Source organism: Clytia hemisphaerica, unplaced genomic scaffold (assembly GCF_902728285.1).
Source record: "Clytia hemisphaerica strain Z4C2 unplaced genomic scaffold, Clytia hemisphaerica genome assembly, whole genome shotgun sequence".
Classification (NCBI taxonomy): Eukaryota; Metazoa; Cnidaria; class Hydrozoa; order Leptothecata; family Clytiidae; genus Clytia; species Clytia hemisphaerica.
In genome coordinates this window covers 1,117,338-1,189,426 of record NW_027103414.1, presented here as the reverse complement: position 1 = coordinate 1,189,426, position 72,089 = coordinate 1,117,338, and the positions used below count along the sequence as shown (strand labels likewise).

Genomic DNA, 72,089 nt, shown 5'->3' with positions numbered 1-72,089 from the left:
TTGCCAAACAAACCCCTAGACAAAAAAATGTATTTTGAGGTTGGGAATGGATCCAGCGAAGATGAAAAAATTTTGACTAGGCGTTTTTTTGGCAAAGCCAAAAACTCTAATTTTTTTCTTCCCTCAAGCTAAAAAGGTTACGGGTTTTGGGCAATCGAGGCAAAAAGCAGCAAAAAGCTGGTGTTTTCCGTAAATCTGAGAATCGCGATAACTTTCTCACTGACTGTATAGCACACAAATACCCCCTTTCTATGTTTAGTTTGTTCTACCTTGGATTATAACTGAAAATATCTTCAAAAAACCTTCGTCCGCTATCAACCTTCAATTCTTAGTCTTAGATAATGAATAAGAGAGGTGCGCTTAGCTAAGCAGTGCTCGCGGGCGATAAATTTATGTTTACTTATCTTGTATATTTTAGTGGTATTTATCCAATGAAAAGGATGTTGACAAAATATGCACGGCACTGACAAAATATGCACAGCATTGATTATGACATCATTAAATATGTCAATGTCGATTCAACGCCTGTTAAAGAAAATAATTCACGGGAAAAGTTCCAATTTTTAATTATCGGGAAATCAGGGAAACCGGTTCACCACGTGGATAAAAAACGTACGGAATGAAACCTGACAGAAGGTTTTCAACCAGATTTATTCAGATAAAGCTATAAGAGGATCATTACTTGTTGATTTTAAAACCTACATAAGCAAAAACGAAAGTTGTTGGGAAGGAAAGAGTAAACGCAAGACAGGAGGTTTGGTTGTGTTGATCAGGTATGTTTTTATTCTATCCGAACTACACGTTTTTTTTTTAATAAGGAACACGTGGGTAAAGGCCACATTTTTGGTACACCTGTCCCTTCCGTTACGCTTTTGACTTTTACTGCTCATATCTTGAAAACTAGCATTAAACTTGCAAAACTTCCAATTGATTATTGATCTGGGGTAGAAAGTGCCCTTACAATCAGAGTTTGGCCAGCAATAGGACAGTCTTTCCTCTTACAGACCCTGCAGAAGTCTAAATTTCACTTTTTTCTACGAAAAATGCAAAAAAAATAAGATGCAAAATTGTTTTTTCTTCAACTGGGATAAAATATTCACTTTCAATTTTTTTTCAGTCCACCTAATATTGATAGGAGCGAGTTTTCACAATATTTTGAGGAAATACTTTTTTCACTGTTGCTCAGGTTTTGCATTTTTCTAAAAAGCATGTTTTGCGACTCTGATCTTGTCCCTTCCGTTACGCAAATTCATTTTCAAGAAAATCTTTGTCAAATAGCTATAGTTTATGTTAAATTCTCACAAGTTACCATTGGGATTACTGCAAATTCAATTTGCAAACCATTATCCTCTATTTTTGACATGTTTTTTCATTGACAGTCCTTCCCATTGGAAATGTGCCTTGGTTTTGTCCCTTCCGTTACGCAAACATTAAATTGAACAGCATCTCAAGTCTTCGACTTAAAAACTTTTCCTTTTGGTTGACTACTACCCTCATTAGACTTCTTACTTTCAGGTACATTTAAACTTTATATTAACAATGTGGTGGGAATTATCTCCTTGGAAAATTTGATGTCCCTTCCGTTATGGATGTCCCTTCCGTTACGCCTTTTTTTAAAGGGAGTGTTTCAGGGACTTGGATGTTCATTATAGTGTTTCTTTCTTCAAAGCCAAGATATCTGAAGTTATTGCATTGTTGAAAGACCTATTGTAGACTGCTCTCACATTTGCTACACTACAATGACTTCTTTTTATCTCTTAACCCTTAGGCTCCATAGGACGCGTTTTCGCGTCCTGAAACAGCCAAAATACCAAGTCCTAAAGCTGGGGTCCCATCTCCCTAGGACTTTATTCAAAGGGAAAGAAACCAAATGTTTTTGAAAGAGTATAAAATTACCTTTCCAATGGTACCAAAACGAGTGTCTGAATCAAAAGCTACAAGCTTTTACGCCATTTTGAAATTTCAAATTTCATAAAAAATCATTGAAAAATTTTACGGCGCGCTCAAAGGGTTAACCAAAAAATTTTCGATTTTTTTTGAAGACTCCAAACTGCTCAAAATACCTGAAAATGACAATTAGGAGTTATTCGAAGTTGTTTTGACCATAAAAAATCTTCACCAGGGGTCTCATTAACCCTTAGACTCCATAGGACGTGTTTTCGCGTCCTGAAACAGCCAAAATACCAAGTCCCAAAGCTTGGGTCTCAGCTCCCTAGGACTTGATTTAAAGGGGAATAAACCCAATGCTTTTTGAAAGAGTATAGAATTACCTTTCCAATGGTTGGTACCAAAACGAGTGTCTGAATCAAAAGCTACAAGCTTTTATGCCATTTTCAAAAAAAAATCATTGAAATTTTTTAACATTTTCAAAACTAACTGCGCGCTCAAAGGGTTAACCAAAAATTTTTGATTTTTTTGAAGACTCCAAACAGCTCAAAATGCCTGAAAATGACAATTAGGAGTTATTCTAACAAGTTGTTTTGACCATAACAAATTTTACCAGGGGTCTCATTAACCCTTAGGCTCCATAGGACGCGTTTTCGCGTCTTCTTTTTTGAATGCTCAATATAAAATTAAAAAAACAAACTGAAATGCAAGTGATATTTCCGGTTTCAGGGGTCACCTACAGTGGGTCACCTAAATTTTAGGGATCATCTAAAACTTGGGATGAGGCTTGGATGGCCCAAAACAGAGCTATTTTCAAATTTTTCAGAAAATTTGTCCCTTCCGTTACGCTTATTCTATACCTAATATTTACAATTTTTAGGAGTATTTGTAAGTTTATATAGTTAGTTTTGGTTAGTTCTATCATTTTAGGTTAAAAGATCATATTTGACTATTAAAATTCAAACTATCTTTTGAAACAAGTTTTTTCCTAGTAAAGATGTTAATTAAAAATTTGAAAGTTGTCCCTTCCGTTACGCAAATTAGGCTACCCCTCCAACCCGAAAATGTAAATTCATGAAAAACGATTAGGAATTGGTTAAAACACTTTGTAGAAACATTTTAAGAGTAAGTTTAGTCTTATAAGTGTCTCTTTTTTGTAGAAATAACAAGTTTTTAGTTATTGGTTGAAAATGAGAAAAAAATCAACCACAACAACTTCTAGGGTCCTACAGTTCTGCAAAAAGGTAATATAGAGGAGCACATACTTGATTATCATCATAGAGGTATATACACATCCAAATAAATAGGTTTTAAGCAATTTTGAGGATGAAATTTTTTTAGCGTAACGGAAGGGACAGGTGTACCAAAAATGTGGCCTTTACCCACGTGTTTATAAGGAACTTGAGACTGAAAATGGTCCAAAAAATAAGGAATTGTTTAGGAACTGTTCAGGCTGAGCATAAGAAAACAAGTTTTAAGGTATCCAATTTTTGCGAATCCAAACTTAGCAGCTATGTAAATAAGGAACTCGATAAGGAACTTTGAGGCTGAAACTCTCTGCAAAAATAAGGAACTCCAGGCTCAGAGCAAAGTTAAGGTTCCTTATAAAAAAAAAACGTGTAATGTTAAAAAAGACCAAAGAGGTCCTGACTGCAACCACCCCACAACCACCAAGAAAAAGGAACAACCAGCCAAGAAAAAGGTATAACCACCCACGCCACAACCAGCCAGAAAAATGTACAGCCAGCCAGAAAAATGTACAGCCAGCCAGAAAAAGGTACAACCAGCCAGGGAAAAGGTACAATCACCCAGTCTTGAAATTATTGTGGCTTGTGCGCCGGAAAGCTCTGGCGTAGATTTGAAGTTTGAGATCTGCTGTCTTCAACTTTTCCCAGTTCAAGGTTGGCGCAGCTCCGGCGTAACATTTCCCTCCTTTCCAGACTGGACAATCACCCACAACCACCAAGAAAATAAAGGTACAACCACCACCTACAACCACCCAGAAAAATGTACAACCAGCCAAGAAAAAGGTATATACAACCACCCACCCAGAAAAAGGTACAACCAGCCAAGAAAAACGTACAACCAGCCAGGGAAAAGGTACAACCACCCAAACTGTAGGGTTGGATTTCAATGAAAACGGAGTCAAAGGGTTTATGGACATGGAACATACAGTCAGGCACATCCTGGCCTGGCAAATGAACGGGGCATTTTTCACTTGCGACCATTGGCAAATGAACGGGGTCGAAAACGAAAGTGACGTAATATTGAACCGGGTTGGAAATATTTTGCTTCATTTCAAAGAACTGCATAGCTAGATGAAATTTTTTTTCCATGGGTCAATTTTGTCTTCGAAGATTGAAGAAACTTTTAACGAAAAAATAAAGTTCCCAGTTTTCTTCCTTTTTTCCCTTTTTCAGTTTGAAGTTCATTTTTATTCATTTTCATGCTTTTAGCCTGAGATGTCCTGGTGACGAATACCCCATGCAAATGCTCACCTCGTTCATTTGCCGCCCAGGATGTGCCTGACTGACATACACAGACAAAAAGATGGCAAAATATTCTAACCTACTAACTGGTATTTCCTTTCTTACCTACTGAACAGGATCTTTGACTGTATTGTGTGTAGTGAAAGTAATGTTAAACAAAACGTGCTGTACTGGAGGAAACAAAAAGCACACCTCTTTTCTTTTCCAGTCGGTTCCAATCCTGGTTTAAGCGAGGAGGTGTGTAAAGCAATAGATTAGGTTAGGCACGACTGAACAGCATACGATTTCTCTTCGCTGAAAATGAAAGTACCAAAGTCTACAGAGAACCCGGCCCCGGCCCCGGCGCAAATTTTTTTTCCGTAAGCAAAAGCGGCCCAATAGTGAGAGTCACTACGTTCTGAAAGCATCCTTCGTGTGCACAGAGTTGTTAAAAGCAAAATAACTTTTTAAATGATCAATTAGGTCCATAAGATCACAAAAACGAGCGGTGAGAAATTTTTTTAACCATTTTGCTGGTCCCCGTGTGACGTCATCACTTTTGCTGGGGCTTGAAAATGAAAGTGAAAATTAGAAGCTCACATATAACTCAAATAAAAGACATTTATCCAAGGATTCCAAAAAATATCATAACATATACCTGAAAATCAATATTTGAGAAGCTATAAAGGAAAATAGCTTAAAAAATGACGTCATCGATGACGTCATCGGCAATAAAAAATCGTCAAAATCGAAAATTTTTTGTTTCGTTTGAAAGAGGACCATCTAGTGAACAAAACATATTACTACAAAAAAATTGAATTTCTCCTTATAAGCCCCTGTCAGCTAATTTGTAATTCATTAAATTTGCCTGCGAAAGAGGTTAGTTAGCTTCGGGCACGCCCGCCAGGAATCTTTAAAAAGCTTGAGAGTCAAGTCAAACTCATTTTACAGAATAATTTCAAGGTTTTCTGTAGTAATATTTTTTGTTCCCAAGCAGGTCCTCTTTCAAATGAAATGAAAATTTTTCGATTTCGACGATTTTTTAACTACCATTTTTTTGAGCTGTTTTCCTTTATAGCTTCTCAAATATTGATTTTCAGGTATATATGTGATATTTTTTGGAATCATTGGATAAATATCTTTCATTTGAGCCATATAGGAGCCTCTAATTTTCACTTTCATTTTCAAGCCCCAGCAAAAGTGATGACGTCACATGGGGACCAGCAAAATGGTCAAAATTTTTCTCACCACTCGTTTTTGTGATCTTATAGACCTAATTGATCATTTAAAAAAGTTAGTTTGCTTTTAACAAGTCTGTGCACACGAAGAACATTGTAGCTCTCACTACAAGCCCTGAATTAGCGGTCCAAGACCTGAATTACCGGCCCAAGGCCTGCGAAATTGCGATTTTTGAGACTTGCTATTTTTTTAAATAAGACGATAAATGATCCGTTATTCCTACTTTTATTTGATGATCTTACAATTAATGTATTCTACTAAGTTTTTTTTTAACTTTTCCGGACGATAATTCAGCTCTTGGGTGATATGAATTCTAAAATCAGGGCAAAAAAGCAAGTTCCAAAGTCACAAAGTTTCGCAGGTCTTGGGCCGGTAATTCAGGTCTTGGGTCGCTTACGGAAAAAAATTTGCGGCCCCGGCCACGCTGGCGTACGGGGTTTGCGATTTCCGAAATTCCGTAAAAAATACTTGCAATTCCGATACCAATTTTTTAGGATATTTTTCCTCGTATATAAAGACTAATTTTTCATCATATTTGATTTTCATTTATGAATTCCGAAAAAGGGGGATGAAGACTTTATTATATAATACCGAAATTCCGAAGCAGAAATTCATGGATTTTCGATACTGAAGTAGCTATCTCTATCCCAACACGCGATTTTTTTATCACAACGATGTCGAGGAAAAACTGTGGTCGTCTGCGGTACAGGCAAATACCGAAGGAGATTTTGCCCGATTTTCGATATTCCGAAAAAAAAGGGTTGATTTCCGCAATTCCGAAATACCGTACGCCCCCCCCCACTTTTACAAAAATTGCCAAGTTTAAATGGGTAATTAACATTTTTCTTTCGAATTTTTTTTAAATTGTCCGCAAAGAATTGAAAAATTTGAAATTTTTCAAAATGTTTTTTCTTTGACGAAAATAAGCTCTTCAAATTTGATATACTCTTCTTCGCAAGCAAAAGTTTTCATTTTCTTCTCATAAAATTTTTTCATTGCGATTTTTAAATTATCAGATTTAGGAATAGTTGGCCCAACAGAAAATGTATAACATGCTTTAGTTTTGTTTGCTACATCAGACAGAAATCTATATTTTGTACATGACAAATATGAAAAACTGACTATGGTCAGAGCCCTAAACGTTTCTTCAAAGGCCATAACTCGGGGGGGGGCTAGGTTTGCGAGGTGACTGGTACGCCCAAGCCAGAAAAGTTCGAAAATCGACTAGTCTGAATCGCAGACCTCTATAGATAAACCTTGAGGAGCAGAAGCCTAAAAATCGACCAGACTGAATTTCGAATTTTAATTTACGTTTTAGGAATTTATGACACTAAGTATGAGGGGGCCGATTTTTGTACCCTTTCAGAGACCAAAACAATCAACACTTACAGTGTATCCAGCTAAAAGAAGACCCTTGAAAGGCGCTCTATCAAAAGAACACCCTTAAAGTGCATTTCGAGGATCTCGAAAAACCTACCCTTAGGGGGGAGGGATGGGCCATGCCGTGGGTCGGGTCATACGTTTTTTTATAAGAACAAACTATATAAGAGCATAAGGCTTCGGTGGCCAAAATCTTAAGAGCAAGTTAAGAGCATTTTGAGGCTTTTTGTGGTCTATCTAAAACATCTGTTTTCTTAGAAAAATGGACAAAAATACTCAAAAAATGCTGAAACTAAGAAAATGTTAAGAACATTTTTAGCCTTGAAACCCGAAAAAGTTAAGAACATCTGAAGGCTTCAAAGATTTTGGATGTTCTTATAAAAGAACGTGTTTATATGGGTTTCTATTAGCAGGTGTAAAAGGAATAGATCGGTAGAAAAGTACAAATTCCGATTATTGTCATCAGAGGTATTATATAATCTTTCCATCATAAAAATGTTAAAAAAGTACACTTCCTACATGAAGAAATTCTGTCATATCAGCCTAAAAAAATTAAGAAGTTTACATAAAAACATAAAACATGTTAATTGTTAAAAATAAATCAATATCTGACGAGAGTCATAATAAAAAAGGCTGACATGTTGTAGTTATTTTCTATATTTCAGGTACACATTTTTTTATATAGGCAACCAGCTTTCTAAGGCTCGAGTCCTCAATATGGCTTATTTTTTCACTATCTGGTGAAGTAAAAAGTTTTTAGATGATCAAACAATGACAGACGATAGCCATTGACATAATATGTGAAAATGGCATGATATCAGGTATAGCCAAAGCAAATTTGTCAGAAAATGATCTAAGCAACCCAACTATTGACCCGAACATTGAAGTTGTTTATAAGAAAGTGCGTATTAGTTTAACATGGAGCAATCGCACGATTTGACACAAACATAGGAGGACAGAAAACATAAACTAGGACAAATATTAGTCAAAAAGTGCCATTAAGTTAGTTCAGATGGTCGATAACCATTCCATATGGCAACATAGACTTTTTCATTATACATGAGTTTAAATCTTAGACCCCATTTCATAATACAATTTATTTTATGCGCAAATAAGTAAAACCCGCAGAAAACTGACACAAAAAAGATTTTATGCTTCTACGTTCGACATCCAAACATAGACTTTTTTTCAATTTCATCGCAAAATAGAAGACAGCATATCGTCAGAAGCTATTGCAGTGTAAAGTTGACGTTAGCAAGTTCGTCTTCTCAAAAATCATTTCAAACTTGATACTGATGAGGAAGGTCTGTAAACGTTAAAATGATCCTGACAGAGAAACAAAAGGGCGTAATCGAAAATGACTTCATTGAGAAAGGTTGGAATGTTCATAAGATTTGGACTGAACATCCTTCATTTAAATGCTCACGGATAGCAATCCACAATACTGTATACTAAAGAAGATAAAGGAGACTGAATCTACCGACAAAATGTGCAATGGGCGTGGAATGCATTCGTTTCTATCAACGATTATCAGAGTTGTTGGCCGACAAGCGAGAGGTTCCTCAGTCAATCGTGACGAATAAATTGAGAACACTGATTTGCTTTTCACTTTTACGTTCTACTGTAAGGTGTTTACGTGGATCACGGGGGAAAATATTCACCCCAGAAAACATTTTATAGATTTTATTTTTTATTTATTTTTCAGAGTCTTTTCAGTTTCTTGTTTCTTTTTTTTGGTGTTAGCTCTTCAGTGCATCTTTTTGGGTTCCATTTTCATCTTTGATATAGTGCAATATATAACAAGTATAAATAGAAAAAAACAGTACGGGTAACGACCCAGGAAAGTTAGAAAAATAAATAAAAAAATCTACCAACAAAAAAAAGGGCAGTGGCATCACAGCCGCAAGTACAGAAAATGGTGACTTGGTCGAGGAACTGACTTGTTCACAAAAAGAAGAACCCGGTTCTCAGAGTTCCATCAGGCAGATTGCACCACAACTTTCTATCGGAAGGTCTTCAGTTCAACGTCTTGTGAAAAAAAGAAAACTCATTGTTACATTCGAAAACTAATGCCTTGTTCTTATCAAGTATTAGTAGTAGGGGGCCAACCCCGTTCAGGCTCTCAAGGAGTTTTTTTACTATTTTTTTTGAAGATGTTAAGAAATATTTTATTTGTTTTTGGAAAGGTGAGGGGTACACATTTCACCATAACATGGAAAGGCTAAAAAGGCACAAGCATATCATGTTAGGAAGGTTGTTTGGCCTTGCTATCACTTACAGCAGTTCAGGCTCCAGATATTTGATGCCTCAAGTTGTCTAAAAAATGTTCTTTAAATTAACGAGTTATAAGTTTTTCATCTATGATATCCCTGATTTGGATATCCAAACAAAATTGAAGGAAGTTACTATTGGAAAATCAGAAGAAGAATTTCCAGGAAGGTTCGATTGTGCCTCTCGACCAAAGTTAAAGTTTTATGAGAAGGACATGTTCATTAAAGACGTGGTGGAGGAGCATTATACAACATCAAGATGTTCTGAAAAAATCTTTGGGCTAAATTATAGAATACCCAATTATGAATCAAAACTATTATGAGGGTAATCTCTTTTACCTACGTTTAAAATTTAAAAATCATCAACTCATTACAGACACAAAGCCATAAATCCACAAAGCCATTTTGAAAATATAACCTGAGTTGAGTTGTCGTTTTTTTTATTGCACCTATTTTAACAACAATCAACTTTTTATTGTCAAGAGTAGGATCAAGAGTTACTATCCGTGATGGATTTGACATGAATCTAAATACTTATTGGATGTTAGTTGGGCAACCTACAACCGGTAATTTTCTTTTATTCTTGTTCTATTCGGATTTTACGATTCCATCTTATCTTGGAATTTTTTAAACTATTTTCTCTCGGTACATTTATTCCTGCGCATTCTTTTCAGATTGTGTAGCTTCACGTTACCTGCTTTGGAGCAATATAAACCCACAGCCCAGGATGTTATCAAAAGGTTTTCAAAGGTTGATTACAACCACCATCGACTGACCTTTATATATCCCTGGACCAAGCTACTCAATCCCGGCCAACCAAAATCTTTGATCGGAGTTTTTTTTGAAATTGGTACCCTAATAGTGGCACTACTCAATAGCGGTGTAAATACACCGGCTTTAATTTATCCTGAGAGACAACCTGGGAACGATATAAACAAATCAAAACATAAAAAATGTAAACAAAGCAAAACAAGAAAAATCACTTCAAGTTTTACCTGGTTGATTATGATGGGAAAAAAACAACAACAGTGTTTTGGGGCTGGCTGTCGAAAGCGAAAAAGTATTAGAGAAAATGATGTAAGGAGCAATAGTGATGTGATCCTGACAGTCAGACTGAATTAAAAAGGAAATTTCCAAGAACTTTCCAGGTATTGCATGTAAGATCAAATTATTTTTTTTTGTAAAGATTGGATTTGAACAGCAATCGCCGAATAATGGCAGTAGTTATTCCAGTCATGGAATTCCAGTCTTCTGCAGAAGCAGAGGGGTTTTAGATATTCTGTAATTAAGAAAATTATTTCATTATTATTTGAACTTTAATCTGTCAATCGTGTGGTGCGAAATCATATTTGATTAGCATCATTGTCCTGTCCTAAAAAATACATAATGACATCATCTCATGTTAACTTTATCAATTTAGACAAAACGTGAAAACTCTATTCAAAATTTTATTTCAAACGCTATACTCCAAATTTTTCCTTGGGGGGGGGGGTATGCAATAACGTCATCTCAAATTCAATGGATCATTTCGACAAAAATTTAGGCATACGTTAAATACTATTCTAAATTTAGACACTACGTTAAATTTACTTAAAATTGATCCAACACATTAATATTCCTAACTTTCCTTGGGAAACACGCCATTACAATCATCTCTAATCAGGGGGGGGGGTCGGGACTAAAATTTCAGACATCATGACTTTTAGTTACGTGGTGGTATTACAAAAAAAGCCTAAAAGCATTTTAGTACCATGTGTACTAAAATCCCAAATTAGGTGGGGTCTTCAAGAAATTTAAGAAAAATTTTAGTACATGAGTACTAAAAACCACCAAATTTTAGGAAATTTAACTATTGACTGAGCATTTTAGGCAAAATGAAAAAATAAAAACCCTTTATATAAGATTTAAATATGTCCCTGTGTCACGAATTAAGCAAAAATTTTGTCCCCGGTGGTAAAATACCCTTGAATTTCAGCCCCACTGGGAAATTGACTTTGATTTCATTCCCACTCAAAATTCCATGTGTAAAAATTGCACTCCAAAACCATATCCCCACTGGGTTTTTAACCTTGGAACAATAGAATTTCTATCCCCATTAGCATTGCAACAGGAAATTTTATCTCAACTGAGGAAAAAGGTTCCTCTGGCTGCCTCTGGGGCTGTGAAACATCCATGTTTCAATTTAATTGTTCTGCTTTTATATACTATGGAATAAAAAATGTTTTCGAAGTTGAATGCTTTGTTTTTTTCAAAGAACCGTGGATAACTGGATAGAAAAGAAATAGCAAGCTGTAAATTAGAGGTGAAAAATAACCAATCAATCTTTGCAATAACTAAAGTAGAGCAGAGCAAAAGTGTCTTGACTGTTTCTGAGTCTTTATCTAGAATAGATAGAGATAGATCAGGTTCATTGACAGCTTAAATAACCAGAGTTGGCATTTTGTTGAAAGTCCAAAGTCCGCATTCTTCGAACCGAATTCCAAAATAAGCCTTATTTAGGTGGTCACTATGCTAAAATGTCAAAATAAATTTTAGTACATGTGTACTAAAATTCCTTTTTCAAAAATTAGGTGGGGGTATGTCAAAAATTGTCAAAAAACCTTGTAGTACTCATATATGTCTTGGATTTTAGTACCGACCCCCCCCCTGCTCTAATTAAGTTGATTTATTTCTGATAAAAATTTAGGCAAAACGTTAAATTTTATTCCAAAATTCAGACAAAATGTGAAAATTGCATTTCAAATTCATTCTAAACCCAATACTCTAAATTTTCCTTGTGAAACACACAAAGACATCATCTCAAATTAACTTGATCGATTTTTGACAAAAATTTAGGCAAAACGTTAAATTTTATTCTAAATCCTGACAAAACGTTAAAATTTACTTAAAATTTCATTTAAAACGCATACTGCATATTTTCCTTCGAAAATACGCAATGACATCATCTCATATTAACTCGATTTATTTCTGACAAAATTTAGCCTACACATTAAATTCAGGCAAAACGTGAAAATTTCATTTCAAATTAAACACACGCAATATATAATACGCAATGACATTATTTCAAATTAACAAATTAATTTTTGACAAAAATTGAAGCATAACGTCAACTTTTATTCTAAACCCAGACCAAACGAAGAAATTTTATGGAAAATTTTATTTGCAATTCATTTAATACGCAATATTCCAAATCTTTCTCGGAAAAAACGAAAACACGCGATCAAATATATCATTTTGACATACCTGAAACTACTGATTAAAAACCAAAACGTACAATTTAATAGATAACAAATATATCAAAAAGTACACTCATATCAAAACGAAAGATCATACTAAATCCAGCCATTCTCCAACTAAAACAAATTTCCTTGGGGAACATGGCTCACAAAAATCCATCCATTTTCCTCTCAAAATACACAGTAATCAAATCCTTATTGCCAAGTATAAGAAATATCACGCAGATACCAAAATCCAGTGATACGTGACTAATATGAATCAACTTATTATTTTCCTAATAAAATTTATACTTTTCATCCAACATATATATAATCTGATACAGATACGACTAATGTTCCTAAGAAGACATCACATTCAATTTATACTTTTTACAGCCAACTTTCCTCGCAACAAAATCCTAAACCATCTTATATTTTTGATGAAAACAAACAAACAGACATTCTGTTAACCAATAGTTTCCCAAAAATTTATACTCAACGTTCATTAGCCATATTCAAAAAACAACAGATGCACCAAGGGTTGTCTCATGTACCTCTTTGTCTCTATTTTGACACTCTTCAACTCTACCATAATCCAAGATGCCAAATAAAAGACGTAATTATAATACACTCAAAAGTTTAAGATTATTTAAAAACACTAATATAACAGTCAAGTAATCAAAGCACGCGTAACTTCGGAACTCTGCACACAAGGACACTACATTTTATATATAACCTTGCAACCTATCTTTCTCCCTTCAGATGTCTCTCAACCAACAAAGCAACAAAGAGAACACCAACTTAACTACCGGATACCACCCACTTACCCACAAACCCAAACGACGACGCCAGATGAAATTTGTCACTCCTTATAAAACCACAACATCCAGCCAACCCTCCCAAGACCATCTGAACGACTCCATTGGAAACTTGACCAACCAACAACAATGATGCTTTCCCCACAACCTCCCAGACCCAAACATCAAGTCACCTTCCAAATCACCTGACTTGCACATATTGCAGCCCGAACCACCTAAAAAATTCATTGATCCCCGGCGGACAACTCACTCCACTATTTCCAATCCCAAATACAGCATCTCCAAAATCCAACCTACCCACATAGATCAACCAACTTCACACTACAAATACATACCATCAGCATTCAATTTTCTATCACCAACACCTCCACAAAATATTCAACGCGTCACAACTTATATCCAACATAAAATCAACCTTGAGGCTGTGGAAATGCTACGAAGGATGCGCCCCTAGTCACAACACTTTCTGCTATAAAATTAATTAAAAATATCTATAATTATTATTAACATTTGTCATGATAATATTTAATTCACAATAAAATGGTTTCACAAAATAAACAGCTCCTAATCCTTTGCTCTCATCCCTCATTTTCCGGATTCTCATTACAGTACACTAGATTTCCATTTGGTTCCTTAATTTCTCACTCTCCATACCCATGAACCACAATAACCACACCTTCCTTGCCATAATTTCTACTCAACTTGCCAGAATTGAAAACTGATTTCAACAAATATCTCTCTTTCTTACTTTTGCGTCATTAAGACACTCATACTCACACACCCATGCTCTACAATCCAGATACACATCTACCAATCTTCTCTGCCTCTGACAGCTTGGATGTAGTATAACAACTCATCTTTTTATACTTACTTACTATCCTATTTCAGAATGGACTACCCCACATAAGCAAATTCCTTTCGACATCGTGCCACTAAGAACCACTTTCATGCAGTAGTGGACGAGAAAGAACGACTCTCAATAACGGATGATATTGATGGTCAAGCCTTCTTTCCAATCAACACATGGCCCACAAACATTGTCAGATGCTTTCAAGAAACACCCACATCTGACACCTCGACATTCAAACTGATGACTTTCTTTTATGGCAATGGCGGATCACCTGAACTCCTGTTTTCATACATCTACAGTACTCATTTCCGTCGACATGACAAAATTAACAAACGCTTTGACCAAATTAGATGGATCAGCAACAACCTTGATAAAAAGGGTCATCACTGGTACTATTATGACATTTACTTTCAACGATACATGAAAATCAATGGAACACCCCACAATCCAGAACAATGAACCTGTATACAAATCATTCTTATCTGAACATAAATTTGTCTTAAATCCATTCTGTTGTAATAATATATAATAACATTATATAAATATAAAGGAAAAAATCTATTTTGTTTTCAAATCATCATATATACCATTGCCTTCATTACACAATAACTCTCCATCATCTCAACCATTGGATTTATTTTTCACTTTCCGCAACCACACTTCAAACCTGATATCTTGACCTTTAATTCCCTAGACTTAGATTTCTACATGAACATCAACTACTCAAGCTCATCCTACCTAATCAGGGATTGGGAGCACAAGGACAACCAGTATTGAATATATCTCATTCTAAACACATTACTACCTGCCTCTCCACCAAGTCTTCTGATCTTTCTACTCTCATTCAGCTAATTTCCAAGATTGTAAACACAGGAACACTCACCCCCTTACCACAACATTATCTTATCTTCTCTCTCTTTTGTCCACAGCCAACATGCAGAGAATCAAAAAAACCAAATCCGTGGATACAAAACCCCTACCCTCCACGACCTGTTTCCAACATCGAAACATTGGAAATTGAAGAAAAGTCATACACGAATTCACGCAGGATTACAACAATCAACTCGTCCACAATTTATCAAACTATACCAACTGTCCCCACAAGAAACCAGTTTCCTATCAAAAGGCCTCAATTACCCAACATGCCATCGTTTAAACGCCAATCCAACCCCAATGAAGTCATCCAATCCCTCAAGAAAAGAATCAACACTACTCTCCATTTTAACCCACCTAACCACAACAACATCAATCCTGCCCAACGACAAAATCAAGAACAACCACAAAATCAAGATCAAGAAAATAATCAAACACGCACCAAACAACTACCCTCAAAAGGCCCCAGCAACTGGATACCCCCACCATCTGATTACCCTATCATCAACCAATTCTTCGACGAACTTCAAAACATACAATTTCTTCCTTTCGGTGATGGCCAAACGCAAAACGACAACCTCCACTTTTTAATTCCTTTTCGTCGACTAAAGAACAACCATGCATGACATCATTATAAAGAAAGCTGATAAAGGAGGGGGCATCGTAATTCTTAACAGACAAGATTACATTAACAAGATCCTAAACGAACACCTCGACGACGATAACACCTACAGCATAATTCACTTTAACCCTACCAATCACATCACACGCGATGCCAAGTTTACGATATCTTACCTCCACACAAAACACTACATTGACAACTTTACAGCTAAATACCTCTCAGCTCACAACCTCATCGAATGGTGGCTTGAGAAAAGAGACCAAACGATTTTACACTCGCCTAATATAAGTGAACTGTTGTATGAAAAAAAAAATGCGCATTTTCAGATACTTATTTTTATGTAAAGAGAAAAATTTCATTTAAGCTTGATTCGGCCAGCTGTGGTGTGTGTTGAGAGGTTCCAAGTCCTGGATGCATTTTCAATAACACGACAGCTAATGAAATCATAAATTTGATTTCTAACATTTAATTTAATTATATTGTTGTTGGACGCAGAGACACCCCTGTCTCAGTGCCCCGGTAGAACTTTTTTTCTCAGTGGGGATGAAAATTTCTATCAAAATGCCAATGGGGATAGAAAATCTATTGTTTCCAGCTCGAAAATTCCAGTGGGGATGGTTTTGGAGTGCAATTTTTTACATTCAGTTTTCAATGGGGATAAAATCATAGAGCAATTTCGCAGTGGGTTGAAATTGTAGGATATTTTTTTCACCGGGACGATATTTTGGCCTATTTTTCCACCGGGGTGGGGGGTCTACCGGGTCTGTGACAAAGGGGTGTGCAGAGCATCTGTGTTTTTTTGAGTATCTTTTTGGTTTGTCCTTTTGGCGTTTTCAAGGTTTTTTATTTCTTTTCTTTCACAGGTTTGGTCTTGCAGTATTATACAATTGTATATTTATAGATGGTTTCTAAGAGTTACTAAAAAAAAGAAAATTAGTTACTGCAGCAATTGCATTGTTATTGAAGTTATTATATTATTTATTGAAGTTATGATATTGTTAAAGTTATAGAATTCGCGTCTTTGATCAAAAACGCAACAATGAGCAAGCACTCAAGAGTTAGAATGTTTGTAAAAGGTTTCTCTTTTGGACTCAGCTTAGACGAGGGTGCTAACGATGAAGTTAGACTTGTGACGTATGCCAAGTTAAACGTTGCGGGCGACGCCCTCGCAGCAAACTTGCGTACCACAAAGTAAGTTTAAATCTTTTACGCACTTTTTCTGATAAATTAACCGTCCCGGCGTCGTCCGAGACGATTCATTACCATAATAGTAGTAATTAATCAATTGTCTTTTATGTATTTTATACTTTTATGAGGAATATAAAAACGATTACTTGTATTTCCCAAGGAAAATTAGATAAAACACATTTTTTGTATTCTGTGGGAACAACCTAAAGCAAAGTAATTTCGACGAATATGATTTCTTGTAATTTCCAAGGAAAATGACAAACTCGTCTTTCGAGACATTAACGATACTGGCGAGGAAAGATCAAAGCCCACCCCACCAGCAAATCAAATTATCAAAAATATGGAGACATTCATCAAAATTTTGGAGAGTGTCATGGTATTGACACAGCGGAGGCACTTTTCAAATCGATATTTCATTATCATAATGCAAGAAAGAAAACAAAACTAGGCCCAAAACGCCATGGAACCAACAGGAATGAAAATCTTCATCGACAAATGCGCATCTTATTGCCGAGAAATAGACTTGGTATTGACACAGAGGAGGCACTTTTCAACTCAATATTCTATCATTTTATTATATTTTATTAAAAGGACTACAATTCAATGTCAAACACGTCTGGCCTATCTGGCGATTTGCTACCAAAGAAGATTATAATTTCAGGATTTCCGATGTATCCCGTCAATAATAACATTGATTTCGACGAACCATTTCTCATCGACTCAGTTTACATGCATGATGATGAAGAATACATACCATGTGGACATATCGACCATAACAGTTACAATGTAAAAGAGTCTATTTGTAAGAATACTATGTACTATGACGGACGTAAAGTAGATAGATTTTGTGTGCTTTATATTATTGCGCATTGACAACCTGAAGGTCGATGCATAATAAAACAAAATGGAAAAGCAAAGTTGAAAGGTTTATACTTACCATGTCTTTTTGATGGGTAAGATTTTGGATTGTTACGACTTTACGATGTGACGATTTTTTAACCAACAAAGTTGACCTTGAAGAATGGAAGCTAAATTGTCGAATGAACAAGGACAAATTTTACAAATTGAGTTGTAACGAAATCGAAATAAGGGTATTTCTGACAGGACAATTGACAACAATGAGACGACCACTTTCTCCTGAAAAAGAACTGGCTTAACAACCTGTACTGGTTGTATGATGAATTTTGCTATTTGTATGTTAGTTAAATGCAGAGCGTGTGGTTACTCGAGGATATCCTTATCGCAAAATGCTTCTGTCAAAGGTACCCTATTATTATTTTTCTGTTACCCTTACTATTTGTACAATTGTTTCTGAGGAGACTGCTTGCCATTTCGAAAACTTTGGAAATCTACTTTAGGCCGTTTATGAATTTATTAAAATATTTTCAGCTTTCAAAAGAATTTTCCTCCACTATTTACTGAAAAAGAAAAAAAAACTGAGGATATGGTAGCACAGTCGTTGCATGCCGAAAACAACCCTTCATGAGAGAATCAGTGGAAAACGAGCCCCTGAAAAAGGAAGATTTGACCCTGATACTGCGCTATCTGAGGACGCGGAAAACGATCTCGTGAGCTGTCTGGAGGAAATGACAAGATTCGGATGCGGGAAGACTCCAACCCAGATTCGAATTACTGTCAAACAAATCCTGGATCTAGCAGGCCGTTCTGAGTTAGGTAGCACTAACTACCCAGGAAAGAAGTGGTTCCAACTATTCAAAAACGACGGTCAAAGTTAGACCAGAGAAAAATGAGACACAGAGATTTGAAAGAGACCGTGTAAGTCAGTTCGATAAATACTCTATTTTTGTAAAAACAAAGGACAATGCTATTGTAGGGAGGGTACCGGCTAATTTTTGTCACTTATTGATCAAGCTTACCGAAGAGCATGTAATTACGAGCTCGAAATGCTTTAGCACCGGGACAATCGAACGAACAAAGAGTCCATCCTACAAGACACACTCCGAAAGCCGAGAGAAGACGGGGAAGAAATTTGATCAGAATTGGGGTGGAGTTGTTGTCGGTGCGGGGTATATAATGAAGTGTCCTTCTGATAAATACAGCAGGTTTAAACAACTCGCACAAGAAAACATTCCTCCAAAGGATCTATATCGGTTTGCTGTGTAAAACCTTGGTATTTCGTCGAAACATAAAGTAACTTAACAGAATAACTATATTTTCTGGGAAAATCTATGAATCGCCTAATTAAGTTCTCTCGAGACATTTGGTGGTGTTAACTATTGTAATATAATGTCCACAGTACAAGAGATTCTGCTTCAGGTTAATGCGAAAGCCAAAGCCATTAGACTTGACGAAACTGACTTGGTACTTGGCCATGCCATATACAAGCCAGCGCTGGAAGTGTTAATTTGCATTTAAAGGTTTCGTCAACCTTCGGATGGGTGGTTTGCATTCTTTCAATACCGCATTTTCTCAATACAAGCGCCGAGACCTTGAATTTTCAAGATTTTATGTGCGATGTTCTTTGTAGAGGGGTCGCTCTTTTCGAAGTTTGACAAACATGGCGTTCTTTGATAGGTATTTAAACCGTTTGATTTCGAGGAATGTCGTACAAGGTTGAAAGATGATGTAAGAAGGCTTGTGGATTTGTTTGGGGAGAGCATATTGGTATATACAATAGAGCAAGGGTTAGTTCACGAAACCAGTCTAAATGCAACAGCCGAACTACTAAATCATGTCGTCAAACAATCTGAAGAGCCCGTAGATTACAAAAATTCAATGTCGATAATCAAAACGAGGAAGAACGAACGACTGAAGGACTATGAAAAAACTCTTTGCGAAATTGAGCCTACTCTACCATCTATCGAACGCAAAGCACTGAAAATAGCTCAATGTCCGGGTGGTTCATCGTGGCTGATGACTCTTCCTTTATAAGGGAAGAGAATTTCATACTGAAAGAACAAGAATTCTTCGAGAAGTTTGGCTTTTCCGTGTCGGTATGTAGATCTGATGACCAAGTTTGGTAGACCAAAGGTCTTTTAACCACGTCCTTTGTTTCATATTTGACAACTTTAATTATCTGTTGACATCATTCAGCCAAGAATGGCCTTCTCCTGAGCTACTATCCCATTACTTTGAAAAAGTTGCTGCAAAAGGGGCTCCACTAAACAACTGCTGGAGCTTTATCAATGGTAATGATGACTGGTTTGACTCCTGTGGTAAAACAATATGCATTGTCAGCCTTTTTCAAAATTGTCACAATTATTGATACTCTTCGAAATGTGCACATATGTTTGAATGTTATCCACCTGCTTTGGAAGACTACCTCCAGCCAATCTGAGAAGATCAATCAACATGTGACGAATGTGGAAAAAACGGTTTTTCAAACCACAAATCTACTGAAAACAAAGAGTACTAAACGAAATTTGTATTCCAGTTTTTTATTTTGTTACAATTTATGATACAATAACACATATACCAGATACCATTTCTAAGAAAGTCTAAGAAAAAATGTTTTTTAAAGAAAACTTGTATACATTGTATGATTAGAAAATGGAAATGGTAAAACATATGGATAAATGATCAACTAGACGTAGAATAATGTTCTACCCGATCCGAAACTATATAGGAAGCCGTGCAAAAAGGTCAATGATTTTAATCAATATTTATATATCTAAATTTTATGATCAACTGTACGAAATTTTTGACTCCAACGCAAACAATAACGTTGATCCTGAGATAGCCATCAGTTCGTATGGACCAAAGCACTAACACCTCTACAGGTTTGCTCCCAAGTTTCAACAATTAAAGGAGTGCGGCTTACTTCCACCCAAAGCAGGTCAACCGTCGAAAATCGAGCCAAACTCAGCAAAAAACAACCGTCGAAAATCGAGCCCAACTCAGCAAAAAACAGCTATCGTAATAAAGTTGGTGAAAAATTAGCACCGAAGATGATGGATCAAAATGGCGTGGAATGGACCGTGTGATCGTCGAACCTACACTCACTCCACTGACTGGCGAACGAATGGCGTGCAAGACATTCATCAAGACGGAGGGATCGAGAACAACTGATGTCACAGTCAAAGGCTCGGTGAAGGAGCAATTAGCATATGGGTTTTCAACCCATTAGCTAAGAGCCACTTAAATCAGAGTCTTCAGACTACATGCAGACAAGAAGAATGAGAACGAGAAAAAGAGGTGTTAGAACGAGAGAATTCAATCAGTAAGAGGAGGATTGATCACATCGCTTGTTTTCCCCTGTTTTCGAGGATCGAGTCGTGAATGCGATCGTTCTTTTCACACGCGGCAACACGAATCTCAGAGAAACGTAACATTCCAAAGTCTTTGGTGATGAACTCTTCGTGAAAAGTTAAACTTCTCCTTGTTACGGTTCTGTTTACTATGCATACGCGGAACACGAAGAAACCAACACTCCATCGAGGTGGCTGATGTTGATTTCGCTGAAATGGCAAATAATTTAGTTAAATCGGAACATTATTTGATGCAAAATTTTATTATTTTTCATAATTTTTAATAATCATTATACCAGTATTATTCTGTGTGTTTCTTGAAGTCCAGCGTGACCGCGAGGTCGTGTTATAGTCCCGGGGTCGTTTTTGTTTTGTTTTGTTTTGTTTTATTTTTGTGGGTTAGATGATGAGGAACTTGCTCATATCTTATGGTGTTGGCCCGGGGGGGGGGTACTTAGGCAAAAATGGATGATGGGTATGTGCAGACGGTAAGGGTCGGTTTTTTAGGAAATTTTTTGATTTCCAGAGAAAAAATTGTAATAAAGTCTCTCTAAGGGTATGACTTTTTTCGAAAATCGAAAGTTTACAATAACTTAATATGCCAAAATGTTAGAGACTCCAACATAGGTAAGGTTATGGCTTTGCATCATTTAGATATTCGAGCCAAACATTAATAAAAAATGCCGTAAAAGTGAACGCCAGAAAGTTTAAAGAAATCTTCAAGCTGTTGCATTTGCTGTGCATCGACGGCAGCCTGGAAATCTGTGTTATGATTTCTTCCTTTATATACTGATTTGACTGCTTTTTATTTTAACTTGAAATTCATCTTCAGAACTGTGTCCATTATTTCAATAAAGTGGTGAACAACTGCCCTTACTATGTACACAAAGCAAGAAAAGTGCAAAAATCTTCCAAGAATAACCCATGCACCAATTTCCTTGAAAAATGTTCGAAGTGTAATGCTGATGTTTGGTTTTACAATAAGATGAATCATTACAAGAATATGCACTCTGAAATGTCGGACTATCCCGAAGTTACAATAAAGAAAAGGAATTTATGAAAAACTCAAAATAATAAAGTTCTACTGAAGAGACTGTCCATATTTTGTGTAAGTTTTGTTCATTTTGTTCTACTTGGTTTCGAACGACAAGCTTAAAATGTTCTAATCAACAGGGGGGTCAAGCAGTTACGGCAGGACACTATGCTGGTTAGTACCATGGATGTGTGCCATGAGAGTTGTGCTATTTTCTTTTGCTTATTTTCATCAGATTTTAGATTTATTGCCATTTTGTCTACTTTACTCGCTACAGTCTTGGTGTCACTAGCAGTAATTGTTTTTATTTACTTATTTATAGAAGAAAATTATATAATTTAATCTAATTTATTGATCCTTATTGTACATGTAAGGTAACTCAATACCTAAAAAAAAGACGTTTCCAGCAAAGACACTGTTCACCTCTTAATGGAAATTCCAAGGAAAAAGACCAAGGAATCTTCACTTTATAAAAGTTTGATCAACGCCAGAGTTCCTGCAAAGAGTAACTCAAAGGTAACTCAATACCTAAAAGAAAGGTTTCCAGCAAAGACACTGTTCACCGCTTAATGGAAATTCCAAGGAAAAAGACCAAGGCATCGTCACTTTATAAAAGTTTGATCAACGCCAGAGTTCCTGCAAAGAGTAACTCAAAGGTAACTCAATACCTAAAAGAAAGGTTTCCAGCAAAGACACTGTTCACCTCTTAATGGAAACTCCAAGGAAAAAGACCAAGGAATCTTCACTTTATAAAAGTTTGATCAACGCCAGAGTTCCTGCAAAGAGTAACTCAAAGGTAACTCAATACCTAAAAGAAAGGTTTCCAGCAAAGACACTGTTCACCTCTTAATGGAAACTCCAAGGAAAAAGACCAAGGAATCTTCACTTTATAAAAGTTTAATCAACGCCAGAGTTCCTGCAAAAAGTAACTCAAAGGTAACTCAATACCTAAAAGAAAGGTTTCCAGCAAAGACACTGTTCACCTCTTAATGGAAATTCCAAGGAAAAAGACCATGGCATCGTCACTTTATAAAAGTTTGATCAACGCCAGAGTTGCTGGAAAGAGTAACTTAAAAGCAAAAAGTTCACAAAGGGGTATTTTTTTGGCGATGAAAAAGGTAGACCTCCGATCATTAAATACTCCGATCATTAAAAAAGTTGGTATGTACCTTTGAGAAATATCAAATCGATGAGATAATGTGCATTCGATTCTTGAATTATGTTCAATTGAAAGCTCTTCCTTCATGTAGAAAGATTAGTGCGAGTTAAGCTGGTATCTGTCCACCTATGTTTTGTGTCGTGATACATTTGAGGAAAAGACCCGTTGCGTGTGTAGTTTTGAAACCTTAGTACCTAAAAAGCGATCGAGTGCATGTAGTGCATGTACAAAAATAAGTCTACTTTAAAAATAACAAAAAAGAAAGATTATCATAAATTTCATAAAATTTTAGCATACTGTATGTGTACCTGTCTTTTCTTTCTTTCTTCAATGCACATTTCTTCTGACCTTTAGCCTTTATTTTTCACCTTCTATATTCGCCATTAAAAACTTCCCAAACTTATGATTCTGTTCAAATCTCCTCAAGCGAATGGTAGTTTTCCTCATTGGATATGATGACCGGAGATCTGAGGGTTGAAAAAAGTGAATGGTTACATTCTAGAGTACAAAATTGGAGTATAACTGTAGCCATGAGCATGATATGGATGTCGAAAACGTTACGGTCCAAAAACACCTATCGGCATTTTGTGGTAGAACGAACCACAAGAATGACTCAGAATTTGGCGGAGGAAAAATCGATTGCTATTTTGATTTCTGACATGTACAGCAGCATATTTTCGTACTTAAACAATATAAAAACACACAGACTATTTCCTTCAAAAAAGAAAGAAGGCGGAGTAAAAAGACATAAAATAACTTTGACAAGGTTTACTTGGTAAATATTTTTCAAATTGAAAATATTTTGCTCTCCTTATTTTTGGAACCAGACCACAGTAAGAGACGTGACAAAAATATGTGTCATGATTTCAAAAACAACACGTGATTTGAATACGTATTATTTCTTCCCTCCTGATATTATTTCAAATATACTCTATTTTTTGAATAAACCCTTCGTCTCTCTTTGAAGTTCCGCAAACAAAATATCAAACGGTTGTTTTGTAGACCAAAATCTCTGAATATATCATGAATATATAGACCTTTTAAAGTTCTTGCTACCCCTGTTGGTGTCACTGTTTGCCTTTATTGGCCCCGAGAGTTTAGTCGTCAGATGGTCGTAGTATTTGAGAATAAAATCTTATAGCCAAAAACGATCTGGAAGCGCTCTAACTTAGGTTAGAAGGGTAGAGTTTTAACTCTGAGTTTTAACATTAAGCTTAAGAGGACCTTAGGGTCTAAAAGTTTAAAAATGGTCCAATAAGGCTCAGAATATGGCTTGGAAGTCGACAAACGCCTCCCAAATTTAACCATGTTCTATAACATTTAACAGATGAACTAAATTAAAATTCTAATAAATAACTAAAATTCTCAATATATTTCGACGCAGATAGGTTAGATTTCCAGGTCAAAGGTCTACCTAAAACGAATAATTCTTTGACAAAGTTAAAACACACGATTTAGCTCGCAAATATTGAAGTCAAAAACAACGCCCTATTTAGAGCATTCATTCCAAGGGCGACAACGAAATAAACTGTTAAATAACAATTTTTTTAAAGGTACCGACTTGTCACTTGATCCAAAGGATTAACAATTAAATCTTTAATAATATATTGAGAATATTATATAATTATTTATGACAAGCCTTCATGTAAAAGTCAAAAATAATCTTAAACAGTCTCCGAAAGCTGACAAACTCCTCCCCAAGTCCCGCGCGATCGGCCTTAGAGACGACTGGTTAGTGAATTAAAAAGAAAGTTTCGGAACACGGCGGTATTTTTAGGCTGCCTCTAAGACATCCTAAGCCAAGTCCCGATGAAGGTATCTTTCATGTTTTACAAGGGCACTTCCACGCTTGTGTATTCGTTAAAAGCTGACCACGTCGCTAAGTATTGATAGTAGTCGCCTTATTAAAGAGTACGTGTAGAATTCCAGCCAAATTCAACCTTCAGTCTGCAATAAAGCTTCTGCTTCGTTTTGGACAAAAACTCATTCCAAGGTTCTAAAACACAAAAACTTTCGGAGAATGAAACAAAAGTCCAAGTGATTTGCCAAAAGAACCGATGTAAAATTTCAGCCATATTTTTGATCCTTTTTTTTATATCTCCAGGTTGCCCCCAAGGCAGACAGACATTATCAGGTCCTAGCTCAATCAAAAATGCGCGAGTCACGCGGTTTCCAGACAAATACCGGTTGACTTTCCCTAATTCAAATTTATAAGGGGAATCTTATTTGTTCGAATAACCAGGGGCCGCGGCTCCACCTTGAAAGTGATAGGGCCATGATATACTGACGAAGGAGGCGCCACCATGGTTGGCGCCGACGGGCGAAAATTTTTGAATTTTACCCCTTCTGGATCGCCTAAAACAGGTTTGTTTTAACGTTATTAGACAAAATTTGGTTCGATTGGTAAATTTTCTTTTTACTTTGAAAAAATGTGGTCGGGCCAAGGCCAGGTTGCCCCCCCCCCGGTGCCGCGGCCCATGATAACAGAGAGATTCGAAATATAGAGGGTATCTTAAAAGGGTCTCCCTGACGGGAACTGAGAGCAAGTTCGATAAGCGGGAGCAACATTTCGATAAATGTGCCGCGTGAAAACAAAGAAAAAAGATTCGATCCGTTGTCCCAAATACTTTTTCTTGCTTGGGAAAAGTTGAAGATTCTCTCTCACCATTTGGGCTTTGAGGGCTTCGTGATATAATGATATGAGCGCCCTCTTTCCTTTATTTGTCCAAGCTTTTAAAATGAAAGAACGAAAGTGTTTATACCTAGACTAGGAGCGCTGTTGTGTTTATTATTTTCATTCGATCAAAATAAAATCAGTTGGTAAGTTAATAAAAAACGTATTCTTATAAAAAGTAAGTTATCATAAAACACTGCGTGTGTTTTTCGAACAGAATTAGTTTTGATATGATTATCATCTGTCCCAGGGCGTTTCCCCCTCTTCAATGAAAGTTCGACTTTCGAGAAACCACAATGGGGAGACTGAGGAGAGTCGGCTTTCTTTGATCAAAGATAGTGCCTTCCCTTACGTTTTCTATAATTAAAAATTTCCGTAATAAAATTGAACCGGACCTGTTGATCTATTACTGTAGAACACGTCCGTTACGGCTTATCCGGACATCAGGGGGAGTAACGTTTTTTCTATGTGACCGGGGAAGAAAAAAGATTTCGAAACAACATCAAAGATTTGATGTGAAAGTAATGAAATAAACCGATTCTTCGTCAGAGGAAAACAATAAATTTGGTCTAACTAGGCAAAAATTCACACAAGAAAAGTTTCAGTATCAATTTTTTTATTTTCTCAGCTATCTCTATAGAAGTGTCAACTTGATATTGTGCCCGCCCTTTGAATGATATTTTGCTGTGTGCTGTATGCCAAAATACGAAAATCAGAATAAACGAAAAACCAGTTCTATACGACTTTGTGGTTAGTTGTCAAATTCTATATTTGTATTTATTCGAGTTGCTCTAACAATAAGGCGGGACAAAAAGTACATATCTATCAACATTTTAGCATTGACAAAAACACAGAAAAAATTGAGATGCCAAAAAAATCACAGAACAAAAAAAACACAACAGATGTTATTTATTATGAATTTTCTGATATTTTCTTGTTATTTGTTGTTTTTAGTATTATAATAATCCTTTTGGGGTAAAAGTATTTACAAAACGTTGTAGAGTTTAATGTAATATAAACATAATATACAAGCGGTGAAATATTAAAAGTTATCTAAATTTTGTATCTCTATAATATCTATCTACAAGTTTATCCTTCAACCACGTTTTCAGAAGTTTTCAATATCCTTATTATATACAGTATAAAAAAATTCTTAGCATTATGAAAAATAAAATCTAAAAGTTCTCATTTTTTCTTAGTAGTAGTTTTGACTTTAGTGAAAGTTCTTAGTTCTCAACATTGATATCCTCATCAATTTCAATGTCTGTTGGGGTTTCTTGGACAACTGGTCGAGATTGTTGTTGAGATTGTTGTTTTTGTTGTTGTGTTTTGTCCTTAGCTGCTTTATTTTGGTGGGTTTTCATGTGTTTGGAGAGATGATCAGAGCGTGTAAACCTTTTACCACACTCTTGACATGCGAATCTCTTTTCACCAGTGTGTGTACGTAAGTGTCGCTGAAGTTCATCAGATCGAGTAAAAGATTTGTTACAGAAAAGCCAGTTGCAGACAAATGGTCTGAGTCCAGCATGCCATCTGAGATGAGCCTTCAAGTGACTGGTTTTGCCATAAACTTTTCCACATCCAGGGATGTGACAAAGATGTTGTTTTGGCTTGTTTGGTTCTGATGGTTGCCCTGAAAGACAGTTAGGGCATTTGCAGCGACGACAGCGACGTGTGACACTGGTTGGGACTTGTGGTGCCACTGCTGTGGTTGGTGGTGGGTTGCCTGCACTTGATGTGATTGGGTATGGAGATGGGCGGACAATAGTTGGTGATGTAATTGTGCTTGGTGCTACTGTTGATGAGTTTTCAAGGGTGCGGACTGAGTATGGTGAGGGTAATGTCCACAATGATGGGCGGATAGTGCTTGGTGGGGAGCTTGGCGGAGTCAAAGTTGGAATTGGTGACATTCTTTTTGGAAGCGGTTGAGGGCAGCGTTGACTGGCAGCACAGGCTGAGCATGGTGGTGATGGAACACGGAGTGTGGTTGGAGCATGGCTTGTAAAAGCTGTAGTTTCGCTGGTGCTGAAAGCTGGTTTTACCAAGTCTGGTTTGAGTGGCGGACTTGGGGGCATGCTAAAATTTGTTGATTCAAGATAGCTGCGTACTTTAGATGTAGGTGACAGAGGAGCTTGGCTAGTGCGATTCCAAGGTTGAAAAAGTTTCTTGGCTGGTGGTTGATATTCAGTATCTGGTGGGCTGTTTGGTCTTCCAATTTTCTTGCATGTAGCAGCGAGCATAGCAAGTGGTGAATGTTTGTTGTGTTCCTACAAAAATGAAATAAGAACAAAAATGAAATAAGAACAAAAATTTAGTCATAACGTTCAAAAAAAGCATCTTTATATTTTCATAATTATAAACTAGAAAAATCGCTCTTTACCTCAACTTGATTTCATTTCAACAATGTACAAACAACTCATGCAAAAACATACAAGAGAGAGAAAAAAAGATTTCGAAAATCGAAAAATCATACGGCAAATCGAAAAAGATAAAAAACAAAGTTTGGAAAAAAGTTTGAGTAGTATCAAGCAAGTAAGAAAAAAAAATCACAACAACAAAAAATACTTACAAATAATTGATGTGGTGGAAGTAAGAAACTTGTAGCTACAGTTGATGATCTGCTTGGTGGAGACATAGTCTTCTCTTGTATAATCAATTCGTACTTGTATGTGAAAAAAATATTTATGATAAAGTTTCGTAGTAGTAAAAGTCTTGAGAGATGTTTACTGTTCAAGAGACAAGTTAAAACTGAACTTCTCCTCCTCTCCTACGCTACTTCTTTAGTCAGCTGGTTCATCACATCATTTTCTAACGTTATCCCCACTTCAAAGAAGCCGAAACAATTCGCTCAGACATCAAACAGTACCGACATCTTATCATAAAGAGTGTCGGTCCCTTTGAAGCGATGTAGTTGGGCCCGCCTCTGACTGCGAAATGGCGCATAATAATCAGTATATTATTGTTTTCATAAAAATGGGCTGGACTAAGGCGGTAAAGGAAAGAATATTTGAGGCGGGAAAGATATTAACATTCAAGATGAAAGGAAGCCGACTGAACAATTACGAAGGCGCTGATTGGTCTATTAACAATAAAATTGATTTGATTGGTCGAGGCGTGAAACAATTGGTAACTCATATGATTGGTGCAGAAACGTAAAGCTGATAATAATCTTAAAAACAACAATAAAGCTATTGATAAATTCCAATCCTCTTATTGACAGAAAAAGTTAGTAACGAAACAATAGGAGATTTCTCTGATGTTCGCCGACAAATTTACACGTCGAGTCTCACCAATTTTACCCTATACATTTCTCTTGAAACAGAACAAACTCGATAGAGTGAATTCAACTGAATAGAGCAAAAAGAAATCTGAAACAGCTTTCTCAATATTTTTTCTAAAATAAAATGGAGGGGAAAAAGAGAGCAGAACAGAACATTCATATCAACAAAATGAAAAAAAAAAAAAAAAAGAAATCATTCCTTGAGTTTATTCTTTAAACATTGATCTGCTATGATCTATATGGGAACGACAAAGTTGATTTATCATACAACTACAACAGAGCTTACTGTAGGAGACATATTAAAAAGAAAAATATTGAAATAGATAAAATCGGGAATACTTTTTAATAGGTTTTTTTTTCATAGCGTCAAGCGGTAAGAAGCAAGACAGATTAAACTTAACATGCGAAATAAAAGAAGGGGCAGGGCTCATTAACATGTACGCTCCATCAAAAAATCTCTCTGATCTTAACCGCTACACTAAACAAGAGCACGCCCCTTCTTCTCAAATAGAAATGATCCCTCGAAACAGAGGGAAAGATGAGATGGAGTAAGACAGAGAGAGGGAAAGGCGAGGCGCGGTTGTAGCAAATATAAAAAGATTAGATAATGAATAATATTTTCCATACGTTGAAAAACTTTTTTCACCAAGGGAGATTTTCGAACTTGAATAACATGAAACGAAAGCGCAACACGGCCCTTTGAATAAGAGAAAACCATAAGATATAAAGGGGGGGAAGGGAAACAAGGGAGAAACAGGAAAAAAGCTTGTCTCCAAACCTAAATCAAATCGCGGTTGAGCTCCACGAGAAAAAGGGTCTCCAATAAATTAAGTCAAACCTTTTTTTTCGATTTCCTAAGTTTCTTTGTGAATATCTTAAAAGCCGATAACTTGACCTGACTTTATTGAGCAAAAAAAAAATTATTTCTTGTAGTCCACCGGAATTAACGAAAATTTCTCTTCACCGCTCAACTTTTTTCAGGAAAGAGCCGACCCCCAGCCGACCTTCAATTCACACAATCACACAATTTTTTGCGAAATTGACGCAAATTCTTTTAACGCAAGGCTCTTCCATTCACGCATTCACACAAGCCGCTGGGGGGGGGGCATAGACAGAGAGCCAAATTAAAGATAAATGAGGTGGCAATCAAGGGCTTGCGATACATCTTATGAGGATTGATGATAACCTGAGCCTTCTTGAAGATAACACACAACGAAGGAGAGCACGAGAAAGGGAAAGAGTTGTTATTTTGTTAATCAGTTAGTATTGATGGAGAGCGCGAAAAGAGAGAGAGGGGAGTTGTTAAGAGTCGGCTTCTCTTTGATGTTTATTCATATCTTTGATGGGACGACAACCTATAATGACATCGTTTCGTGAAGGCTCCTCCTTTTCCTTGATTGACAACGGAGCCTTTCTTACTACTCCGCCTACAATAAAAATAGCTTCTCATGTAGCTCATATACACAGGACATTACAAGATCGCTTTTTTCCTTCTCGCTTTTTTTAATGATCTATTTAAAATATTGCCGTAAAAATTGTTACAGAGGGGTAGGGTAAAAGCCACACCCATTTTGATAGAGAGATACCTTGCTCAATCAGTATGTCAATACACCGAGACGCATTTGATCCGAAATTTCGCGAATGTAATGTACCACACCTTACGGAAAACTTTCTTCTGATGCACAGAGTAAAATTGCGAAAAATATTCACGGACAGGCGGCCTTTAAACATATGATTCATTGCCTTACACAGAGGATTCTTGAAAATATTTGTACGGCTGTGTGTGTGATGTTTGGACCTACTTCACGTAAGTAAAGTGTATTACTCAAGTTATTTCTAGTAAATCGACAAGCAAAAACATACAACAGTGCTTCTATATACGAATTTTTCAAGGTCAAACAGATCATATTTATAGATCAATGTGTACCAGAAAACATATCCAGAGGGCCACAGAGTAAAAACTCACGGGTAGGGGAATCATTTGAGTTATCCTAGCTGACACGCAACGTGGTTACAACGTTCATCAAACGTTATATGGACGTTGTGAACATTAGATGAACGCTGGGATAGGAAATTATTTATTTATGAAAAAACAACATAACTTTAAAGGAAAAATATGAAAAATTCTGTTCGAGTTGTAGGATTTCGAACAAATAGAGATTCAACTGTAACAGTCTTTGTCTAAATGCGGATACACTTAAATAAACTAAATTCGTTTGCGTAAACTAATTTGGATAAGTTTTTAACAAGATCAAGGAAAGTTATGTCAACAAAATCTAAACTCAATCATAGATCCTTTAGAAAATCAAAGCTGCGTGGATAAAAGTTAAAGAGTCTGAAATTGTTATAGGATTGTCCCTCGTACACGTTTTTTTTCTTCATAAGAACAAACTATATAAGAACATAAGGCTTCGGTGGGCTTTTCTAAGAACAAGTTAAGAACATTTTAAGGGTTTGTGGGCTCTAAAATAGCCGGTTTCTTAGAAAAATGGGCAAAAAAGCTCAACAAATGCTAAAAATAAGAACATTTTTAGGCTTAAAATCCAAAAAGAACATCTAAAAGGCTTCAAAATTTTTAGATGTTCTTATAGAAAAACAACGTGTATCACAGAAGGAACATTTTTAGGTCAGTTATTGCGTGTCTTTTTTATTCTCTACGCATGATACTGTAAGACAGTAAGCTATTGCGGTGTATGGTGTATCAGTCTCGCTAATCACAAGTCTCGAGACAGCAGCTTGAAGTCTAGATCCCTTATCAAACATATCAAAAAAAAATGAAAAGAAAAGAGAAGCCATAATAAGATGGCGCGTCGATACGTCACTTTCTTACAAAGATCAAAGTCGCTAGCTGCTCAATCTTTTAATTTTAGAGAGGTATCTAATAAATGCATTTCAAAATCTCCGGAAATATCTGTATCATTAAAACAAGCTTGTTAATTGGGATGTTGATTTTTCTCTTTTTTTTTCTTTCTTGTATAATTTCTCTGTGTCTTTTCTGTGATGATCTGAGCTGACACCCTTTGTCCTTTAACTCATTCTTTCAAAATTTTAACATACATGACAATTATAGGAAACATTAGATTATATTTAAAACCTGTTGTCCCCACTAAAATAGAGGTCTCATTTAAGAGGATTTAAGCGTCAGGAGGGGAGGATTTAATCCGAACAATGGGCCCACTATGAAGCAGTTGACGACAATTTCCAATGGAGCTTGAGTAGCGGTACCCTTTCTTCTCGTACGAAATGTTTTTTACTTTAAGCATGTTTTATCAATATCCTCGCAGGATGCCTCCACTCTGAGCAATCTAATAGAATTACATAGCGTGGTCTATTTTTTTCAATTTACGTACAGCAAAACTGCACTTAAGCCTCTTAAATAGTGTGATACCGTTGGATATAAAGAAAAGAACGATCTACGATCGTTATAAATTGGTTTAAAATGATTTTAAGAGTTTTCACATTACTAAAAGTCTAAAAGATACTATATTTAAGTCTAGTGTCAAGACAACGAAAATATACAAAATATATGCAAAGAAATGTCGTTAAAATAAACGTTTGAAAAAGACCCGATATCTTCTTATTATAGTGGCATAACACAGTATAGTTTCGACCTGCAAGGGTCGTGTAGTTAGTAATTCAAAAAGATTTAATGAGGGAATGAGGTATTTTTTGATCGCTGATTAAATATTCAAAATCATAGAAATGCTCAAGTGCCAAGATAAGAAGTTACTTATATCAGTCAGCGATTGAAGTTTAACTTTGGAACATTACACAGGGGATTTGAGCAATTGGGTCCAAAAAAGCATCTCTGTGCAAGAAATTACCCAATCACCAGGGTTAGTTTAAACATGTGTACTAAACTAAGGCTGTCCAAAAGTATTTGGGACATAGACACAGACAGACGTCCTTAGATTCTAGCTCAACTGAAGTTGACAATGTCTCGATATTTCGCCTATCTTTACTGTTTTAAATCAATAATCCCAATAGACAGACAATAAAACTATATGTACTATGCAAAAACAAACGACTCAAAAATATTCGAAAAAAAAACAAAAAAAAAGATACTACAGAAAAAAAAGTTTGGATTGTACAGCTTTTTATCGTTGTAAGGGATGGTAATCCTGAAATTTAAAACTCTTTTGAAGCAGCAGTAAATTTAAGTTTGGAAGGAACTACGACTGTATGACATGAGAATTAGTCAAGGCCCAGGAAGTTGAGACAAGTATTTCCTCCAGTAAAGTAAAGAAGCATTTTTAATTAAGGGATGGAGGCGGACAGTTAAAACACACACAGCCGAAACGAAATTACACCAGAGAGAAGAAAAAAAGTTGGGGGAGTTTCTAATGACAAAACCAGACCAAAGTTATTGACACAGATTGACATTAAAAATGATTTTTTACTTGGTTTTGGCTTTCCTTATACAGGAAGTGCAAGTTACATTCAAAATGATTATTTTCTACCGGTGGGCGTTCATTTTAATAATACGTGACAATCGAAAGTAGCGTCCAAATACGGTATTGATGTTTTGAAAGTAAAAGCATGTTTCAATATGTGTGTACATATACGCTCTCGAAGTTCCAGACCGCGAGACACGCCTTCCTGTTGGCACATCTGACGTGCATATATCTCACGTTTTGACATTCGCCATTTTATGCCTTACTTTACTCTATCATAGTTTCTCAAAATCCAAAGGTTAATTTAGATAACCTTGTCCTCAAACATTTAGAAAAGGTTTGATTAGTGAGATATTAAGATTCACGAATGGCTCCAATATTTACGCCACTAAAGTTTTATTGGATTTAGTCTACACAACTGAAATTGCGGAGAGACGGAGAGACCTACACATTCATAAGCTCAAACTAAGAATGGTTGTGGTAGAACTACTCAGAGGCTTTAAACCCAATAAAAAGCATAGAGTTTAAAGCCCGAAGAGGTATAGAGTGGAATATCTTGAAGCTACTTTATTTCCATCTATCTTTGCGTTACTCGTGTAGTTTTTCGCACAAACATTTGATTGGAAGTTAAATCTATCACCAGCTTTCGAAAAGTGTAAAAACAGCCCTATATCCGTCATTCAAAATGCGGCGAAAATCTTTAAGGCGTGACTTTTTCTTGCTTGGGGAAAGATTAAGGCATTCATCAACTCTAGCCATTCGGAATTTAAAATCAATGATGCTAAGGTAGTTGTTTTGCATAACGATGATTCATAATAACGAAAATTGGCAGTGTGAAGCTTCAAAACAATATAAAAATTTATAATGACGAAATTTGCGCCAAATTTTTTTGTTATTGATGACCAAATGGAAATTAAAATTTATAGGCTGTCGTACGGATATCATCAACATTGAAGGGGAGTCGAAAGAAATATTGTGTGGTTTTCTTGATGTTATTTGAATGAGATTTTTATGTCAAACTTGAACAATTTTAATGGGCATTTTTTTGTTTCTATGAGTCATTGTTTTGTCACCTAAAATATTTCGCCCATCTAATTCTAAATACATTCTTTTTTTATTAGAAAAATCCCATCAGATCTCATTAGAATAGCCGAATTGCTAAAAAATAAAAACATTAAGAACAATCCTGCAGCCTAAATGACTTTTAAATTTTCAGAAGACCTGGAATAGCCCTCGAAATACCTCAATAAGAACAACAGAATAGTTAGCCTCGATCAACTGTAATCTGCCGTGACAAAAATATTCTAGTTTTTTTTCAAAAGAAAACAGCCCTTTGGTAGCTAAAAGATAGGACGTTTTTTATCATCTTCAATGAAATTTTAGACATTTCAGTACTAGAAAAAATGCTTATAAAAAATCGCTCAAAAAAAAAAAAAGCACGAATAATTTATTACGTCGATGGTGAAGAGATGCGGTACAAAGATCTATCACACACATCAATCACTTTCTAATGGTCCGTTCATTTCCGTTTCCTATCAAGTGTAATGTCCTTTAGGTCTCCATTAAAATCATCTACCATCAATACGCCTTAATACTAAAATAACATCTTATTGGAATACCTTCTTACGTTTATTACACATGATTGCACCGCGTTCGCCCCTTTGAAGTGGTATTCGCTTGTTAAGAGGGTGAACCGCCTTTTTTTTCTTTCTCTCTCGCTGCATTCTTGATTTCTACATAAATTTTTTTTCGTGTATATCATTGACTGTTCAAGTGTTTTTTTTTCGCTGGTAATCTAAAACAAGAGATCCACTTATAGTTACAGCCCCTTGGGAGCATCCCACATGTTCAAAATGTCTACCAAACACAGACTTTTTAAAAATGCCTCTGTGATTTTCTAAAGAGCTGTGTTGGGAAAGAACACAGCCTGAAAAGCTGCAAGATTGTTTTTACTCTTAGAAAAAGGCTTTTCGAAGCAAAATCAACCCTGTGACCACGAACGTCTCCTCCATAAAACATGTGAATGGGGGAAACTATGAACGTTACTTGTACAGTTAAAATTTTAAGTTGTTTAAGTTTACTGAATCTAAAGATTTTTGATTGTACCTCATGAAGAAAACCGTACGAAACTAGTCTAAACTAGAGCTAAAATTGGCTTAATATAAATTGATTCTAACCTGTCTATGATTATTTATTGCTGGCACCCTCTGTTCCATCACCGCCACCACCACCACGATTTGAATCTAATTGTACGGTGATTGGTCCGTCATTTTCTATGTGAACATTCATATAAGCTCCAAAAACACCGTCTAAAAAGAAGTTTAGCGTTTATGAGAGCGTCTATGAATTAAAATCATACCTTCTGGATTTAGTGGGGTCTTTCCTTAGGATTTCTTAACTCAAAAATCTGTTCTGTTCTGTGCTAAACTAAAAATATCAAACCTTTAATGCATGGCTCTCTAATAGCAAAATCGGGATCAGCAAAGAGCATAACCGTCAGTGTACAAAAAAACTTTCATTATACTTTCCCTTGTATAGTGGGAAGGGCTTAAACTTTAAGGATCCTAAGGGAGTTCTCAAAATTTTTTGCTTGTTAAGGAACAGCATTTGAAAAGTATTTTAAGTTCACGACATTTTTTTTTGCTTTAGACAGCAGCATTTAAAAAGCATTTGGAGGGAGGTCGATGGGAAATGACATCCCTGAGGAAAAATGCGCCTTAATAGAATCGCAATGACGATGATGACAGAAACATGAAATCACAGAAATATAGTAGGAAATGCTAAAGAAAGATTCACAGAATCGACACAGATCCTATCTACAAGCAGGTGTTCTAGATTACTTTTTAAGGAGGGCGGGATAGCGAAAACAAGATAGAGACATGGATTTATAAAGAACCGTTCGTATAGGGACGGGTCCAAAAGGGAGATTGAAAGAAAATTCAATTATTCATGTATATTAGTTGGGAGGGGTTTCAACTTTATGTATCATATCTTTTAAGAACGACCGTAAAGTAAAAAGAGATAGAAACCTAATGATAATGTATAAAGGGGCTGTGCTTAAACTGGTCCTAAGAATTATCTGCTTTTTTTAACATACAACTTTCCCCCAACCCCTTTCGAATTTCTATTTCTTTACTTTTCTTTCCAGTTTTCTGAGGACCGATTCCCCCGATAAAAGGAACCAGTATTTATTTTGGCAAAGACCCTAAAACTTGTCTGTATTTATTTTAAGGACAACAGCTTAGAAAAAATTAGATGTTGCAGGGGGCTAAAACAAAATCCATTCCTGAAAAAAAGTTTTTGCAACCAAAAACAAGGAACACCCAAGAAGTTCGCAAAGTTTTACTCTAAAAACATGTGCTTCAATTGGACAATGTAAAGCAAATAAGTCAGTCATACAGAGTGCTATTTTATTCGTAGATATGATAAAATCTTAAGTCAAAGGGGTCGAGAAAAAAAAATAAGTACCTTTTATAAGGTCACTTTTATAGTTCTTTTTGAGTTCTTCCAAGAAATTTTCATAAAACCCTTTGGAATCGTCAGGACCCATAGCCAGGTGAAAGTCCAATTTGTTTCCTTTCAAGATACTGTAAAGGGTGAACTAAAACAAAATACAATCAGAAAAATAGTTAATTATGATGAGATGAGATTAAATATCATCCCTATAAAGTGCTTTAAGTTTTTTTAAACCTATATGGACACATGGACCAAATAGTAACAAAATATTTTTGGATAAAAGGTTTATACAATTCTTTGATAGCACAAATAATTGTACACGTTTTTTATAAGAACATCCAAAATAATCGAAGCCTTCGGGTGTTTAACCTTTTGAGTTTTAACCTTTTGGACCCGAATGCCGTACATGTACGTCCTTGAGACGTTCCGAATGCCGTACATATACGCAATTTGATAGGCATGTCTTTCTCGCGCAATATCTTTAATTGGCTTGCTTCCTGATCGTTGAAAAATAAAGAAAAAGAAAGTAGAGAGTCTAAGCTTTCCGTTGATATATAATGATGTAATGTTATGATCACGGTGTGAGTCAGCACTTTTCAAATAAAAACACTGATTCAAAATGGTAGACGGAAAAACACTGATTTTGGAGAAAAGTGAACAATGTTTGAAAAGCCCTTGTGACCAGTAGAATTGTTTTTGGATGCTAATTTTTGGTATATGGCTTCATGAGTAAGTATATATTTATAAAATAGTAAAGAAAAATTTAATAATTAACTTTCCCCCACTTTTTTTTGCATAGAAAGTGAAAAATGCCAAAAAAGTGACATTGTCGAAAAATGAGGAAAAAAGCATTGGTGTATGTAAAGCTACCATTTAAGTTAGAATACTTTAATTGAACTTGTACCCAACCTAAAAGCTGCAAAACTTAATTAGCTTTTCAGGGATAGTTTACTTTTTGCCAAAAGATTTCTAGTTCTTGAGTTATGGCAAATTTCCCAAACCCCGCGTTTTCTCAAAAAAAGTTGCGCGCAGACAGCGTGAAAATATAAAAAACAGCGCGCTGGAAAGGTTAAGCCGTTTAAGTTTTAAATGTTCTTAACATGTTCTTATTTTCACCTTTTTTGAGTATTTTTGTCCATTTTCCCATTAGATTGGGTGTTTTAGAGTCTACAAAGCCTTAAAATGTTCTTAACTTGTCCTTAACACTTTGACCACCGAAGCCTTATGTTTTTATATAGTTTGTTCTAAAAAAAAAATGTGTACTTTATTTCAACCCCGCGGGGGTTATTGTTTTGAGCTAGATTGCACAATACTCATCACGGAATACAGTAACGGGACACATTCCACTGGCAAAAAATAGTTTTAAAGCTGAAAAGGCTAATGGGACGAGGCATCGATTTTTGTTGTGATTCAAAGATTTTTGATACAAATTAGATTTGTGTTCTCAAAGTAGTTTTCGAAAATAATTTGTGATATTGATCAAGAACCGATTGATACAACATTAAAGAGACCGCCAAAGAGATGACAATGGTGAGTGTACAAAAGGGCAGATTGTACTTGTACAAGGAAGCCATATTGTAATGTTAATTTTCTATTTAGCATGGGTGTAAGAAATGGAAAGGAAATTGGAAACATTATTCATTGCAGCAGTAGTTTGATAAACGGTGTGAAACTCATCTGGCCAAGGCGCTATTTTCAAACAGGAGAAAATTATTCTCGAAAATTGGTCTTAAATGGCTCCCATAATTGAGCTGTAGCTGTAAAGGCTTTAATGGGTAATTAATGAAAATAACATGTTTCAAGAGTACAAAGGACGCCGCTAATTATAGAGAAAAGTTCGACAAATTATAGGATGTGTGAAAACTAGAAAAATATTTTTTTCTATTTTTAATTATTATAGTAATCTGATTTCATTCTTGAAAAATTGATCTAAAAAAAAATTGGGGGAAATGCACAAAAAGAAGACCCTGCCCAAATGAGGACCAACACAGCAAGTGAAAAAGAAGTCCAACTGATTCATGGAGACCTATTGAAATTTTGTTTTAAAACGACTTATTGTGGATCTTGAAATCCTAGTGCGGATTACATTCTTCATTTTTGATGTCCGTCCCTCTTATGGTTTTGAAAAAAAAAAAAAAGCCTTCTGTTGTCACGCGAACCGAAGACTAAAAAGTGTAAAATGGAAGCGCCTTAATCTATCACAGGCGCTAAAACTCAAGTATCTGCTGTTTTCTGGGGAAGTGACTTTTTAGTTCACTAGATTTCACCGCATCCAAAAATTCTTAATGGCAAGACCGTGGCCGAACTAAACTTCAGTTAGATGACCAGATAATTTCCTGACTTTTTTTCCCGATAAAGGCAAGCTCCAAACCGAAATCAAATTTGTAATAGATGTTTCGTAAATACATTGGAATGTTTTCATGGGATAAATCCGTAAAGATATCTAATTATAACCTGAAGTTCTTAATGATCCCCTCTTTATTCTCAAAATACACAAAAGGTCCAAGATATTCCATCACTCATCTAATATACAAAGTTAGGTATTACAGGATCATTGTAATTCAATTGGTTGCAATGCGATATACCTTTGTAATTGAATTAGACAGTGGGGCGTTTTGAGAAAAGGGTGTTTGTAATTATGACAGAGTGTAATACACTGATGGGATTATTTTGTTTGTAGTTGATTTGAATTTAAACCCCTATGTGTTATCTGAGATTGTTTACGTAAATCTCAACACTCATTTCGTGGGTGTCAGCTCTACGCAAATCATTATTACGTAAAAACAAGCGTCTTTTTTAAACCTGTGCCAATAGAAAGTTACGAAAGTTCAATATAGCTGTTGACCAACTTACAAGACATAAAATGGAATCTTTATTACAATGTTAAATTTTAAATGTAATTTCAGAGTTGTTTATGTTGATGATAATTCTTATAAAGACCATAACGTAGTTCTTTTTAAACCTTTTGCCGAAAAGTTTTTTTTTATCAAGGGGCTTGTGGTCTAAAACACCGACAATATTTTGAAAAAAACTTGTAGAAATAATCATTTGGAAAAAATAATTTTCATCGAATGCAGAAGGGTCCAGCCCCAACTTTAATCGAAGGGGGGAGCTAAGGAAAATAGCCCTCGGCTAAATTTTAAAATTGTAACCCCACCGTCCTTCACAAACCAGAAAAATGGGATTAAATTTGCATGGAAACTCCCAAAGCCCTTGAAATTTGTAACTAAAATTTTTATAATGCAAAAGTTATGACGTCATTAGTTTCTAGTCAATTTTACTTATCTTCAACTTAGATTTTAATATTTAAATTTTTTAATTTCCATATCATTTAGGGAACATCTGCTCCAAATTTGGTACAAAAAGCACATCTAAATAAAAAGTTACTGAATGAGGTGTAACCCTCCTCCCCGTATAAAAAACTTTAAAAAATCTAGTATAAATAGAATTAGAGCTCCAAAACGTTAATCATGTCATACACCATTCATCTTGTTAGTAAAGAAAGGATTATCAAGACAAACTTCGTTAAAATTATCATTTCCCTCCCTTTTTGAATTACCCATATATCTAATTACGAGGTTAAATTGTAAATGATGTATGCGTATCAAGGATAATCCGACAGTATGAGCCTTCTGATCTCTGTTAAAGTATTTTGATAACACTAAAATCATTTTTATAAGAACAATGGGCTATTCCAAAAAAAATACATGCAAGGGTATCGACGTACTTTTTTCACCAAACGCCTGGAAATTTTGAATGAAAATTATCTCCTGGAAATTAGGGGTTAGAACCCTCTGGAAAGTAAAATTTTGTGAAAAAGGGAGATGGAAAACAACTATTGATGCCAGCATACGAGAACCCGCTGGAAATCTTTAATGACCCCTGTTTGTTGCACGAAATGGCCAAAACCCTACTTTTTCCTTTCAAATTAGCGGACATCGACGGTCAAACTGGTCACAGACTTTAAAAGATTAAACAGGATTGATTTATCCAAACTATTTATTTCTTAAACACTTCAAAGTTTCATTGAATAAATTGCTTACAGAAGTTTGCAGCGCTCCCTTTATCCAATCGGTGAATTTACTCATGCCATAAAAATGACAAATTACAGACACCTCACAGGACCTCAACCCTCAAGACTACTTATGATTCCTAAAACGTCCTTGCACTATTTCTCTTTAAACCCCACAAGCCTTTATATTCTAATAAAGAAACGAGGCAGTTATTAGGACATGACAAGGCATATATTTAGAACAATTACTTCTTGGAATAATCATTTGGAAAAAATAACGTTCATAGAATGCAGAATGGGGCCCAACCCCGAGCTTTTTTCAAGAGAAAATTTCAATGCAAATTCTCAATAAATTTATTGCCTGCGAAAAAAGTTTTTTTTAAGAGGGGTCAACACTTTTCCCACAGCATAGATTTTTAACATAATTCAAAATATTTATTCTTTTACTCAACACTGAGCGCCCCGAGCAAGCAAGCCACCAGAATTTTTCAAAAAAAAAACAGCCCTAAATCAAGTAAAAATGGTCTAGTCCCCCATCAGCCCATAAACTCAGGGGGATGCATATCAAAGATGTTGAAAGTATAATTATTTCAGTACTTACCTGACTAACACACAAGATTTCCAAATTAGAATCTTTGACTGATTTCTTCCATCTTCTGCCTTCATCATCGTCAAACAGCCTCAGGTTTAAAATCTTTCGGACTCTAGAGAAGAAAAAATTTCAGGCTGCCCTAAAGTTTAAGCTTCTTTTTGGGAAAAAACTTGTACCTTGGTTCTTGAACAAAAAAATCTAAATTCTATGATGATAAATTATGACAAATAACTACAAATAAACCCATGAAATTATGAGAGAGTTTTCAGCCGAATTGTTTCCTGTATCTACACTGCTCTTAGGAAACAGACAGACATTCTTCGATCTGACTTCTTAAATTGAGAATGACATAAAAGAAAGCTTTCTTTGTCTCGGGGAAACCCATTTTAAAGCAAAAATAATTACAATTATAATGCTGTGGCTCTAAAAATGACTTCAATGAGGAAAAAGCCCATAAAGGCACAATAATAACAAGTCATTCAAATCAAACAAATCTGCAGTCAGAAATTTGCGTTGGGTAATAAAATATAGGAAATAATTGCAAATATTGTAATTTCAAAAAACTTTACATGTATTCTACATCCTTTGGTTTGTCATCTCTTGAAATACCAATCAACACACATAAACCTTTACCAATTGAAGAGATCAATTCATTGTTCACTAAAAAAGAGACATAAAAATGTGTTTGAAATACTTGTTGGATTATGGATTGGAATTTCTTTTTATTTCAGCAGGAACCGTTGAAAGAAATGGGAGCAAAATTGCCCCCTAAATATATCTAGATTGCTGAACTTTTACAAAGAAAATTGGTACTCTAAGGTGCCTTATAACGGAAACCCCCTCTCCCCCGTTTGTTTACTTTCTTCTTTTTTTCCAACCCCAACCCCTTTGTTGGGCCCAAGCCTTGATGATTTTTTTGAGGTTTTGCAACTTTTTTAGTCAAAGCACTTGTTATACATTTTTGGAACGCTAAGGGGTAGGGGAATCAAAATGACATGGATGGCAATTTTTTTTCGGACAAATATGACGGTCTCAGGCAAAAATCACAGGGTCAAAAGAGACCTGTAGTATATTTTTGGAAAGCTGTCAAAAAATTAAGATTAGAAATCTATTGTGAGTATAGGTGATTTCTGTACCTAACTCAAGATATTGACCCTTAAAAATAGAGTTTTTGGCCAGAAACAGCTTTTTTATCCACTTTTTGAAGCTCAATATCTCGATTGATCGGCACAGCCTATGTTATTTTGATTCTCCTAGTCCTACCCCTTTTAACTTTCCAAAAATGTATAACAGGTGCTTTAACTAAAACTTGCACAATTTTACAAAGTCCCCCCTACTACGAGGAACAAGTGCACCAAATTTCAATCACAGCCAACCATTTTTGAACACACACATCATACTTTGATCAGTCAATAAAGTTTCTCATCTTCTCTTTCTTTCGTATAAAAATTTCTGATTCCTTGAGTTTTCTTTGCGCACTCAGTATAAACAGAGGTAGATTTTAGTACTTTTTACAAAAATGACAGTAACTAAAGTTATAGAGCAAATTTAGTCCTGATTTCTTTAAAAAAACTGTTAAAAGGTTCCAGTATTGTACTTTCATAAAAGCACTAGGTCATTTTGGGCAAAAGGGGGTACCCCACAACCTAGCCAATTTGGCTACCCCAATTGGATACCCTGCTTTTTAGACCAACCCACATATCCCCCAGAAAAAGATTTACAGAAATCTGAAATTGCTAGCAAAAATAAAAAAATGCTACAGAGAAAGGCTTTGTAATGGCTATTATCATTTCATTATTTCATAGTGTCAACACCTCTTTTTACTTTGGCTAGAGATTTTCGGGGTGAACTTTTGAAAAATTGAGTTTCAATGCAGTGGTACGGTTGCACGACGAAGAAAATTTTTGCCCTCTAAACATCCTAAATAGGTGAACTAAATAAACTTATCTCATTTCCATATCGTTGAAGAAGGTAAATTTGAAACAAGGACGTTAAAGTTTCATTGCAACCAAACTATACTTTCTATCACCACAAACCTCTTTTTGATGTATCAAACAATTTGCAAAATTAGCAATAAATCCTGATAAATCATAAAACTGAAAACAATAAAAGAGTTAAGGTAGATTTCAGTAAACGAAGAAAATGAGTTTATTTACACCTATTTACAGCTAAACAGGGGGGGGGCACAGAAACAGGGTACTAACCCATAGGGTACTAACTTGATTTTTTACTAAAATTTTGTTTAGTAACACCCACCCATATTTAGTACCAGGTACTACTTCATTTTTGCTAAAAAATAGGGACACCACCCCTAAAATCTTATATTTTACAGATTAGACCAAGAGAGAGGTACTATTATTGTTAGTTTTTCAGACTGAAAATAGACAGATAATTCAATCAAACTATCAATGATGGAGTCAGAAGCTTTTGTCCTTTGATTTTCATCACACCAACGGATTAGAATAGGTGGATTAAGAACTCATAGAAAACACTCCTCGTTAGGTTATCAAACTTTTTTACGAGTTTGCTAGGAATTAAAACTTGATAAGTTGTAAAAAAGTTGTAAAAAATCATTACTTTCAACATTTTCATTGGTCATTACGTATCACGTGGTACATTTTAAAAAAGAAAATGCACTTTTTTAGCCCTTTCTATCCAATGCAGAAATTAGCCAAATAATTTGAAATTTATTTTCCTAATTCTAAATACAGTCTTCTTTCACCAGTATGCAACCCATTCGTGACCCATCGATAGTTTCTTAGTTATAGACCATACGTTAATTTTCACTTATCTGAAGATTGCCATTGACAAAAGATTAAAAATTTACATTAAAACTGGTCTAGCGTTTGTTAATGCTAAAACTTAAGTGCAGGATTTAAAATATTTGCAAAATCATCAAAATTGATCGAATCATAGGACAAATTCGTTTTCGAAACTGTATAAATTGGAAAATTGTTCTTATAAAAACAATGAAAAAACTAAACGAGGAGTGCGCAGAGTCATTTACAGATTTTTCTTGTAACAATGAGAAGACAATGGATCTCTCTTGGGAGCAACGAGAGAAGTTAATCCACCTATTCTAATCCGTTGATCACACACTTCTTGACCATTTTGGAAGTTTTGTCTTCAAAAAAATCAAAAAATTTCTCAAAAGAGTAAAAATAAATTGTCGATTAAAAAAAATATTACAACAAACTACTTTTTTTATTGAAAAACAGCAAAATTCTGTGAAAAAGTACCCAAATAGTATCCTGTACTTGCTTGAAGAGTAAAAAAAAAATACACACCCCCACCCCCAAAGTAGTACCAGGTACTAACTTTTTTGAAATGCAAAAATAGACACCACAGCCTGGCTATGGATCAGTACCCTGTGTCTGTACCCCCCCCCCCCTGAGCTAAAATATAAACAGAAATATTATTATTAATATAAAATTGGTTGAGTTTTGATATTGACATCTTCAAGCAGGGCTGGACTTAAAAAATTGTTGGTTTGCCGTCACCCGACCCTAGATTTTGGAGGTGGGTCGGTCGGTCAGATTTTTTTTTTATTTTGGCGATTTTTAAAATTTTCGTCCATAGAAGGGTTAGTCCAGCCCAGTTCATTTGCAAAATCATGTATGTTTTCATTTTCTATTTCTTTTACACCGTGGATAATGACATTTGCGTCTCTTGATTGTTTCCTCTGTTCTTCTACTTGCTCTTCTACTTTTTCGCTCCGAATCAATTGTTTGATATTTGTGACGCTTAAAATTCTTCGTGTGTTTTCGTGACCTCAGCAAAACTTTTTATTGATTGACCCTTCGTTTGGTCATTTAGAGGATAGGCATTTAATGTATCTTCAATTTTTGCTGTCAATTTCTTTTCCAAGATGGAAAATGGATTTTGGATGAGATCAGTGACCTGATTCTTTTCTTTGCTGTACTCCTGGCACCTTGATTGTAATTCTTTGACAACGACATTTAGCCTTATTTCATTTTTGCCTTGATAATGCCTTCACACACTGATATTTCTTTGTAACTGTGTGTACAACATTTTGATTCTTCCTGATTGATCAGTCACCTTTTTCTGTAGCTCTCTATCAACAGGTCACTTTTATTTTTCGCGAATGCAAAGTGAAATTTTGTATTTTTGAATTTAGGAAATATAATGTAATATATTATATTTAATTGTCAATGCCAAAAGATATTTCTTTTAAAGAATAACCTGCTGTGTTGCTTTGACACGTACCCAAGATTGTTTTATTAAGCACTGCAGTCACAATGACTATTAAAAACCGCGTATATGTTGAACTCGACTGACCAAAACAGTAGTTACATAAATTATTGTGGAAGTGAACGCTTGAAACGAATGTTTGGGAAATCAAAAAGACAACTTTTGTAAGGATGTTGAGTTTTGTATATATCCCACTTTGTCAGTTAGGGAAACCATCCAGGATCCTGCCATTCTATTAGCCAGCAAAAACTAAATGACACTTGCAATCTTAAGTTTCTTACCATTTCCCATCGAAAACAACCAAAAACAACCAAAAACATTGCTACTTCCCAAAGCCGGAGACCAAAACAAATTATCTTCCAAGATTATGGCGCCCTTTTGGATCTATTGCTAAGGCAATCTAAAATGGTGGAAAGAGTTGCGGAAAGACAGAGGCGCCCGCTGCTTCGAGGGTGGTAACGCCAAACTGCCCAATATGTTCTTCCATTAGAAGGTGAGTTAGTTGCTGCGCGAGTTACGTCACGCACTCCGCATAGTGTGCAGAGGGGTCTGAACCCCCCCATTAATATTTCATCCCCCCCTATAAAGGTATCCCCCCCATTTTTAAAATTTTTTGATCCCGCACCATTTACAGGGGTCCGAGCCCCCAGCATATAATTTGTACTCCCAGTATTGGGGAAGAATTTTGATGAATGAAATATATTTTTCAGTGTGAATTCGTACCAATAGTCAATGAACTTGAAAACACTAGCAAATAAACAGTAAACTAGTAATTTTTTAACCAAAAAGTTACTATCCCCCCCATTTTTATTTGATCCCCCCCTATAGCTAAGCTCAAACCCCCATTTTAACTGGAAAATTGCCCATCCCCCCTATAAAGCCTTCCTTGAAAACTCGGATCCCCCCCCTTAAAAAAGGGGGGGGGTCATACTATGACTCCACTGCAGCGCACAACGAACGGTGTTTCAGTGAATATCAATAATTATAAGTATATCTCATGTGCTTAACTTAAGTAAACCTCAAGTGCTTCAATGAAGATGAAGAAGGTAAGAAGATAAAAAAAGCGCTGGATAATTTTCACTATAACAGTTTGGTCAATCATTGCTGAAAGTTTGAAAAAGTTTTTCCGACGTGAAAAAAATTTCAGTCCATTAAAAGCACAGTGTGCTTATACTTACTTTGTGTGAAAAGACACGAACACCATTTTTTAATGAGTGTTGTTATGATTTTTTTGATTACGACCGCGTACAGGAACTCGCAAAATGTTCCTAACTGTTTGTGATGCACTGTTAATGACATTTGAATTCTTTTCAAAACGAAACAAATTCATTTCATAGAAAAGAACATTTCAAATTTAGATTAAAACATGAAAATCAAAAAGTTTGTCGGACAACAACAGCATTCAAAGGGCAATATAAAGCATAAGAAAAAAATAGTTCACCTATTTCTTCCTTTAAAAACATTGAAGTTATCGTTACTGTTAAAAAGTGTGTACGTCATCTTACATGTTTAAATTCGAAAAGTTATGACAAGGGTTTAAAAAAGCAACTTAAAATTGTCTCATTTTTTTCATGGTGGCCACAGAATTATTTTTTTCAAATTCCAGGACTTTCAAGGACTTTCAAGGACAAATTTCGACTTTTTCCAGGACTTTAGATCATCAAATTCCAGGATATTTCAGGACAAAATAGCATTAAACAGAAAAAATCAAGGATTTTCCAGGATAAAAAAATAAAATATTACTATCTCAGCAAGGAAAATATCAAATGAATGCAACATAGTCAAGATTTTTCCAATTTTAGAATGCGAAACGAAAAAGTCGATTGAAAAAAAAATATATTCAAAGAATTTAGAATATCCAGGACATTTTGAAAAATTACAAGAAATCCCAGGAGTTTCAAGGACTTTCCAGGAGAAAACATTAATTCCAGGATATTCCAGGAATTTCCAGGAGCGTGGCCACCATGTTTTTCAATCTGATAAAAACAAAGGGTTGCACTATATTCTTTGTGACTTTCCCACTTTTTCCTAAGAATTGTCATTTCAACTGGAAGGCATACCGTGAGTGGTCCTAAATCTGACAGCCCTGCCTAATTCTGATGGGGTCTTTCCAGGGCTCGAAATAACGGTCGGACATCAGACATTGTCCGACCCAAATAGCTTCATGTCCGACCCAAAAATCATAATTTTCAAGCTAAATCAACCCTGATTAGACATTATGTCCGACCCACTTGAAATCGTTATTTCGAGCCTTGTCTTTCAAAGAAACAAACTAAAATAAAAACAAACCTTTTGCTGTGACGCAACAAAGATTGAAGATACCCAAGTGTCAACTAAACTGAGAGATTTGATACATTGAACCCATTAAATCAAATAACATTTGTGTTTTAAACACAAACAACGGATTCAGAATAAAATGTTATTATTTATAATTACTAATAATTATTTTTACAACTCACACTTTTTTTATCACATTAATTGACATCTTGACATTAAAGGCATCTTGTTGGATGTTTTGTTTCGAGAGTTCTTGCAATAGTTTATCGTTCAACTTGGAGAGGGAATGTTTGTAAAAATAGAATTTTTTTTCATAACAGTTATTTGGGGGGCTGGAATTAGGCAGGGCTGTCGGATTTAGGACCATTCACGGTATGTAACGGGAGCAAAGCTAGAAAAAAAACTACCTGCGAGCGATTTGCGCTAAATCTGTACCGTCCCGTCCGAAACCATTTTTCGCATATTAACGTTTTTTTTTTTTCTTTTTTCATCAGATACAGGTTGGTAATGGTACACTTTCTGCAAAATTTCATGTTTTAACTGTCTATCATTAGTCTGCAATTCATAAATTTTGTGTCAATTTTTCCTCGTTTTGGCAATTTTTAGCAAAAAAGTGCTTCAATTTTATGGCAGCACTTTCTTTCCAGAAAGGTATTTGACCTGGAATTTTGATTTTCCACATAGGGAATTTATTCATGTGTTTTTCTACAAAAAAAGTGTTTTGAAACCTTTCCACCATCTTGCTCTAGCAGTGATTTTCTGTTTACGTCCATTTTGACACCAAAATGTGTCCCGTCCGAAATCATTACACATTGCCCCTATATTAAGAGTGCTTATTGAAGGTTTTTTAAGTTTGAGAGTATGTTCAATCTGTATGTGTTTGAAAATCTGCCAAAAAGTATAATTTCACCATCAGGTTACCATTCTATAGGTCCCAGTGCATTGGTGATTGGAAGTGACACCAAAAAATGTCCCGTCCGAAATCACGATAAGATTGACGATATTTCTGAAATTCTGCAGGGTAGAAAGATTTGAACGGCTGAATATTGTAAACTAGGATAGTGCATAAAATTGAGTAAATCTAAGATTCAAAGCACATTAGATTTGATTTAGGGGGTGCTAGAAAAATATGTCCCGTCGGAAATCACTTGTCCCGTCCGAAATCATAAATTTTATATCTCTTTTAGTTTAAAGCCGGTTGATTTATTTTCATTCCATAGAGTGTCCCGGGCAAGTTTATGGTAAAAAAGAAGCTCTTGAGTCATAATAAGTCTAAGTAAATGTGTTTTTTTTTTCATTTTAACACTGCAATTTGTGCTAGTTATAACAATAATAATAAAGATGAAAACGTTACCATTAAAAAGATTTCTGCTCGAGTAATAAGTTATTCAAAAAACCGTCGCGTCTCCCAAGACTATTCTGGTTGGTTGAGAAATAACCCAGCCAATAGATAATCGACATTGACTGATTGAGTGGGATGAAAAATTAAATGGGTTTATTTTTAAACTTATGGTCAGTGAGTGGTGATTAAAGTCTGTCCAGATATAATTGGCAGTGGAAACAAGAATGCCTGTAACTTTTGATAGTCAAATATAATTATGGAAATTGTTTTTGCTTGTTTTAGAGAATCAAAAGGGCTATATTTGAATGTATTTTTGGTTGAAAAATTCGCGATTTTTAGTGGTTAAATTTGCGATTGCAAAAATTGAGCTTTTTTTCTACTGATACTATAATTTTCATTTTTACACCAGTGGTAGTTCAACCTTAGATTAAGAAGTTTGTTAAATTTCAAGACCAACAGAAAAGTCCTTGGGTAGATATGGGACCCGAAATACCCCTTGGTAGCACTTTTCTGTGAAATATCAAATCTCCAACTTATTACTAAAAACGGGGGTTATGTTATCTTTCTTGAACAGTGCAATTAAAAGTTGAAAAAATGTTTCGGTGCATTGGTATTATTGGTATCATTGATTATTTCGAAACGAAGTGATATCACAGTATAATTGTTTTTATTGAAAAGATAAGCATGAACTTATATTGCCTTTGTTATTTTTAAGTCATTAAAGAACTTTGCTAATTCCCAAAACACTAAACACAGTTTAGCTATGAGGTCATTAAAAAGATCGTAAAATGAGTTATGATCAAAAAACTGTTATATCAATCATATCACTACTGTACCCCCGTTTTTTAGTAATAAGTTGGAGATTTGATATTTCACAGAAAAGTGCTACCAAGGGGTATTTCGGGTCCCATATCTTCCGAAGGACTTTTCTGTTAGTCTTGAAATTTGACAAACTTCTTAATCTAACTAAGGTTGAACTATCACTGGTGTAAAAATGAAAGTTATAGCATAAGTAGAAAAAAAGCTCAATTTTTGCAATCGCAAATTTAACCGCTATAAAATCGCAAATTTTTCAACCAAAAATACATTCAAATATAGCGCTTTTGATTCTCTAAAATAAGCAAAAACAATTTCCATAATTATATTTGACTATCAAAAGTTACAGGCATTCTTGTTTCCACTACTGCCAATTATATCTGGACAGACTTTAGTTCACTTATCTTATCGATCTTTGAGTTCAGAGAGGAAAAGAAGATATTTACCTGATACACTAGCATTGGTAACCCTTTGAATGACAGCTCTCATCTTGTATATAGTAATGTATGGTGTACTAAATGATTTGAAATTGTTGCAAAAAAGGAATGCTTCTGGAGAAAAAAATTTGACCTCCGATTTGTAAATTCGAAATTTACCGCGTTTGCTCAGTCCGGCACTTGATTTTCTTCTGAGACGTACTTGAGCCGTGCGTTGACTAAGGTAAGTGAAATTAGAATAAGTTACGTTTGATAATTTCTCTGCTACGTGAATTCGCTCAACGGAAGCGTGCTACGTACATACAAGAGTACCATACTGACTAAACAAATGAAGAGGAAAATACCGAAAAACTCGCTCCCAGCTCTTTTTGGGGCACTGTCCGATTTTGACGTCAAAAAGCACGGAGCAGTGACGTCAAAAGCTTCGACGATAAACACGGAAATCTCTCCTCTCAGCGCCAGAGAAGAAGAAGCTCAAATTGCATCCCCCTCACCCCTCACCCCCTCTTCAGAAATTCAACTAAAATATCCTTAGGAGGGTTCCCAAATATGAATGTCCAAATAGGTATTTTCATAATTAATTTTGAATGCTCAAGGCCAAAAAAGCCCCAAAAAGGGGCCCTTTTCAAAACTGCATGAACTTTTTCCATCATAAAGTAAATAAATAAACAGTAGACTCCCGGTTATTTGAACCATAGATTTATAAAGCCCGAAGGGCTGGATGGCGTGCTTTAAGCTATCTTCCAAGCAAAAAAAAGTGAATATCGCAAAAAAATATTGCTGCTATTGTTTTTGAAAACCCACAAAAAGCTTCTGATTGGTCAAGCGCTGAAATTCTATTGTATTGTAATGTCACGTGACTTAGGTAGGATTTCCTATACTAACATCGGCACACTTTGGACAAATTTCATGAAAATGAAATTTGGACCAAAGTTGCACATCATTAAAAGGATCATTTTGAAAAAAATATTTTTTGAAATTTTGCTGATGTCAGCACTTTATTGCAAATTTTCGTATTTTGCTGATTTCTGCTGACGTCTGCAAAATTTGAAAAAAAGAATCATGCAAAAATGTTTTTATTAATAATATGCAACTTTGGTCCAAATTTAATGTTTATATAGGCTACGTCATATCTTCCTTCGTTTCGAGCGTAAAACTAGAAAGCCTAAGCCTAAAAGCCTGGATCTGTCTATTGTGTAGACTAATGTTTATACCATCATCATTAGCCAAACTGGAGTTATTTAAAAAACAAATTTTGCTGACGTCAGCTTTTTTTGGATTTTGGTTTTAAGGTTTTTCGCAATATTGGCAAAACCTAAATTTAAGTAACACTCGGGTAAATTAATGCGTGTCCAAATTTTCGTCAATTTCTCGGAGGCAATTCCACCCCTCCTAGCATAATAAATTATACCTTTAAAGAAGCACATTACACGATGTAAAACATGAAAATCGGTGTTACTTAAATTTAGGTTTTGCCAATATTGCAAAAAACCGCAAAAACCAAAAAATGCTGACGTCAGCAAAATTTGTTTTTTAAATAACTCCAATTTGGCTAATGGTATGATTTTAAGAAAAGCCTAAATAATCTGCTGTTTTAATGACGTTATATACCCTGAGTATCAGAGGTTAAGTTTTCAAAGAATATATTAACCTCTGAAGACCAATAATAGAAATTTCATCGCGCATGTGTCAATCTAATCACTGTAGAAAGAATCGAAGATGAAGAGCAAATATTACCTTATTAATGTCTAGCAGACTGTATCAGTATGCAGTTTACTATTTACGAATTCCCCAGAAACCTCCAAGTGTGAAACCTCGAAGTGAGTTTCTTTCAAAAGAAATCTTTTACATGATCCCCAAATGTATAACAGTAATTACTAAACTATTAATTATGGAAATGTCACTTTAATTGAATCGAAATAATAGACAGACTTTATGTTATGATTCTCTATCACTGACTCTTTTTAAAAAGCATTGATGATATTTCTTAGTTGTGTTTTCAACGACGGGAATAAAAATATCAACTTTGAACTTCATCCAAGATCTTGGGTGGTCGTCATGGTTACTTTTGTCTTCGTTGATTGCGCGATGAATAGAATCTCGATTCGTCGGCACAGCGTCAATATATGATTTTGACCTGTGTTTTTCACGGTAGACGTTATAGGTAGAAAACTTGAATCAATTACACCCTCCATTAGGCTGCACATATCCCCTCTGATAAGTTTTGATATATCAAAACTAATTTAGGGATGCATGTAGCCTAACCCTCCATAGCAATATTTTCAAACAAGATAATTGTTGAAAAAGGTGGATTCTTCTGGATTTATCCAGAAAGATTCAAACTCTGATAAATGGCTCGGCTTTGCCTGAGTACGGCAAGACAACTTTAATGGGATAAACTTTAGCGGGGATTAAATTTCGCGGATTTGGGTGTCATCCGCGAAAATCTGCGAAATTAAGTCCTAATGGAAATTTGGAACGGCGTCATCCGCGAAATATTTCTAAACAAAAGTCAAAGTATGTCAAATAAATACTAATTCAATGGTTACTTGCATCAAAGAAGCGCAAATAAGTCACAAAATCGTGAAAATATTGCCACCCGCGAAATTTTTTCATTTCGCGGATAGGTCCAACCGCGAAAGTTTATCCCATTAAAGTAGTATACCACTAAATCCAGTCCCTTATTGAAGAAAAACCAACACTGCAACAGAAATTTAATTATTCGGAAAATATTTTCATCTTTTTCTAACAGTTTCATAAAATTTGATGATGATGATGATGGCTTGAATATTTTCAGAAATGAAAAAATAATTCCTTTGCCCCGCCCGCCATCATCTATCTGGCCAAGTGGTCATGTGACATAATATAGTGTTAGTTACCTTACTGCTAATTAAAATTGAGTTTTGGGGACCCCTTAAGTGTCATCTGTGCCAAACTGCGAGCTTTAATCACCATCTGAAGTATCTTTATGCAAAGGTCGATGTGCAAATAAACCAGGGTTGCCACGGGTAGGAAACTTTCAAAATTCCAGACTTTTGCCCAAAAACCTCAAATTTTTCCAGATATTTTTGCTTAAAATCGCCAAATTTTTCCAGACTTTAGGTAAAAAAAACCAATATTTTCCAGACTTTTTTATAAGTGACAAAGTATACACAAGTAAAAAACGTGCAAAAACCAAAATTCTAAGGTTGTCTTTAACAAAGATAATAAAGTTAATAGTGAAAACAGTACAGCAACGATGTAAAAATAATATTATTCCCAGTATGAGGGTTTCCAGACTTTTTCCAGACAGGTATGCTATTTCCAGACTTTCCAGATTTCCAGACTTTTGCTAAATTCCAGACATTTTCGGCAGACGTGGCAACCCTGTAAACCTCACTAGAAAGAAAATAATTATTTGAATTGAATTTTTCTGTTCGGGGGTAAAATTATTGTTAATAGTTCCTGGTATGAAAATTTCTGTAAATTCCTAACTTTTATTTGGCTTCAAAATAAATAAAATTGACGCCTAAAAATTTTCACACCTTGAGCATGATGACATTTCTGACAGTAAGGTGTCACAAAAATTGACACATTTCCAATACAAAATTATTTTTCATGTCAAATATATTATTTTCTACATGAATTTCGAAATCCATAATGGCAGATTCAAAATTTTCTTTCGTCACATGGGCTCTTAGGCTCTGCTAGCCTAAGAAAAATATTTTTTGAACTTAAAACCATGCAAATTATATACCAATCGATCACAAATTTTATGCTGATTAAGAAAAAGGTCAGAATCATGGTCTAAAAATTTCGTTATCTGGAGATATGAAGCACTTTCGATTTCGATTTTTTGAAATGACTACTTTTGGTTCCAGATTTGCGTGGCTGTAACATTTGATTGCCTTACTTGAAATTTTCGGAGGGTCTTGCCTACCGTTCAAATAATAAAATTCAGAAAAATTTATTTTCTACATGAATTTCGAAATCCATAATGGCGGATTCAAAATTTTCTTTCGTCACATGGGCTCTTAGGCTCTGCTAGCCTAAGAAAAATTTTTTTGAACTTAAAACCATGCACATTATATACCAATCGATCAGAAATTTTATGCTGATTAAGAAAAAGGTCAGAACTATGGTCTGAAAATTTCGTTATCAAGAGATACGAAGTACTTACGTTTTCTAAGTTTTGAAAACGAAAGTACTTCATTTGAGCCTGATCCAAATAACGTCACACGTGTTTTCTGACTCTTCAAGGACTATACTTTCATGATCAAAAGAAAAAATGACTATACGCCGATGCGCATACGGGACCTAACTCAGCCCCTAGAGTATATAGTTTAAACCGTAATTTATTGAATATTTAGGATAAAATAAGCATTTTAGACTAAGGGAACTTTTTTCTAAAGCTTTTGTTAGAATAAAAAAGTTATTAGTAGGGGCCACTATGTCGCGAAAAAGCTTCCCGTGCGCAGCAGCTTGTGCAAAGGGATTTTATGATTGAATATTGTTCCTTGAATGTAGAAGATCAAAATTTGAGAGGTGGGGCCGGGTGTGACTACTCGTTGCCATGGAAACTGACGTCATTGGTTACTATGGCAACCAAAATAAAAAGTCGTCAAAATGGAAAAATTTTTGTTTCATTCGAAAGAGCATGAAAAACTGATGAAGAAAAAGGTCACAACCTATATCTGAAAATGAATATATTAGGAGATATAAAGGAAATAAGGCAAAATGACGTCATAAAACGATGACGTCATCGAAAAATCAAAATTTGCCAAAATTCGAAAATTTTTGTTTTTTTGAAAAGAAGACCCTCCAGTGAACATAAAATATTACTACGAAAACGTTTGAAAATTCGTTAAAAAAAGTCTATTGGTCAAAATTGACAATTTCATTTTTTGCCTGCCAAAGGTTGGAGCTTGCCGCCCAAGCACATTACAGGAAAAATTTAAAAATATCAATTTTTGCTCATAGACTTCTTAAAAAGGATTTTCAGACTGCTGCACACGGGAAGACATAGTGGCCTCTACTATATCAAAAGTTACCTTGTATGACAAGGATCTTGTGTGCCAAATTTCATTCGCCAGAGCAAAATTTACTTGTTTTTGATTTTACTAAAAAAGCTGCTGACTTCGCGAGCATAAACTTTCACAATTGTCCTGTTAAGAATTTTCAAAGACATTTACTTTCACGAAAAAGGCCCAAATTCGCGAAGATCGCGAAAGTTTCTGCTCGCTAAAGTTTGTAAGCCTTAAGTATATTTCTCGAAATTCATAATTAGTCAGCCCAGGTGACTCTTCAAATCGGTTCGACGATTTTTTTCCCGCTGGTCGTCGTTAAGACTTTAAGTTTTAATTCCGATTTCGGATTATTTTCGGGAAACAGGATTTCGGAATTACTTAGCGCGCGAAAATAATTTTTTCTTAGTAAGATAATATAGGACGAGAAAAACACATAACATAAAAAGACGCGTATAATTAATAATAAGAAAAAAAGAAAAAAGATTTTTTTTGCGTCATATTCAATAGTTAATAAAAGATACTTTTGCATTGGAAATAAAGAAAGAGAACTAATTATAGAGAAAGTGAGTATTAAAGAAATTACTTTTCTTTGAATAATGTTAAGTTGTATACTACTTGTAGAAATTCTTCTATTTGGGTCTTTTATTTTATTGTCATGACAAGAAACCCGTTGAGTGTTTTTTATAATCTGATATCTCTGATATAAACTAGACAGGTTCGGAGCTGTGAGTCCAATTTTGGACTTTCATTTTTAACAGTTGAACAAGCGCAGGACTCACTCACTGAATAAAAATGAGTAAACGACTGGACCACAAAAAATCGCGCTTTTTTCTGAGGCAGTTTGAAAAGAGAAACTAAAACAAGGTTTCATTGGCTAATTCATCAACTGTCATTTTGAGGAGCGAAATTCAAATTCAATACAGCAATGGTATCAATTTGTTTCACCGACTTCTGCTTCGGACGGATCCCACTATGCACCACTACTTTTTCGTCTGAACGTTTCAAGCAAATAGATACGCTCTTTCAAGCTGTTCAAAGCTAGATTTCTTACTTGTACTTCTAAGCCTTCTAAACCTTTTGGGCTGACTTTCCAGCGCAGCTGGTTTATTACAATACAATGTAGCTTGTTCTAGCAAATTTGAACATACCTATCATAGGAGTTAAGTGATGTTAGATAATTGAATGGGTAAAAGAGATGAAACTAGACTGCGTAAATAAAATCCATCTAGACATTTATATTTCCTTTTTAATTTATTGTATGATAAAAACCAAAAATGCTACAAAAGGTTGTGCGAAAAATATAGTTGGGAGTCCGGGGATCGATTATATATATTCTTTCGCTTCCCACTTATAATGGCGCTGCTTGAGAGTTGGGGAAAAAGTGAACGTTTTCCTACTTCTATTATTCTCTATTTTGCTGCTTCTGCAGTAGGAGCTGGTTTATCTTCACCGGCTTTCTCAGCAATTTCTTTTTTAGCTTTATCAGAAGCTTTCTTCTTCTTCTTTTTCAAATTCTTCTTAGTAACGTTCGTCGCTAGCAATTTCTGAAAGAAAATAAAGAAGATTAAAGATAGCTTTTTCTATCTCACGAATATTCCAATAGGGCTGGTAAATATGAATTGCTCTAGAACAGTCAAATCAAATGTCCCTGATTTTCTCTATTTGTAGATGAGCTTTCTGAAACAATGCTAAAATTTTAATAGGCTTATAAAAACGTATATTTTGGGTTCAAGTGGGGTTACTGCAACAACCCCTTGGAACTACAAACTATCAATTAACCAGACACATTAGAAAGATAGTGGAAACAGATTAAGATATATGTCTAGTAAGTACCTTAAGGTCTTCATCCACGATGCTGTGTTCAGATTCAGCAACATTTACATCGAAAGAACCATTTGTTATCCTGAACAAAACAGCAAGATTAAAAAGATAGTTAAAATGAGCACGGAGTAAGAAAAACATTCCAGGTACAAACAAAATAAAATAAATTATAATTTAGGTAGACCATGTATACCAAATTTCCCAAATGGCTTCTTGGAAATGTCAATTTGAAAAGTTATTGAAAATTTCCACTCAATAATTTTTCGTCATAATATGGTAAGCCAAGGGTCGGATTACTCAAAATTACATCTAACTAGCATGAATAAATCCTTTATTTTGAAAAGCTTAAAGATAATGTAGTATAGGAACTTTACCTCAATGACCCAGTTGGCATCAACAATACGGTGAATTTGAACTGAGCAACGTATTCACCTGAAAGATAACAAGAATGAAATCAAACTGGTGTCGAGGCGGATTATTTTTCCGTCAACGGACGAAGACCAACGCTAACGCCCAAAAACCTTCATAACTTTTACTTGCAGTTTTCCAGCGGCCGAAGAACTGCAAGACTTTTGAGAATCTAAATAAAGCCTAGCAGACGAGTACCTTCAGTTTCCAAAAATCAAATTATTGACTACCGTACCGTTGATGGCCTTGTCTCAAGCGAACACAAAATATAAATATGTTGACTTGTTTAATTTGAAATGTCGAATCTTAAATTCAAAAACGTTTTTTAGTAAGCAAATTTTTTTCGTTTTCATTTTGGTATTTGTTGTGGCTCTTACCACCAGGGGGAGAGGGTCATGCAGTTATTATATAAACACTATGACAATTACTACCGTGGTGGTATATAAACCAAAATTTGGGAAAACAGTTACTCCAACAGTGGACTAACTGCAACATGGGTGGTGCCTAAGCCCAAAATTGTCGATTTTGGTAGGATATGGTGCAGGGGGGGGGGTCCATGTACAAAACAGCGGCATGTATCAGTACTTTGTAGCAAATTTCGATTCTAAACACCCACCCACCCCTATAGTACAAAATGTACAAAATACTATCCAGCAAACTCCCAAAAACACCCCAATACCCCCTATATTTTACAATATACTATCCAGTACTATCCAGCAAACTCCCAAATACACCCTGACACCCCCTGTATAATACAATATACTATCAAGCAAACTGCCAAATATACCCCAACACCCCCCTTACATAGTACAATATACTATCCAGAAAACTACCAAATACTGTATACCCCTACACCCCTTCATAAAATAAAAATTTTAAGCCAAAAAACTTGGAACTTTGGGGCAAGTTTTTTATTCTTCCCATAGAGAATTTTCAAAAAATTTTCTCGAAAATTGACAAAAACAATTGAGAATTTTCAAAAATTTTCGACAAAAATCTAAAATAAATCACAATTTGATTTGATTTTGGCTTTTTAGTACACAAATACTAAGCAGAAAATCTGAAATTTGACCCTGACACCCCCTGTATAGTACACGTATACTTAACAGCAAATCAGAAATTTGACCCTGACACCCCCATATATAGTACACAAGTACTAAACAGCAAAATTTTTTTGAAAACACCCACCCACCCCATGATACATGCCGCTTTTTTGTACATGGACCCCCCTGTATGGTGTACTAAGTGAGCACATTTTTCAATTTTTCACTTAAAATTTTAGGTTTTTCCGGAAGCAAAAAAATTCAAAACATTTTTTTCAGAAGTCAAAAAAAATCACAGAATTTTTTCTTCAATCAAGGCATGAAAGATATTTTAACAAACTTGGAAAATAATTGAGATATTTAACTCTTGAACGGTCGTTAATAAGACGTACCCAGTAAAATGGTATCAAAAATGAGGAATTCAGTGAAAAAATTGCCAAATTTGGCATTTTTGTGGGTGGTATACACCAATTTTGAAGGTAAACTCAGTTAGTACACTACATGTTTTTTTTTTATAAGCATTGCACTTATAAGCATATCTAGGCTCAGATATGGGGAAAAATTAAGCATATGGCAAGCATCACCTCGAGCCTACGAAAAATGTTTTTTTCCTGATTTTGGCTTGTTTTGGCTGGAATTTTATATATTTTCAGTATTTCCCTAAATTTATGCTTTAGATTTAAGCATCCCCTCAAGCATTTTTCATCCTTATTGAGCTTTTAACTTAAGCATCTCTGAGCCTGTTTTCGGATTTTTGTATGCTTATAAAAAAAAATATTTATGGAATAACTGCAAGGGTGGTGGTGTCTGTAGAAAATGTTCAAAATTGCAGTTACTCCACATAGTGTGAAGGAGTAACTGCAAGACCCCCCAACTGCTCTTACCATCCTTTTCATATAGAACTTGGTAGGGGATCATCAATTCGTGATTCACACACTCTCCGATTCCTAATCTCGCCTTCTTTTCATCCTCAAATGCCCTGGAAATGAAACAAACAGCAAAAACTTGGGAATTGACCGGCTTTTTGTTTAAAAATTCCTGAATAACTGATACTGTAAACGAAAATCGATGAAGGAAAATGTTTTACCTCAGAGTAAATGGCATAGATCCAAATTTGTTGCTTGCTTCACTAAAGAATGCTGAAACGGTAAAGAATTAGTCCCAATATTGTAATTTAACGATAACAAAATCTTGTACTTTTTTGATTTGCAAGTTGTTCATTTTATCAAAAAACTAATTTTTTTCTTTTTCAACAAAATCAGATATGAAATGACAGAAAAGTAGAAAAGTACAAATTATCAGATAGAATCAGGGAAGAATAACACCAATGATCTTACTACGTGAAGCTTTCATTTTCAGTGCGTATGTTTGGTCAGATTTCTTATAAACAGTAGTTCTGACATCACGTTCTTTGCTTTTGCCGTCACCAGTGCTAATATATACATCTACCCCATAAACTTCATGTAATTCGAATTCAACTTTGCTGTGGTCTTTCCTAAACAAAAAGCAAAAAAAATATTGTTATCACAACTATTCAAAGTATGGTCTGGGGATTCATGGTTAACTTTAATTTTGACCGACAACTATTGTTTATCACACAATTATTGCAAGTAAAAGAACCCAGGCTCTTCCAGAAAAAAATTGAACATGGGGGGGGGGGGTGGAGGATAAAACACTTTTTTAGAAATTACCCCTGGACATTGTGACTTTGACCCCTCCCCCAGACAGCAGGTCTAACCCCCCGGACAAGCATCAGTTGACTCCCAGACATTCATAATTACCTCTAAACAGAGCAGTTTTGCCCCCTAAACAAGGCAAATTTTGTAGATTTTTCACTACCCCCCGGTCAATATATTCAATATATCCTCCACCCCCCATGTTCGAAAATTATATGGAAGAAGCCAATACATGCCACTTAATCTTTATTGTAAACTGCCCCCTAAAGAAGGTGCCAACTGGTGATTGTCGAATTCAATCGAATCATTATGTGAAACTTACTTTTGAGCCTCACTTGGATTTTGTATAATTGTTTTCTCTCCATCTATAATATCTTGTTGCAGCTGATGGGATAACATGCCTAAAATTGAAAAGTATGAAAATTTAATTTAAAATCAACTCACTTGCCAGCATGAATATAGATTGCACTGAACTACTTTTGTCAATGAAATATAAATCTGTGGCTTGTGCTTCATGGTCCATCTACCGGGATAACAATAACACTTACCTTCTACAGGTTTACATTTGAATTGTTCTGCAATCTTTGTGACAGCTTCTGTGACATCTTCATTCTAAAGAAGAGATGTTTCCTACTTGTATACTAGGGCTAAAACACTTTAAACTTTAAATAAGATTACACAGCATGATTGGGTTCACAACTGGACAATAACAACTTAAAAAGGAGGGAAAATGGTGAAGGAACTTACAGAGTTTCCTGGTTTCACCAGTCTGTATGCTGCTTCTGTTGCATAATGTGCCGCTAATAGAACATCAGCTTTACGTCCTGTGACTTTTTTATCCTGCAAAGAAAGAATTCAAGGATGTCAAAGCTACTTCAATCATAATATTGCATTTGTCTCTTGTGACTGAAGATTTAATTTAGTAAGATTTTGAAGAAATTATCCCACTACAAGCATAGAAAATACAATATAAAGATAATAAATGATGGTTTTCTATCTAAGTCATATTTGGTACCGACCAGTCAATAATATGACCAGATATAACAGCCAATTCGATTGACTTCAAAATTTACCATTTTCACAAGCTTCACAAAATCCAATTTCAATGTCAAAAGATCAGTTTTATGGCAGAATTCTACACCGCTACACCGCCATTTTGATTTTTGTTTTGTGATGCTTTGTCAGCAGTTTTTAGTCAGCAGTTTTCTGTCAGCGTTTATGGAGCGCGAGGTGCTTACACACGTGGGCAATTGTTTTAACCAATCAAATTACCGATCGGCAATGTTTTGCTTTAGCATTGGAAGGTCTTCTATTTTTCAAAATCTTACCAAAAGTGTCAAAGATTGGAGTTTGAAAAGCGAAAAGAACACAAGTCTCATGTTTTGTATGTATTTGAAGAGATTTTTCTCGTGTAATATAAACTGATATATAAACAACTACAAAATTTAGTGTAGTTGCCCAGGTGACAGCAAACCAACATATTTTTAAGGGACTAACAAGAAATGAAATGGACGATTTAGAAATAAAAACATATTTACTGTTGATGCTCCAATAACAACTGTATGCGCAACTATAGCAATGAACCCATCAACATGTACACCGAGATCACTAAAAGAAAATGATAATTCCATGAAAAGAATATGAAAGAAAACAGAAAGAGAATTTTTTGGCTCACTTGATAACCTAGTCAGAAAAACACATCACTTTTTTATGAATATCAGAGCCATTTACATGTCAACATAGAATGGATTTATTTCACAAGGTTCACATTTTATAACTACCTTAAGTGGATCAATTTACGCGGGGATTACATTTTGCCAATTTCGTGAGTTTTTCCAAATATCCATGAAATAAAATTTTTTTGCCAAAACCTCTAGGAAAATGAAAGATCTCACAAAAATATCTACTCGCAAAAATTTATTCACATAAAAGGTAAACTGTTCAATTGCAACAAATTAGAAGTGAGTTACAGCTGCCCCCCCCCACATTTTAAGTATCATACTGTGATATATCATATCGTAATATATGATTGTACAAAATTTATTATTGACGAAATATGTAAAAATCTTACATTTTCACAAGATCACCATCTTTCATTGTAGTGTCACCTTCACTGGCAAGTGGTGAAAAATGACCTATTACATCATTTATTGAAATACATGTTGGAAAACCAATACCTAAATACAGAAAAGTCGAAGAAGTTTGTCATCATTTCATATTTGTATTCAGTAACTGTACTTAGGAGCCTTCAGAGTTTCAATAGAAGCTTCTGCAAGGGAACTGATTCCTTCGTTTCATTAACTTTATTATATTCCAGCTTGTAAGAAAACTGCAGGTCAGTAATTTTTTGAGAAATTTTCCCTTAAGTTTCCAGCAAAAATTGCAGCAACCCTTTATTCCTTTGCAATATCAAGCAACATTCTGAATGACGATGAATGACGATGAAAGCACAGAGATGCTTAAGCTTATAAACACACAAAATCAGAATTAACATTTCATATCATTATGTAATGCAAAAAGCCTATTTTTAGACCGGTTTTTTTAGACTGGACTCCATTAGATTTTAAACATAACAATTTTACACTTTTTATGTGCATAAAATCAGAGAAAATCCCCAGCCATTTGTGAGAAATGATGCTCATTTCCCTAAAGATGACAAAAGGCTATCTCCCCAAATAAGAAAATCCCATTTTTACAGGTAACAATTTTTTTGGGAAAACTGCTTCCGCCACTTTTAAAGAACCTTGCTCTCTTTATTTGTGGAAAAATTTGGGAAAATAATGAAGCAGTTTCAAGTCCAAAAAAACCCTATCTTTAGGGTGTTTTTGACCCAAACTTGCCACCAGTAATTTAGGGCCTATTTGTTTCACTTACTATAAATGCTGTAGATGCTATTTGCTAAAAGTGCTATGAAATTCCATGAAAACTTTGAAAATTATAGTAAATATTGCAAGTTTTGTTGTCTGCCATCTTTATGATCCCTGGTTGTACTTTGAATTTTGAAAAGTATTTTTCAATCCACTGTTTATTTACGGTTGTGTGACCACCATCCCGCCATTATGAAAACAACTGCTATTTTGATTTCAGATATAGACTCGTGCGTGGAGCAAGCTACAGTTTCAGCTCTTCACTTCTCTAATTTTATTGGTTTAAAATCGGCAATCAGGCTAAGAAAGTATCATCCAGTCTAATTTTAGATGCAATTTTTGCTGTGAAGAAATTGCAAACTTTGCTTTGCTTGCAGAAGGTTGATGTTTTTACTATTTTTGCTAAAAGGGAGTTTGCAAGTTTATTTACAAAAAGTGCTACAGATCTGGACAGAAAAAATTGCACTCGTAGTAAACATAGCAAAAATAGTGATGAAACAAATAGGCCCTTAATCTCCTAGGTAGGCCCAAAAATTATGTTTTGCTAGTTTTATTTTTTGTGTGGTTTCGTTCAATATAGTATGCAACTTACCTTTTTTAATTTCTTTATCTTTTCTATAAATTTTATTGGTTTCATCTAATATCGTTTTATCGCCAAGTTCACAAGTTTCTCTGGCTGATGCACCCTCCTTGCATGCTTCTGCTACCTTTTTCAAAACCTCTGAAAATTAAAAAAAACATTCTTAATTCCTTTTTGGTTTCATTAAATGATCATAAACCATAGTCCAAATATGTGAAAAAATTGACTCCACCTCTGAATTGCATTGGGAATCATACCTTCTAGTTTCTAGTTTGTCTTATTGATATAAAGTGACAATCATTGTTAAACCTTAGATAATTATATTTATTTTCTTATTTTCATGAGGAAAAAAATGGTAGATTTTCGTTCTTACTATTGTGGTGAATGGAAAACACTCATTCAGCACACACATAGCACCAACCAGCCTGGTTTTAGATCCCAGGTAAAAATTAGGCCCCCCTGAGTTTTAAGTCCCCTCGAAGATTTATGACATTTTTAGTAGCCCCCAAGGCTTTCGACCCTCAACCATTTATTCCACAAAAAAAAAGTAGTTATTCAATATAAATTGTGTTGCATAAAGTATTCAGCCCCCACGTTAAATGATGAGATTTCAGCTCCCACAAGTAAATTAGGTCTTTTTGGAGGGTGTAACCCCCCTCAACTAGCAGGGGGACTGACGCTATGGACACATCAGCATTTTGAACGGTAAATTACTGGGGTGGAAAAAGTTGATATGGCAACAGAAAAACGAATGAAGAAAGTCATGAGGTAGCGAGTTTATAAAGCAATAGACAAACAAATGAAGAAAGTTCAATGTTTGGGGAAGGTGAGTCTATAAAAGTTATTTATTTTCTGTTGAAGAAAAGTAAAAAAGCATTATTGTGCTCAAAAATTTGATTGAGTTTTTCTTTGCAAATTTTTGTCTTCAATCAGAACATAGTAAGAATTCCAAAAAGTCTGTTAGTTCTGGAGATATATTGAAAAGTTGAGACATCATTAGTTCACATTCCTAAACCAAACAGGTGGTAACAATGGAATATCAATCGAATCTGGAAATTGTGGTAATATTCGGTTGAGATTCCATCACTTTCGACAATTGAGTTTCAATCAGTCAATTGCGTTTGATTTCGTTCAATCACCAATTCTGTCAATTGAGATTGCCTGGGTTATCATTAACTGCTATTTAGTCAGCCCAGGTGACTCTTCAAATCGGTTCGACGATTTTTTTCCCGCTGGTTGTCGTTAAGACTCTAAGTTTTAATTCCGATTTCGGATTATTTTCGGGAAACAGGATTTCGGAATTACTTAGCGCGCAAAAATAATTTTTCTTAGTAAGATAAAATAGGACGAGAAAACCACATAACATAAAAAGACGCGTATAATTAATAATAAGAAAAAAAGAAAAAAGATTATTTTTTGCGTCATATTCAATAGTTAATAAAAGATACTTTTGCATTGTAAATAAAGAAAGAGAACTAATTATAGAGAAAGTGAGTATTAAAGAAATTACTTTTCTTTGAATAATGTTAAGTTGTATACTACTTGTAGAAATTCTTCTATTTGGGTCTTTTATTTTATTGTCATGACAAGACACCTGTCGAGTGTTTCTTATAATCTGATATCTCTGATATAAACTAGACAGGTTCGAGCTGTGAGTCCAATTTTGGACTCACATTTTTAACAGTTGAACAAGCGCAGGACTCACTCACTGAATAAAAATGAGTAAACGACTGGACAATAAAAAATCGCGCTTTTTTCTGAGGCAGTTTGAAAAGAGAAACTAAAACAAGCTTTCATTGGCTAATTCATCAACTGTCATTTTGAGGAGCGAAATTCAAATTCAATACAGCAATGGTATTAATTTGTTACACCGACTTCTGCTTTGGGCGGATCCCACTATGCACCACTACTTTTTCGTCTGAACGTTTCAAGCAAATAGATACGCTCTTTCAAGCTTTTCAGATTTTAACAAAGCTAGATCTCTTATTTTTTGTTTAATAAAATAAGTAATTTTTTGAAAAGATTATGCCATCAATAACTACCGTCAACTGCTCTAACTTGGGACTATCTGACAAAGCATGGGATGGCAATTTGACCACCATTTCACCGAACCTCCAAAGTTATTTGATTTGTTTTGATTTGAGTTAATGAACAGCACGCAATTTCACTTTCCCACCGAGTAGGCTTTTAAATTGTAATACCGGGTGTGCCACAAATAAGTCACCCTCTTTAATTTGATATTGCAGGCAGTTGTAGAGAGATTTTTCAAAGTTTGTTTCATTTTCTGTGAACTTTGAACCCTTCTAACTTTTTTTCTATGTATATATGCTGAAGCATTCGAGTTTTTACTAAAAGAAAGCCTGTGATCTTAGCTTTCCAGCAGTATAACACTGTGGACACAGGCTAGAGTAGACGACAAATTGACAAATTGGCAAAGTGCCAAACGTTTTTGGAACATTTAGGGGAGCCGTCCATATTCATTTGACAATGCAAAACGTCAAATTGACGTTATGAGGGGGTAGGGGGTTTTTCAAAAGTTAGGTTTGACGTTATAAGAAATCAAAGGTATACCTTTTTGTGAAAATTGCAGATACTTGTAACCACCAACCACACTATACTTTATAAGCTTTCGAAAACATATTCATTCGTGTATGAAATACATGAAAATTTGCTGCTCGCATAATCCCATTGGTTCGCGCTATGATAACATTATATCATATTTACATTGTTTGCGCGATCGAGCGAACCACATCTCACAAGTTGGCAAAGAAGGTGGTACACCTAAAGCACGGCACAGACCTAGCGCCAAGTGGAGCTTTTAATTTCTTTTTAAATACAGGTCATTAGTTAAAAGAACACATACAGGCACGGGTAAAACCAAGTCCAGACTTAGCGACGGAACAGGAAACCTTTGATGAAAAATGGCTACAACTTTTGGTATACATCAGTACATCGCTTGACGTTATCCTGTGGGGGGGGGGGGGGGGGGGGTTCAGAGGATAACGTCAATTTGACGTTTTGTGTTGTCAAATGAATATGGACGGGTCCCCTTAGAAAATTGTCTGCTACGGGAAAGAAAAATGTTGCAATCATTGATGAACAAATATGTTTCTGGAAATGGAGGAAAACAAAGTTGAAGGCTGAAACTTTTTATTTTTATCAGAAAAGGGTGAGGAATTCAAAAATCACATTCGCTAATTCTAGTTCTTTCATTTTCATGTAGTTTTTTTTCATGAATTTGAACTTCATGAACTTCTCAATCAATAACAACTATATACACTTATTCCAAATCTTTGTAACCTTCACAAGTTAGGGGTCTTTGACAAAAAACTTTCGAATTTTTTATCGGCATTGGGCCGATAAGCTTCAGACCCCCTCCCCCCTTGCTCTTATCGGCCAAAATTTTCGAAACCAATTTTTACATCTTCGAAAACACAATTTTTTTCCAATCATGTCGGCCATCGCTTTGATCTTGCCTTCCCACCTGTTTTCGTTGAGTTTTTGTCTATTTGCACCAAGATTGAGTTTGTTCATACCCGCATTGATAATGTTAATCAAAACGAAAGTTAAAAAAACGCGATGATGTCGCAACATTTCCAAGGAAACGGCAGCACGCTGGCCATTGAAAAAAGAGTTTTTTTATCAAAGCTAATTCAAAACTGTATTTTTAAAGTTACGAATTTGTGCGCGAAGGTGAAAGCAAGTGAAATTGTATGCTTTCAGTTGAGTTTGTGGACGAAATCAGAAAGAAATTGGCTGAAAAGATTTTCGTCCCAATACTTGTTTTTTTATCGGTATGTAGTTGGACCCCCCACCCCCTTATCGACCCAATGCCGATAAAATATTCGAAAGTTTTTTGTCGAGGATCCCTTATAAAAAAAAGAAACGAGAGAACAACTTGACTATGTATATAATCCATACCACTTGTTCCAAGTTTTAGAGCTGTCAGTCTGGGAAATCCTCTCAATTACACGCTTATGTTCCGAGGGCGTAAGCGCGCAATTGCATGGTTATAATTTACGCCCGCTCCCGCCCTGGTTGAAATTGCTTAGGGATTTCAAGGGGTTTAACGGCCAGTATGGATTCCACGAAATCTTACGCAGAAGATATTTTTCCGTGCAGCAAGCCTCACGTCAAGCAAAATTTCTTTTGTACCAACATTCAATTTTTCAATAAGGGTGCAAGATGGGAAAAGAGGCGCATGCGCCAACATAATTAATAAATTGACGCGAGCGCAAGCGAGCGAAAGCAAATTTAGCCAAATGGAAGCTAAAAATCGATGGATTATGGAGTCATTCACGCCGAGCTGGAATTATTACTATACGCCAACTGAAAATCAAACAATCTTTGTAAGTACCCTTACGGCAATGCGCCAAAAACGTTTCAGTTGTACGCCGAAGAACTTCGGCGTTAGTTACACGAAATCCATACTGGTTTAACGGGCAATCCATTGTTACGGAATCTTCTTCTACTACGATAAATTGAGTAAAACTGCCCTAGGCTTTTGAAATTCAACAGAGCTTTCGGAAGGAATTGCGTGTCAGAATAACAGTCAGTACCTTTAGCCAAATTAGGAACATTTTTCTTACTTTAACTAGTATTTCTAATTAGGAAGAAAAAAATTCCTAATTAGGAATATGAAGGAAATACCTAGATTTTCTCCAAAAATAGAAAAAATTGCAGGTTAAAAAGTATTTCATAAGATTCTTACCATTCCATTTAGGTGGGAAAGAAAGATCGAGCTCTTGACTTGCTCGGGGGACCGAGCTATAATTCCTAGAAAAAACTTTACTTCTCCCAGCCTCTCCTCCCAGTAAATTGGAAAACGCGGGAAACTCACTTTCTGTTTTTCTTCATGATAATAAAAACGGCAGTTCGTTTAATTCCTAATTTGGAATTATTTTTTTGGGGCATTAATAATTCCACCATCCGCGAATGAAATTTTTCAATTTTTTGCACAGTTATAATATTTGGTATACCGAATCTATTGGTCATAATTGGAATTTGCGAATGTAGCTCTTTTCAGAGATATTAAACTTTTAAATATTTCTTCCTAATTAGGAATTTTTTTCTTCCTAATTAGGAATAGGATTCCTAATTAGGAATCCTGGTAAAAGTAAGAAAAATGTTCCTAATTTGGCTAAAGGTACTGACAGAACAATTTCGATAAGCGTGTAATTACACGCTTAAAAATTCTGCCATTTTGATAACCGTGCAATTGCACACTTATGGCCTCGGAACATAAGCGTGCAATGGAGAGGATTTCCCAGACTGGCTGTTGGCGGCGTTGACGGTGGTATAAAGTTCAAAAGATTGCTCAGCCAGTACTCGGCAGACTAAATAAAACTGATATGGGTGTCATTTTGAAAGTTTTCTAATGACTGGAAACAGGGAATCAAGCTCATTCTACTATAGGCATTAAGAATATGGGGACCCACTTGAGTAGAGAATAAGAATAGGAAGTAAAAATGAAACTTACCATTTGCTATTTTTGCAGCCATATTATATTTTGTGACAACAATATCGTCAGCGATGGTCTTTTCTTCATCATCGGAGCTATCATAATCTTTATCAGCCATGATTATTGTATAAATTAATAACTAAACCAGTAAGAACGTAAACGAGCAACAAATTCTTCCAACTCCAAGCGGGGTTGGTCTAAAAAGCAGGGTAGCCAATGGGGTAGCCAATTGGGCTAGGTTATGGGGTACCTCTTTTTGCCTAAACTTTTGAAATCTGAAACCTGTTTAATGTGGAAATAACTATTACAACATCTTGATAATGATTCCATGTAATAAAATTTAAGATTCCTTTCAAACTTCAGCCACAATAGCCTTTTTTCCAAAGGTACTGAACTTTGTTACTTCTCAAGAGACCTGGCGCCATTTTGTCTTCCTTCTTGGCTTCGTTTGAAAATTTACAGACCCGAATAAAAAATATATACAAAACAGTTTTTAATATTTTAGATTTACATTTTATTTATGTTTTTAATTGTTATTTCCGTGAAGCTGTAATTCGATGATAATAGCTTTGGAATCGCCTTTGGGCCATATGATCTCTAATCTTGTCATATCTTAACAATCCTTTGTTATTGAATCTATTACTTAATTTAAATCATGTTTAGATGTTTCAAACAATTAATTCCTTTCAAAATTTTTAAATATGGCAGCTTATAATAGGTACAAAAGGTCTTTTGAAATACTGTAGCTCTATTATAATGAAGCTCTATTTCTTACTCCTCGTGCATTAACACGTGGTAATTTATATCTTTGTTTATCTTTGGAATCATACATGATCAATCTAAGTATCAATCAGATTCATGCTCCCTGGTCAGTAAAATGTGGTTCTATGCATTCATTTTCGGTATTTCTATTCTGGTCTGTAAAATATTTAGGTACCCCACAACCTAGCCCAATTGGCTAGCCCAATTGGCTACCCTGCTTTTTAGACCAACCCCTCCAAGCGCTTCCACTTTGTTTAGTGCACGTGAAGGACGCTGAAAAACACGAATTTCAATTAACCGAGTTGGCAATCAAAAACCAATTGCTAAGCTAAAAACAATCTGTTATTTAATCAAAATTGAAGTCGTTTTAAGACGCAATAGCGAGGTTAAGCAAGAAGCTATCTATTACGTACGGAATCTATTACGTGAGTTTTTAGACTGGATCCGAGGCGTTTTAGCCTGATTCCTAAATCTTCACGGCATAGAAAAAAAAGTGGTTAAAGCAAAAAGGCGATCTATGACGTATGACGTAATGTTTATTTTTCCGTATCTCACTTTCGGCCCCAACTTATAAAATTTTATTTTTCTTTCTTTCTTTTCCAGCTTTCTTGTTGGTGGTTGGTCTATAAAATCCCCTTACTTTCAATCTTAATCTACTAAGTTTTTTCCCAAGACAAATGTTTTCACAAAAATTAAAACTAGACAAGCATAGTCAGAGTTTTCTCTGTATTACTTTTACTATTTTTATTCAACATTTTTATAAACAAAAAATATGTGTCTATGACTTATCATTTCAATGAATTCTTAACATTGCAATAAAGATATATAATTTCATAATTTCATTCCTAGTTTACATAGGTACCAATCATAAATTACTGCTTTATTTATAAAGAAAAAAATAATCTGTAAGAGCATAGTGTACCGTCTGTCATCCTTATTTAGCTGCATTTCTATATGAATGCTTCACCATTAGCACTTAAAGCAGTAGCGGTTGTCCAGAAGATAGAGCTTTATATAATTTTTGAGAACGGTTTGAAGTTCAGCGGTTGTGTGACATCAGGTTCTTACTCAGGCTGATTTGTACGTACAATATATGGTTGATGATGGACAGCAGAAATTGAATCTCGTTGCTTAGTTAGCAGTTGAAATTGGAACAATAAATAAAGATTTCTTCTGTTATGCTTCCGGTGGAAGGGTAAATTTATTTGAGCTTGGCAGAGCAGTCTTTTTCGTGTTTGTTGCTTTGGGTGGGTGACATCGCATTATAACTTTGGCTTCTTCGCACTTGATGGTGGCACCACAGAAATACTAAAAAACATGAAAAAGAAATATGGTTACATGCTGTTCATTGTAAAGGTTATTTTGGATGTATTTGGACTTTGGGAGCATAAAAAAAGCAAGATAAAAAACAGACGAAAAACAAACAGACAAAAAGATCCAGAAAGAAACTTTCTGTTTGTTTTGGTTGATAAAAACGTCAGCAAAGGTTATTTAATTACACTTACATCTTGACCTTCTTTTGAGCAATAAATTCTTTCACTTTGTTTGTATGCATATAGTCCTCAGATGAGATTCAAAAACTTTCTTCTGTCAGCTCAAAATTGTCAGAAGTCAAAAAAATCTACCAAAGTTTCTTTTCTGTTTACATTTTTTTCGGGTGATTTTTGATCCTAAACGATTCAGCCCAATCTCCGTAAGGTAAATTTCCCTGGATCATGCTTATATCCTAATCGATATCTATTACGTGAGATTGGAGAATTTCG

At 35.2% G+C, this 72,089-nt stretch overlaps 3 protein-coding genes across 4 annotated transcripts; all 3 read right to left on the bottom strand.

Annotated features, from left to right (window-relative positions):
• Positions 1–23,382: 23,382 nt before the first annotated feature.
• Positions 23,383–50,827, bottom strand: LOC136797529 (D-aminoacyl-tRNA deacylase 1-like). Of its 2 annotated transcripts, none has more exons than XM_067054110.1 (6): positions 50,712–50,827; positions 42,188–42,278; positions 41,628–41,730; positions 37,027–37,159; positions 35,736–35,867; positions 23,383–23,677 (listed from the first exon to the last, which is right to left on the bottom strand). In XM_067054110.1, the coding sequence occupies exons 1-5, from the start codon at positions 50,752–50,754 to the stop codon at positions 35,746–35,748; spliced, it is 492 nt and encodes a 163-aa protein (XP_066910211.1). In that variant the 5' UTR covers positions 50,755–50,827; the 3' UTR covers positions 23,383–23,677; positions 35,736–35,745. The 2 variants fall into 2 exon arrangements, with proteins under 2 accessions (XP_066910211.1, XP_066910210.1); XM_067054109.1 differs by lacking the exon at positions 23,383–23,677 and adding an exon at positions 35,271–35,353.
• LOC136797528 (transcription factor Sp5-like) lies at positions 26,790–28,845 on the bottom strand. Its single transcript, XM_067054108.1, has 2 exons — positions 28,454–28,845; positions 26,790–28,151 (listed from the first exon to the last, which is right to left on the bottom strand). Exons 1-2 carry the CDS (start codon positions 28,517–28,519, stop codon positions 27,111–27,113), a joined length of 1,107 nt encoding a protein of 368 aa, XP_066910209.1. The 5' UTR covers positions 28,520–28,845; the 3' UTR covers positions 26,790–27,110.
• A 6,096-nt stretch (positions 50,828–56,923) lies between the features above and the next one.
• Positions 56,924–70,625, bottom strand: LOC136797527 (proliferation-associated protein 2G4-like). Its single transcript, XM_067054106.1, has 14 exons — positions 70,558–70,625; positions 69,583–69,744; positions 64,116–64,244; positions 62,728–62,833; positions 62,195–62,264; positions 61,404–61,496; positions 61,205–61,268; positions 60,979–61,057; positions 60,318–60,475; positions 60,068–60,119; positions 59,865–59,959; positions 57,904–57,961; positions 57,542–57,611; positions 56,924–57,252 (listed from the first exon to the last, which is right to left on the bottom strand). Exons 2-14 carry the CDS (start codon positions 69,680–69,682, stop codon positions 57,118–57,120), a joined length of 1,209 nt encoding a protein of 402 aa, XP_066910207.1. The 5' UTR covers positions 69,683–69,744; positions 70,558–70,625; the 3' UTR covers positions 56,924–57,117.
• Positions 70,626–72,089: the final 1,464 nt, after the last annotated feature.

Coding starts and splice junctions, on each gene's coding strand:
- LOC136797528 (XM_067054108.1), bottom strand. CDS start 28,519: ATGTCTCCACCAAGCAGATCATCAACTGTAGCTACAAGTTTCTTACTT. Junction 28,152..28,453: donor TTCCACCACATCAATTATTT/GTAAGTATTTTT, acceptor TCATTTTTGTAG/GAACACAACAAACATTCACC.
- LOC136797529 (XM_067054110.1), bottom strand. CDS start 50,754: ATGAGAGCTGTCATTCAAAGGGTTACCAATGCTAGTGTATCAG. Junction 42,279..50,711: donor TACCAATGCTAGTGTATCAG/GTAAATATCTTC, acceptor TCTCTTTTTTAG/TGAACAATGAATTGATCTCT. Junction 37,160..41,627: donor AAATCTTGTGTGTTAGTCAG/GTAAGTACTGAA, acceptor ATTTTGTTTTAG/TTCACCCTTTACAGTATCTT.
- LOC136797527 (XM_067054106.1), bottom strand. CDS start 69,682: ATGGCTGATAAAGATTATGATAGCTCCGATGATGAAGAAAAGACCATC. Junction 61,058..61,204: donor CAAATGTAAACCTGTAGAAG/GTAAGTGTTATT, acceptor TTTCAATTTTAG/GCATGTTATCCCATCAGCTG. Junction 57,612..57,903: donor ATGCCAACTGGGTCATTGAG/GTAAAGTTCCTA, acceptor TGTTTTGTTCAG/GATAACAAATGGTTCTTTCG.